At 43.6% G+C, this 72089-nt stretch overlaps 1 protein-coding gene across 1 annotated transcript; it reads left to right on the top strand.

Annotated features, from left to right (window-relative positions):
* The first annotated feature begins 34159 nt into the window (after positions 1-34159).
* On the top strand, positions 34160-69252 carry spag8 (sperm associated antigen 8). Its single transcript, XM_078558175.1, has 6 exons — positions 34160-34500; positions 47158-47329; positions 55244-55289; positions 58401-58521; positions 60485-60547; positions 69138-69252. Exons 1-6 carry the CDS (start codon positions 34174-34176, stop codon positions 69222-69224), a joined length of 816 nt encoding a protein of 271 aa, XP_078414301.1. The 5' UTR covers positions 34160-34173; the 3' UTR covers positions 69225-69252.
* Positions 69253-72089: the final 2837 nt, after the last annotated feature.

The following is a 72089-nucleotide window of genomic DNA, read 5'->3' as shown; positions in this document are numbered from 1 at the left end:
TAAGGTTGGATGGGCAGCTTATTTAATTATATCAATTAGTTTTTAACAGGCCTTAATAGGCCTTTGATAGTTCGGCGGGTGCGCAGCCGAGTTGGCTGCATGCCTGCCGAACTGAAAATCTAAATGACATGTCGCCCGCCCGACGTCACCGCACGCCATTCTCCCCATTAACTCGGTTTTTCTCTCTCCACTGTTGCTGCCAGGCCTGGTGAGTATTTCCAAAATGTTCTGTTTTTATTGCAGGTTTCTAGCATCAGCAATATTCTGGTTTTTTTAATAGACTAGTGTTGTTTTCTTTGAAACAGAGTGGACTGAGGGGAGAATTAATTGAGATATATGAAATAATGAGGCTTTTTTATTCATTCATGGGGTGTGGGTGTCGCTGGCTAGGCCAGCATTTATTGCCCATCCCTTACTGAACATAAGAACATAATAAATAGGAGCAGGAGTAGGCCATTTGGCCCTTCAAGCCTGCCCCATCATTCAATATGATCATGACTGATCAGCCCAAGGCCTCAACTCATTTTGCGTGCCAGCTCCTCATAGCCCTCAGCTTCCCAATATTTCAAAAAATCTATCTACCTCCTCTTTAAATACTTTCAGTGAGCTAGCCTCCACAACTCTCTGGGTTCGAGAATTCCAGATATTCACTATGCTCTGAGAGAAGAAATTCCTTCGCATCTCAGTTTTAAATGAGTGTCCCCTTATTCTGTAACTATGTCCCCTAGTTCAAGATTCCCCCACTAGTGGAAACATCTTCTCAACATCTACCCTGTCAAGCCCCCTTAAAATCTTGTAGGTTTCAGTAAGGTCACCCCTCATTCTTCTAAACTCCAATGAATAAAGGCCTGCCTGCAAGATGGTGGTGGTGAGCTGCCTTCTTGAACCGCTGACGTCCATGTGGCATAGGTACACCCACCGTGCTGTTAGGGAGGGAGTTCCAGGATTTTGACCCAGAGACAAGGAAAGAACGGCGATATATTTCCAAATCAGGATGGTGAGCGGCTTGGAGGGGAACTTCCAGGTGGTAGTGTTCCCATATGTCTGCTGCCCCAATAAATCTAGATGGTAGCGGTTATGGGTTTGGAAGATGCCTTCCTAGTCTAAGTCTAAGGGGCCTTGGTAAATAACTGCAGTGCATCTTGTAGATGGTACACACTGCTGCTACTGTGTGTCTGTAGTGCAGGGAGTGAATGTTTGTGGATGGGGTGCCAATCAAGTGGGCTGCTTTGTCCTGGATGGTGTAAAGCTTCTTGAGTGTTGTGGGAGCTGCACCTGTCCAGGCAAGTGGAGAATATTCCATCACACTCCTGACTTGTGCCTTGTAGATGGTGGACAGGCTTTGGGGAGTCAGGAGATGAATAACTCGCCGCATGATTCCTAGCCTCTGACCTGCTCTTGTAGCCACAGTATTTATATGACAGTTCAGTTTCTGGTCAATGGTAACCCCCAGGATGTTGATGGTGGTTCTAAATAGTGTGGATGGAGGATCTATTTCCATTAGCAGAGAGGTCAATAACCAGGGGGCATAGCTTTAAAGTAATTAGAAGAATGATTAAAGGGGAGCGAAGAAATCTTTTCAACCTGAGGTTGATGGGGGAAGGAACTCACTGCCTGAAAGAATGGTAGAGATAGAAACTCTTATCATATTTAAAAACACTTGGCTATGCATTTGAAGTTCCATAACCTACATCGCTAAGATTTGGAAGGTGGGAAAATGAGAGGTTGTCCACTTTGGCAGGAAGAATAGAAAAGCAGAATATTATTTATATAGAGAGACTGCAGAAAGCTGCGGTACAGGTGGATCTGGCTGGCCTCATACATGAACCACAAAAAGTTAGCTATTAAAGAAGTGCAAAGAGGATTCTTGGCCAAGGAGGACAAAGAGGAAGGAATAAAGAAATCAACTGCTATTTTGCCAAAAGAGTCCAGGCAATCTACAAGCGCCATAACCGCAGAATTAGGAAACCTCTTTTTCAAAAAAACCTGCTGACCTGCTGAGTCCACCTGAAAAAGGCAAACACCAATTGGTTGACTATAGAAGCTATCGCAGTTACTAAATAAAATCTCAAGTTTCAACCCCTTCAATTCAGAGCAATTAAAGCAATGGGCCTGCAACAATATTGCATAGAGACTGATTTTTATAAGTATCTTTTTTTTTCCTTATCTGCATTTTAATCTTTGTAACTGTATTTTAGTTAATAACTTTGTCATTTGTACCCAAGTAACTTTCAGCAGTAGGTTTTTTCTAATAAACTAACCATTTTCTTGTTTAAGACTAAAGCTTGTCTACTGGGTTATTTTTATATTGAGCTACTCATAAATTAAAAGGGGGCTACATACACACACACACACACACACACACACAAACTCTTTACTCATGGATCACTTTAAGGAACCGCCTTTTACATGGTCATGACAATAGCTACAAACAACACTGGCATCTAACCTACAATGTGGAAAATTTTCCAATTATGTCCTCTGTCCCGTCCATAAAAAACAGGACAAATTCAATCCAGACAATTACCATCCATCAGCCTCCTCTTGATCATCAGCAAAGTGATGGAAGGTGTCTCTGACACTGTTTTAAGCGGGTAATTACTCAGCAATAATCTGCTCACTGAAGCTTAGTTTGGGTTCCACCAGAGCCACTCGACTCATGACTTCATTACAGCCGTGGTTGAGACATAGACAAAAGAGCTGAACTCATGAGGTGAGGTGAGAGTGACTGTCCTTGATTTCAAGACAACATTTGACCAAATGCGGCATCAAAGACCCCTGGCAAAATTGAAGTCAATGGGAATCAGGAGGAAAAGTCTCCACTGGTTGGAGTCATACCTAACACAAAGGAAGATGGCTGTGGTTGTTGGAGGTCAATCAACTCAGTTCTAGGACATCACTGCTGGAGTTCCTCAGGGTAGTCTTCTAGGCCCAACCATCTTCAGCTGCTTCATAAATGACCTTCCCTCCACCATAAAGACAGAAGTGGGAATGTTCACTAACAATTGTACAATATTCAGCACCATTCGGAACTCCACAGTTACTGAAGCAGCCAGTGCCAATATGCAACAAGACCTGGATAACATTTGTCATGATAATGAAGGAGAAACACCGAATTGCATCCGGAAATATTGGACTTTAAAAATAAGACCTGAGTTTTTAAAAATGCACACGAGCCACTGGCACAAATGCTGCAGGGTGACTCCCTAAGAGGTAATGGAACCCTCTTTTGCCAGGCAAGGTAATTCTAAAGACATCCAGAAACTAATTGCTCTCTCCAGTACAGACAATGGGACATAATGGGAAATGAGTATCATTTCATCAAAAAATCCTGTGAACAATGCCCAGACAGATTTCTGAATTTGTTTCCCACTTGAAATATACAAAGAAGGGGTTAAAAGTGAGCTGAAAAGTTGCCCTGGTGTCTCTCTGTTGGTGGGTGTTCTGAGAGAGAGAGAGCAAGTGCTGGAAGTTTGACTCAGAAATAGCAGCCACACACACTATCCCTGCAAATCGCCATTTTGCAGGTATCCCGATCTCTCTCCCTCTCTACCGAATTCAACACTACTGGAACATCAAAACCGACTTTTTATCTACCAGATTCAACTCTACTGGAATCTCGAATCCGACTATTCGTCTATCAGAGTCAATTCTACTGGAATCTTGAATTGCAACGGCCGCAATGCTCAATCACCTACTCCCCACGAGTCAAGGACTGTTCCGTATACCTTTTTTATATATATTCACTTACATCAATCTAAATTCTTACTTTTAACCTGTATGACAGTATATGCATGTGTTTTATCCTTTCTTGCCTTTAGCAGTTAATAAACTTACTGTTATCTTTAACTCAAGAATATTTGATCAAATTGGTTCCTTCAAAACCAGAACAGTTGGGTCTGGGAAAAAGGTATCCACGAAAGGGATCCATTGTAGATTAAATCTTGTTGCAGCCAATTGAATAAAGACAGGGAGCCAGTTCATCTCTCCTCACCTGGGGACTAAAATTTGGGTGTGTCCTGGCCAGATGGTGACAAATTGAGGGGTCTCGTCTGGATCAACAACTTTGGGGAACCTCATCTGGGGGTGGGTCGTAACACATTGAAACTGGAGCTCAAAAATGGCAAGTACCAATGGCGCCACACAAGTGCCAGGCAATGACTATCTCCAACAAGGGGGAATCTAACCATCGCCCCTTGATATTCAATGACATTGCCATCACTGAATTCCCCACTATCAGCATTCTAGGTTTACCATTGACCAGGAACTGAACTGAACCAGCCATATAAATACTGTGGTTACAAGAGCAGGTCAGAGGCTGAGAATTTTGAGGTGACTAACTCACCTGACTCCCCAAAGCCACAAGTCAGCTGTGGGGTGGAATGCTCTCCTGGATGAGTGCAGCTCCAACAACACTTAAGAAGCTTGACACCATCCTGGACAAAGCAGCCAGCTTGAGCTGCATCCCATCAATCACCTCATTCACATTCACCCCCTCAAATCCCATTCACTCCCCCCACCACTGATGCACAATGGCAGCAGTGTTTACTATCTATAAGATGCACAACAGCAACTCACCAAGGCTCCTTCAACAGCATCTTCTAAACCCATGACCTCTACTGCCTAGAAGGACAAGGGCAGCAGATGTACAGGAACATCACCACCTGCAAGTTCCCCTCCAGGGCACACACCATCCTGACTTGGAACTATATTTCCATTCCTTCACTGTTGCTGAATCAAAACCCTCCCCAGCAGCACTGCGCGTGTACCTGCAGCAGATGCACTGCAGCGGTTCAAGGAGGCAGCTCCACCACATTCTCAAGGGCAATTCAGGATTGGCAGCAAATGTTGGCCTTGTCAACAATGCCCAATGATCCCATGAAATAATTTTTAAAAATGTCTTGGTTGAATATGTGATGCTAATTATTCTATGTAAACATTATAATTGCATTTACTTTCATCTCAGAGATGCAACAGTCCATGATATCACAAAATTCTTTATCACCTTCCCTGTTAGTATGGTGTTCTAATGCTTTCAGTTGTCCTTTCAACACAGGATCATACACTAAATAAGTTTAGTTTACTGTCAATCCATTACTGATGAGAGGGTAAGCATTCTTACCAAATAAATCAAGAATCACAACATACTTTCAAAAAATGGCAATTGTTAACGTGAAATGTATGCACAGAGTTCTTATCTTATCTAATAGAGGGTCAGAGCCAGAAAAGGAAAGATTAACAAAGATCAACTGAACAACCAGAACATTCTAAAAATTAAAAGTAGGAGATTGGCAATGATTTTAAAATTGTAACAACTGACAGGTTTATGACATAATCTGAACTTCTTGATTAAATAACTGCCTTATAATCATTTCCTCGTATCCATGATTCTCCATTTTCAAATGGATTTTAATAGTCATAAAACTAACTCAACCATGACATAACGAGCACTTAAAAGGGTTTTGTTTTAGTCTTGGTCAATGTTTTTGTCCAGTACATCATCATAATTTCTTCAAATTCTAGCAATTACTGCTTTTATCTTCTGTTGCCCTATGCAGTCTGATTTGCTATCATTACTGCTGCTTCAAAAAGACTTTGCTTATGAATGATAAACTGATAACTGGAATATTTATTTTGGCACAGAAATGTATGGTTAACTTCTCTATCAAAAAATCTAGCATGATTTTCATGTTCAAAATAGAACATGGAAGATAACAGAGTGCAGCCCGAAAGGATAATTTCTTTTTCAAATACAAGCCTAAATGAACACATAGGAGATAATGTCACTCTGGGTAATTAGATCTTATAAATCATTAGCAGCCTGGCTGAATGGAACAAGCATGCAGAACCTCAACTAATGGTATCGCCTTTGGTATTTGGGAAGTATTCTCAAGTTTCTGCTCATGAAAGATTATATGATTGACTACCTGCGGAATATTTGGCAACCTCCAGTTTTAGCATGCTCTAGTAATATTTATTTTTTTACAACAACACTGAATATTTGCCTTTTAGGTGCAAATTTGTAACTCTGCATATTGTTCTGGTTAGACAAATATCTAATTTTGAAATACTTTACAGCCATAAAATAACTTTTTTATTTCTTTATAAGGAAGCTTTGGAAACATAAAAGGGGTTTTGAGCACTGACTAGCACAGTGGGGATTATGCCAGCCAGGAAAATAAACATTAATTTCACAAGTGTTGATTGACGAATGAGCTGCTATCTGATTGGTAAACATCTGTGTTAAAAGAACAGTGCAAGTATATTTTCAGAGAATGAAAACGGAGTTGTAAAAATTAACTAGTTAAATCTCAACTCTTTCCCAAGAAACTGCGAGAAAATGATAAGAAAGAATTGCATTTACATAGTGCCTCTCATGAACCCAGGGCCTCCTAAAGCACTTTACAGCCAACCAAGCACGTTTGAAGAACCATCACTGTTGTAGGAAACACTGCAGCCAATTTGTGCACAGCAAGATCCCAAAGACAGCAATTTGATACTGACCAAATTTTTTTTTTAAGTGAGGTTAGTTGAGGGATAAATATTGACAAGCTATCCAAGAAAACTTCCCTGTTCATCTTTAAAACAGTGCCATGGGACCTGTCTCTCGCCACCTGAGACAGGAGATGGGACCTTGATTCATCCTCTCACCTGAAGGATGGCACTTCTGACAATGTAGCACTCCTTCAGTTTTTCCTCAGTCTTTGGAGTTAGAATTGAACCAAAGCTTTCTGCCTCAAATGCAATAGCTACCAGTGAGCCACAGCTGACACCTAATTAATATGTTATCGCAGAAATGGTCTCTGAAACGACAACAGCATTTCTGCTGTATATCCAAAATTAATGTAGTCAAAACCTATACATTGATGAGGATTGGAAAAGTAATTGTTCACATTGTATATTCACCTTATCTAAGCTTAAGGTCGTCTACTGACTCTACGGAAGTTTTTTCTAGGATTAGGAAAGAAATCTAGCAAGTTGTTTTTGAAAGGAGAAATTCAACAATACCAGATTTAGGACAATGAGTGTGAATCATTCCAATAGCAGTTTATAGCTGATGATACTTGGCTTGCCTGTCACACCGCTTAATATTGCAAACTTGAGATTATCGGCAAACACTTCAATACCGTTGCTAAATCTAAACTGCTGAAGAGTCTCAAAATGGCCATCAACACTTAATTAGAGAATTCTTCCTCTGAAAATATTTTTTTTATATACAAAGAATCAACAGTGCTTTGAAAAATATGGGCAGTCCTGATGTGAGTACATATATTTCAATCAACAATTTATTTTTAATATACTTCATCACATATAAATGTAAATTTTTTCTCAGCTGGTTGACACATGCAGAAATTCAACTCACGTTGAAGATTAGAATGCACAATCTCATTCCATGTAGATGCCCGATTTAACTAATTATAAAGAACTGAGCCGCAGTTAAGTTGTGCGTAAATTCTGGAACTGTTCAGAGGGCAATTTGTAACACAGAGGAAACAAGTGTGGAAAGGTAAAACTTTTTCACCTTTATCTAGCTGAAGTTAGATACCCTGGAGGGGGAAATCTGTTTTACATGATATTTCGTCAGAAGGTCTTTCAGAACAGACGCTTCAGCTTCCAAAATCATCAACGTCTGCTGGACACTCCACAGCTTTGCTATAAAAAAGGACGAAGTATTAAGAGAACTTGGAGGCCAACCCAGAACCAGGGCCGCACTGACAGTGACCGAGAGCACTGCACAAACACCAGTGCAGACACAAAAGCTGATGTAGTAGGCACGAATCCAATAGACGTTCAGCACATAATCTATGCTTAAATGTCAGAGTTGCACTGAGGGACTGCTACCCTGTCAGAGGTGCCATCTTTCAAAAGGGACTTTCAACCAAGGTCCCTTCTGCCTTCCCTGGTGAATGTATAAAAAAATTTAAGAAGAGCAAGGCCTTGTTGTCCTGTCCAGCATGTATCACTCAATCAAGATAACTAAAACATATTGGCCTAGAAATTGATTGATGCTGCACCAATTTTACAGGCATTAAACAGATAATAAAGCACCTCATGTGGTGGGTAGTAAACACATTGGAACTGCACCACTTGCCATACTGGTAAAGGCAGTTAAGAAGCCTCCAAGGCTCACAGCCGAAATAGGCAGCAATGTCTGGCTAAGACGTGCTACCCAAAATTGGCCTGTCCTAAGTGTAGCTAGCACCGAGCTATGTTTTAGAAAGATGTGGTGTACATGTGACATAACCAGTAGTGCATAAGGAAGCCTGCATACTAAATAGGTAAGTCAGTTTTAAAAAAGTGCTTATCTGAATTTGGAGACAGATGGTACAGGACTAGTCCTCCTGGCTTCATTGAAGAAGTGCCAAAGGTTGCAGCCAACCCCGGTTGTCTCCCTTGCATTACCCAAGTGTTTCCCTTCCTGATTGCACCTCCCTCCCAATCTCTTCTGCCCCCCTCCCGATTATGGTCTTTCTTATCAATTGGTTGCTCCCTCTCTCAATCACCTCCTGATTTTCCTGACCACTCCCCAGCCTCCCACTCAATCCGCCTTCAGAAGTCCTGAGGGTTGTTGCCAGTGATACAGCATTCCAAAATCCAATCTGCATGTGACCTGCCTGGTGATACCGGACATGTGCCTGCAGCTCAGGTCTCGTTCAAATATTAGAAAGCCTACACTTTCTGGTGCACGGGTTGTATGTGCACCTGGTTCACACTGGCAGCCTGGAACAAAATAACATTCTAGACCATTATCTGCAGATTTACTGCATTGCTTATTGTGGGACCATGCTGGATGAAAATTGCCGACCACTTTTTGTTATATTATAATAGTCACTACACTTTACTTGGCCAAGGACACCGTATACCATCCTACGCTTCTTCAAACAGTGCCATGGTATGTTTAGGATAAACTCAAGTGAGTGCATTCTCAGTGGAGAAGAAAAGAACTGTGGGTTGGTTGGTGAATTCAAAAGCAATTCATTGGTGGTGAAGTGCAGTGGAGCCTCCTGAGGTCATGAAAAGTGATTTATAAATAGAAGGTTTTTTCTTTCTTTACTATCAATGGCCAGCTTTTACAGTGCTTCTCTTCTGCGGTGTCCCATACAAGCAAAAACTAATTTTTTGGAAAAATATCCAATGCAGTACAATCAGTTTATTCACCCAATTGTGCCCAGAAAATTTTTTCTTTGGCCAATGCGCTCTCCTTTAATGCTGTTGTGATCTTTCCTAAGTGATTTGCCTGTGGAAAGTTCTGGCTTGCTGCTGGATTTCATTGGAAACCAGTTGGAATTCAATTGACTTTGTACCGCCTTGGGCTGTTTCCTTTGTGGCCTCTGGCCTGCTGAGTCAACCATTGCTAGAGCTGAATAGCCCTGCCTGTTTTCTGGCATATTTACTTTTTTTCATTTCAATATGAAAGCAAGGCCAGCATTTATTGTCCAGCTTTAGTTGCTCTTGAGGCAGTAGTGGTGGGCATTCTACTTGAATTACTGCAGTGGTGAAGGTGCTCCCTCAATGCAATTTGATGTTCAGTTCTCAGGTTCTGATACAGTGATGATGAAGGAACAGTGGTATACATTCAAATCAGGATGGCATGTGAGGTGGTGGAGAGGTTGGAGGTAATAATGTTCCCAAGCACTTGTTATCATTGTCCTGGATGGTGTAAGTCATGGATTTGGGAGATGCTGCCAAATAAGTCTTGGTGACTTATTGCTAAGCATCCTGTAGAAAGTACTCACTACAACCATGTCTAAGGATCTTTAAACAGACGGATGAGATGCTGATTAAGAGGGCTGCTTTGTCCTGGATGGAGCTGCTTTGTCCTGGATGGTGCTATGCTTTGTGAATATTTTTACAACTACACTCATCCAGGCAGGTGGAGAGTATTTCATCACGTTCACAACGTATGCCTTGCTGATCATGGAAAGGCTTTGGGTAGTCAGGAAGTGAGCCACTTTCCATAGAATATGCATCTTCTGATTTGATCTAGCAGTCATACCATTTATGTAACTTGTCCAAATGAGTTTGAGTTTCTAGTCAATGGTGACACCAGGATGTTGATGGTGGGGATCACAATGATGATAATACCACTGAATGTCCAGGGGATGATATGGTACTCTCTCTTATTGGAGATGATCATTGCTTGGCACTCATAAGATACAAATGCTCCCTGCCACTTATCAACCCAGCCTGACTATTGTCCAGATCTAGCTGGACATGGGCATGGACTGCTTCATTATCTGAGGTATTGTAAGTGGAATCAATAACTGTGCAATTGGTAAGTGAACAATGCCACTTCTGATATTATGATGATTGGAAGGTCATTAATGAAGCAGCTGAAGAAAGTTGGGCTCAGGAAACTGCCCTGAAAATCTCCCACAGTGATGCCCTGGGGCTGAGACAACTGGTCACCAACAATCACAACCACCTTCTTTTGTGCCTGCTATAATTCTAACTAAAGGAGTGTTTTCCCATGATCTCAGTTGATTTCAATTTTACCAGGGGTATTTGGTGCTAATCTTGGTCAAATGTTGCCTTGACATCTAGAGCAATCACTCTCACCTGGGTGGAGGACTTACTGCAAAATACAGTAGATACTGGAAATACTCAGCAGGTCTGTGGAGAGTAACAGAGTTAACGTTTCAGGTTGTGATAACCCTTCATCAGAAGAGAATTGGGAGACTTCAATGCCTTCAAACAAGAGTGGCTTGGTAGCACCACTCCTTGAACATAATGGCCAAATCCTGAAGGACATGTCTGCCAGATTTGGCATGCGGCAGGTGCTAATAAAACCAACAAGAAGGTAAAACCTATTTGTCCTCACCAATCTACCTGTTGAAGATTCATCTGTCCATGAGAGTATTGGTGTTGTAGTTCAGTACCATTCACAGCCTCTCAAATACTGAAACAGTCCATGCACAGCAAGACTTGGACAATAGTCAAGATTGGGCTGATAAGTGGCAAGTAACAAATACACTACCTCAGGTAGTGTCCTACTCCCAGCCATCTTCAGCAGCTTTATCAATAAATTTCCTTCCATCATAAGGTCAGAAGTGGGGATGTTCACTGATGATTGCAGAATGTTCAGCACTATTCGTGACTCCTCAGATACTGAAGCAATCCATGTCCAAATGCAGCAAGACCTGGACAATATCCAGGTTTGGACTAACAAATGGCAAGTAACATTTGCACCACACAAGTGCCAGGCAATGACCATCTCCAACAAGAGAGAGTCTAACCATCCCCCCTTGACATTCAATGGCATTACCATCACAGAATCCCCCACTATCAACATTCTGGGGATTACCATTGACCAGAAACTGAACTAGAGAAACCATATAAATACAAACATTTTTGTGAAGAGATTTGCGATATTCTGAGGACATGAAATACAATATGTAAATATATGTTCCTTCTTATGATGTCATGTTACTTGTGACTAAATATTGTACCTCAATGAAAGCATGATGCTATTTTCCATGGCCTGAATTTTACCCTTGGCGGGCGGGTGAGATCGGCAGGCCTGCGACCAGACAGGAAACGGGCTGCCACCCGCGATCGGCCCCCGACTGTGATTTCACACTGACTGGCCAATAAAGGCCCGCCCAGCATGAAACACATCCTCCCAATGGTTGGGAAGGAACGGGCGGGGGCGAGGTCCTGTCGGCCGCAGGGTAAATGGCGACCCAGCGGCCAGTTTAAAAATGGCACAGGCAGCTCCTGGAAGGCTGCCAGGGAATAACGTATCTTCTGCGTTGTGAACATTGAAGTCATGGCAGCAAGCGCAGTTGGAGATGTCAGGCGGGAGGGCAGGTCGGATGGGCACTCGGACCCCTAGTTTTTGGATGAGTGCCTGGAGGAGGTGGCTGCCAGGAGGGACACCCTTGTCCCCAGAGATGGAAGGAGGAGGCCACCACACCTAACAGAAACCCCTCACACAGGCAATGATCTCAGGTGGTCAGTGCCAGTGTGGGAGATGGATGAGGCACCCAGTATCTCAGTGAGGTGCCTGTCTATCAATAGCAAGCAGGGAGGTCCAGAGCAACCTCACGTTGCCGCATGAGCTGCTTGTCTTCTCTGTGGGCTCTTCTCAGGGCACTCTGGATGATGGCAGCAGCTCCTCTGCCCCTCTGCCAGTGACTCTGGCATCGGATGAGGCTGCGATGACTGGGGAGGTACCAACCATGATGGCACTGGCCGCTCCCGCCCAGGTGGAGCCAACACAGGCTCCGCTGGCCAAAGGACAACCGCCAAGGTGATCAGGACCAACAACACATCAGAGTCAGCAGGCTACATCCAATGCTGCTGCCAGCGAGGCGAGGGCACCAAGACTTGGCAGTCGCAAACATAAGTTTAAGGCGTCATGGGCACAAGAGGGACTGTTCATGGGTGATCTTCTGTTGTGTAATTTTTTGTTTATGTTTTCTGGTCTGGGAATTAAGACAAGAGAAGGTGATGTTAATTTTTTTGGATTGTCAAAATGAGATAAATTTTGTTTCTGTCCTAATGGCCTGAGAATGCTTCACCTTTGTACATTTTTGGTGCAGGGTCCATCAGTGTGTAATGCTGGATGAGAGTGGCTATAAACTTTATTGCACAGGAACTGAGTAGACTTTGGGTTCAAATGAAAGGGTCATTTCAGACATTCTGGATAGAGGCAGCAGCCCTGGCATAAGGTGGAAGCAAATCTTTGGCAGCCTAGCTGAAGGATCGTTGGATTAAGGCATCCCTGGTGTCCCTGCCTCCCTGAAGGATACAGAGGTCTGCCTCCAAGCCCTCAGTGCTCTCTTCACTGTGCTCCTCTTCTGACTCACTACTAGATTTATCCTCTGTAGCCTGTGGAGCTGCCTCAAGACCCTCTTCCTCCAGTGGGTCCCCCTTTTCCAGTGCCAGATTGTGGAGAGTGCACCATGCAACCACGATCAGTGACACCTGCTCTAGGGAGGCATTGTACTGCTCCCCCTGAATGTTCTAAGCATCGGAAGTGCATCTTCAGAAGACCTATGGTCCTCTCTATAACTGCCCTTGTGGAGGCATGACTGCTCTGCCTCTGTTCTTGGGTGGCGGAGAGGAGCCACAAGCCACCTTTTCTAGGGATAGCCCTTGCCACCCAGCAGCCATTCAACCAGTCAGGCTGGAGTACTGAATAGCCTTGGCACCTGGGAGTGTCTGAGGATATAAGTGTCATGGGAGCTGCACAGACTTGCAGAATCTGCATCCTGTGGTCACACACTATCTGGACATCCATTGAGTGGAATCCCTTCCTGTTGATGAAGGCACCCGGCTGACCCACTGGCACCTTGATGGCCACATGTGTGCAGTCTATTGCACCCTGGATGCGGGGGAACCCAGCAATCACTGCAAACCCTCTGGCTCAGCCCGGCTGGCCTCGCCCATACGGAAACGAATAAATGTCATTACCCGCCTGAACAAAGCTTCTGTCACCAGCTTGACGCATATGTGGACAACTGATTGGGCACTCCACAAAGGTCCCTCACTGACCCCTGGAAAGAGCCGGAGGCATAGAAGTTGAGGGCCACCGTGACCTTCAGAGCCACTGGCATGGAGTGACCACCCACACAGTTGGAGGTGATCTCAGGCCCAAACATCTGACAAATGGAGGTCACAGTCTCCCTAGAGAGGCGGAGCCTTTCGGCATTGCACCTCGGACATATTGAGATAGCTGCATCGCTGTCTGTAAACCCTGGCAGCAGGATAGTGGCGTCTTCTGTGGCCCCTTCCGCCTTGAACTACCTGCTGGCCCTGCGCACCATGTGCTTGCACTTCACCTCCCTCAGGTCCCTCCCCTGGAAGCTGCATTGGGACACCTGGCCTCCCCTCCATTCTGCCCCTCTTTTCCTTCTCAGAGGAGGTGCCACCAGCAGAGACCACAAGTCCCATTCCCAGGGTAATGGAAGGCTGTCTGATACCTGGATGGGTCCAGATGGTCAAAATCCTCCAGGGGCCTTGGAGACACCAATGAGTCCTGAAATGGAGCCTAGAAATGCTAAGAATGAAGCTCAGGATGGAGATGAAGTTCAAATAAGCAACCAGCAGCAAACTATATCCTAAATTCCTCACTACTCGCAATGGCAATGCTGCTGCCTTTGGATGAGGTTTTGCAAAATATGGGCTGCCTACCTGCCCATTTTGGACGAGCATGAACTCGCATAGGCAACATAAAATCGGGTTCAATTGGGTTTTTAATGGCCTTAACTGGCCTCTTAATTGATGGCGGGCGAAGCTCCGACTCCCGCGCGCAGTCGCCGACGTGAAGATTGCGCGCATACGGGATGATGTCGGGACGTTCTCCAGACTTCTTCTTGCGCTATTTTACACCCAATCGGATCGGGTGCACACCTCCCGCGAGGTGGAAAATTCTGTCCCGTGTTTCTAATGCCGCATGCAACATTTCCATCATGCTGTGATACATTCTTGCAATAAAAAGCACATGTAGAGATCTTTTGATTCCCAAAATGACTGGACAATATAACTCAGCATCCTTTATGCATGGTGAAAAACGGGGGAATTCAAACACCATATTAACATGAAACAGATAAACGGCAACCCAAATATACCTGTAAATTCTCAAGGATATTAAACTGAAAATAAGGCTTTGGTATGGAGTCAGATATGTTCACAAGACCATGACAAGCATCTTATTTTCTTCATGTAATTGTTGATATTAAATTACTTATTTTGAATAATTATATATGATTAATTTTAAAAGCTCCACCATTAGTGACCATGCGTTCAGTTGCCAAGGTCCTAAGCTCTGGAATTTCCTCCCTGTGTCTCTCTACATTGGTTTCTTTCTTTAAGACACCCCTTAAAACCTACCTCTTTGATCAGGCATTTGGTCACCTGACCTGCTACTCGGTGTCATAGTTTCTTTGGTTATGCCCCTGTGAAGCTTTATAAATACAAGTTACTGTTGTTGATCAGAAACAAAGGCCGGGATTTTCCTGTCCTGTCCATGGCAGGAATCATTGCAGGCAGGACGGGAAATTTGACAGACTAGCCAAAGGTCCGTTGACTTCGGGTGGGAATTTCGGAAAATCCCAGCCAAAGCTAATTCACCATTATAATTGGTTCTTATTTTTTTCCTTCAGTTTGGAAGAAGATTCCCCAAAATATTATCCGATATTATCCCTTCATAGGTTCTGACTGACCTGCTGTGTTTTCAACATTTTCTGTTTTGATTTCAGGTTCTCATGGCTGGATTTATCCCGCCCCTGGATGCATGGCTGTAGGCGCGATACTGGGAAAATAGTGGGGAGCCGCATGGGATATTTCCCCATGTATTCCCGCCTCTGGAGGGATATCCCGGGGAGGGCTGGCATTAGGGTGGGGGGTGGGGGGTGGGGGTTGGGGGGGCGCGTGTATCCTGCCTGCTTTCAAATGCATCCCAGCGAAACCTGGGTGTCCGTGGGATCATGTTGGGTCAGGGATTTAACCCCATGCCGGCACTGGAACCCCCAATTCCTAGCCTGGTCGTTAAAGTTCTGCCTGTATACTGGAATTTAACAGCTAAGGTCAAGAAAGGCAAAGCTTTTACTTCAAAATGTTATTATGTTGTGATGTTTGATGTCAATAAAGATCAGTTATTAAATTCATAAAACTGCTGGATCTCTTATGTGGTCTGGAAAACCATGGGGGCCTGCTTAAAAGAAAAAGGAAAACAGAAATTCCATTGTGGCTCAGCGTAAGAGCCCAAAGCACTAATATGTAAAATCATAATTTACCTTGATAAAATAACAAATTATGCTCGACCGTAAAACTGCCTTTCCTGTTAGAGGAACCTTTGGGCCATGAGCCCTCACCTTTGATGGCCGTCTGGGTCAACTTAATCCAAGGGTCCTCACCTTAGACCCTTGCAAAATCTGAAGTGTGTTTTACGTTTAAGTTTATTTATCTAGCCATGCAGATTCCGCACTTCTAAAGCAATTCTGATCTTCTTGGTTACTGATCTGCCTTGTTGTTCTCATTGGCCTTGGGGGAGTTTGGACTGCATAAAGCAGTAGCATTCTTGAAGCTGGAAACCAACTAAAACCAAAGTTCAGACTGATCAAAAACATTGCTTTTCAGAGTTGCACATAAGCTTCAGCCAAAACAAATCTACAGCAGCATCTGTAACTTAAAATGTAATTCAAAGTTTTTTCCCACTTCTGAGTGAGCAACCATAAATTGGAATGAACACACTTATTTAACCAAATTCATACCTTCATGCAAATTAGAACTATTGAACCCCGTAATGGGCTATGATTGCAAAAGCGCCAAATCTTTGTGTGATATTTCTAGGTGCAAGCCCCACACAGTTTAAATCAGTTCAAAAAACAAAAAAAAAGAATTACTCAAGTATTTTACAAGTAACACATGGATACATACAAAAAAAAAACAAATAACACACCTATAGCAGCACAGACTTTGCAGAAAATATATTTATTAAAATGCATAAAATACTTCAAACATTAAAGACAACACTACAGAGGGTTAAATGACTTTTAACCCTGTGCATAGAACGGAGAGTGAGTACACTGGCAGTGACAACAATCCACACAGGTACTTTTTAAAGGCAGGCTTTTAAACAAAAGGAATGCTGTAAGTGATTAAACATTCATAGTTAGTGAGCTTCCACAAATTTATGCACACTTTCACACAAGCTTCAATTCCAGCACCCTTTATGGTTTCCTTTCACTCAATAATTTTTATGTTCATTTTTCCCAGCACAGAAGCAAACAAAGAATCAATATAACATTAGCTTCTGTGCCGGCTGCATCTTTAAGTCCTTTCTTTTACTGTTTGAACTGTTGTCAGTTGTCTCAGCGACTCATTTTGGTTCTCTAAATCTTCGTTCTTTCCTTTTATTTGCAGAGTTCCCAGAGCTTGTGCTGCTGCTACTGTAGTCCCTGCCTGGATTTGGGTTCATATAGAGCTAAGATCACCATTCCTGGTTTCTAGCTTCTGGTATTCCTTTCCCTCTCTGTTTCATCTCTTTGGTAGTTGTTATCCCTTATATCAACATGTTGTGCGCAAACGTGCAAACACTGCCTGCATTTAGAATACCTCACATTAAGACCAGACAAACAGGGTTATAACCATGACACAATTGGCTTGTCCGGCTTTATTATTCTTTCCTTTTGAGTTTCTTTCATCACATTTCAATGAGATCACCCCATAGGAATAATTTGTTTTCTCCTTCTTGAAAGGGCCTTCAACTCCCATGTTTCTTAACATAGTTCTTCACCCACAACCTCCAAGTTCCCAGAGTTAGTTCTGCTCTAACCCATGTTCTTGATTGTGGCTCACATCCATCTTTCTCATTTACCCACAGCCTAGTTCCAAATGCTGTTAACCCTTTATTGACCCATCTGTTTGCTCTTAAAGAATCTCTAAAGTAGCTTGGCTTATTCACCTCACATCGTCCACGCTCCAAAGGAGTTCATTGGCATAAAAGGGATGGCTGGGAAGGGATTTCGACTTCCCCCTCAAAGGAATATGACAAGAGCCAGGAGAATTGTGAGGCCATGTGCTCCTATTGGCTGAATAGTAGAATTGGGACCTGCTTGAGGGTCCAGAGCAAGATTGTGTCCTGACTTACTGAAATACTTCTATATTTAGAAAATATTTTAAAGCACCCTCCTTTGCAAACCCCATCATGGTGCCACCTGCCTTTGAAGATTGTTCAGCAGTCGGCTCCCAGAGCTCGGTGCCACTAATTGGTCACCGAACTCACTGCCAGCTCAATTAGGGCATCTGCATATGAACACAGAATTGCATGAGCGATGGAGGAATGGGACCCAGAAATAATCCGAAAGTTGGGATTCCCAACCCCGGGTTAAAAATCCTGGCCCAGGTTCAAATTACCCCCGTGCTATGTGAGTTTAAAAGCACAAAACCTGAAATTGCAGGGCCACTGAACTTTATTATCATGGGCTGAGGTTTTCAGTCAGCAGTGAACCAAAGGCACTCACCACTGACCACAAAGTAATTCCACCCCTACTGCCATGCAGTGGTACTGCAACGGGTTGCAGCATTCTTTGCTGGCCATTCACAGCCTTTTTTTATTCTTTAATGGGATGTGGGTGTCACTGGCAGGTCCATCCCTAATTGCCCTTGAACTGAGTAGGTTGTTAGGCCTTTTCAGAGGGCATTTACAAGTCAACCACAGTGCAATGGGTCTGGAGTAACATGTAGGCCAGACAAGGTAAGTGTGGTAAAGTAGAGTGCTATGTACCTTTAAGAGAACGTAGTTAGCTGGCCATGTGACTGTATTGACCAATCGCTACACAGCACAGGCTTCTTGGGTGACAGGAAGTCCAGAACTGGAAGTGATTGAAGAAGTACACATAGGCTGAGACAGCATTTTAAAAACAAAGGTAGAAATCACAAAATCTGTCTCGTTGAAGAACCAGAGGAAGCATAATCTGAATTTTATTCATTATACAACCTGAAAGTGAGTAGAACTGAGTCAATCCATTAGTCATTAGTGTCAATGAACAACCCATCAAGACAGAGATCAATACTGGGGCATCAATGTCTGTCATAGAAGAATGTACAAGAATGCTCCACTCCAGTTAATTAACGTGTACACCCTGGTACAAAAGGCCGAGTGGCTGGTGACCTCCAGGCCGGTCATTCTGGGTGGTGACTTCAACTGCATCATCGATGCGGCTGGATGATCGGGCAGGGCGAACAGCAGATTGGACGGTACGTCCAGATCCCTGATGGAAACAGTTAAGGATGCCAAGCTGTGCGACGTCTTCAGCAACCCTGCAGACGGAGCGCAGCATAGATACACCTGGTCGTGGCCAGACGGGTCTATCCATTCCAGGATAGATTTCCTGTTTGTGTCCCGCGCGTTCGCAGTCAGATCCACCGACGTCAAGCCGATGTTCTCTGACCACTGCCTCCTACTGGCTGACTGTCACTTATTGGAAGACCAGAGGTGGGCAGGGGGGGCATGGAAGCTAAAAGTGCAACTGCTGACCCCAGAGAACATTGAGGAGCTCAAGAGGGATTACAAAGGTTGGAGAACCGTGAAACCCCTCTTTGAGTCCCTGACACGCTGGTGGGAAGCGGTCAAGGGAAACATCAAGAGGTTTTTTCATCCTCAAAGATGTCCAGAAAGCTAGAAAGGAACAGAGTAAAATGTCCCAACTCCAGAAAAACATGCAGAATCTGCTCCGGCTGCAGTCAATGGGGGTCGATGTCAAGGAGGAACTCCAAGAGGTGAAGAGCCAGCAAGCTTCGCTTTTTGCCTTGGAGGCCTCCAAGATCATCTTCCGGTCCAGAGTCCGCTCCGTGGAGCAGGATGAGACATGCTCACGTTTCTTCTTCCAAAAGGTACACAGAGAGAGCTCTGCGATCAGCAGCCTGAAGGAAGAAGACAGCTCAGTAAAGTCATCACAGTCTGACATTTTGAGGATCAGCAAATCCTTTTATGCCGGATTGTATGACGTAAAGCCCACAGACAGCACAGCCTCCCAGTCCTTCCTGTCTTCTATCACGGAGGTCTTAGACGACAGTACACGGGAGAGCCTGGACAAACCGCTAACTCCTGATGAACTGACTAAGGCCCTTGACTCCTTCGAGAAGAGTAAAACTCCCGGAAGCGATGGCTTGCCGGCAGAGTTCTGTTTGGCTCTGTGGGACTGGATAGGCCCAGACCTGCTAGAAGTGTACGAGAGTATGCTCCTGGCTGGCAGCATGTCAGAATCCATGAGGAAAGGCATCATCACCCTCATCTACAAGCACAAGGGGGAAAGGGAGAAAATTAGAAATTGGCGACCCATTTCACTGTTGAATGTGGACTATAAGATTCTGTCCAAGGTCATTGCCAATCAGGTCAAGTCCACTCTGGAATTGGTGATCCACCCTGACCAGACCTGCACTGTGCTGGGCAGGAAGATCTCTGACAGCCTTGCGCTGCTCAGGGATACGATTGCCTATGTGCAGGACAGGGGTGTGGACACCTGCCACATAAGCCTGAATCAGGAGAAGGCCTTTGACAGAATATCGCACACCTACATGGTGGATGTGCTCTCCAAAATGGGGTCTGGGGAGGGAATTCGCAATTGGATCCAACCGCTCTACACTAACATCAGTAGCACAGTCTCAATCAGTGGGTGGGAATCAGATAGCTTTCCGATTAAATCTGGAGTCAGGCAGGGCCGCCCTCTCCCCCCTGTCCTGTTTGTGTGTTGCATACAACCCTTTGCTGAGTCCATCAGGAAGGATCCGGGCATAAGAGGAGTGACAATCCCAGGCAGTGGAGGCACTCAGGTCAAAGCCTCCCTGTACATGGACATGTCGCTATCTTCTGCTCGGATCCGCTATCGGTGCGCAGACTGATCCACATCTGCGACCAGTTCGAATCGTGGGAAGAGTGAGGCCATGTTATTTGGGAACTGGGCTGACCGATCCTTCGTCCCCTTCACCGCCAGGGCTGACGGCCTGAAGGTGCTGGGGATATGGTTCGGAGGGACCGGGGCATGCGTTAGAAACTGGAAGGAGCGAGTGTCTATGGTGAAAAGGAAACTGGGCATGTGGGGGTGACGCTCCCTCTCCATTGTGGGTAAGAACCTGGTCATCAGGTGTGAGGCACTCTCGCTGTTGCTGTACGTGGCGCAGGTCTGGCCCATTCCAGACTCCTGCGCGATGGCGATCATCCAAGCCATCTTTTGCTTTATCTGGAGGTCGAAAATGGATCGTGTCCGCAGGGACGCGATGTACAAGCCTCTAGATAAAAGGGGAAAAAACGTGTCCAACATCGCCCTCATACTGATGGCCACCTTTGTGTGCGGCTGCATCAAGCTGTGCGTAGACCCTCAGTACACAAACACCAAGTGTCACTATGTGCTGAGGTTCTACCTGTCCCCGGTGTTGCGAAGGATGGGTCTGGCCACGCTGCCGCGGAACGCTCCAAGTAGTTGGACCGTGCCGCACCACCTGTCCCTGGTGGAAAAATTTATGCAGAGAAACACCTTTGACCCCAAGTCCATCAGGCAGTGGTCAGCACATAACATCTTAGGGGCCCTGCGGGAAAAGGAGAGGGTGGATCCTGTGGGATGGTTCCCCGAGCAGACTGTCAAAGTCATTTGGCAGAATGCCTCATTGCCAGAACTTTCCAACAAGCACCAAGACATAGCTTGGCTGGTGGTGAGAAAGGCCCTCCCCGTCAGATCCTTCCAACATGCCAGGAGTCTCACCCCCTCTGCACGTTGCCCTCGAGGTGGCTGTGGTGGGGACAAGGCCATTGTTCACCTCCTTATGGATTGTGCCTTTGCAAAGAAGGTCTGGAGAGAGATGCAGTGGTTTCTGTCGAGGTTCATCCCGAGCAGTTCTGTGACACAGGACTCTGTGCTCTACGGGCTGTTGCCAGGGACACACACTGAGACAAACATCAACTACAGCTGGAGGATCATCAACTTGCTCTTTGATCTGCCCGAAACTTGTTGGTCTTCCAGCGCAAAGAGTTGTCCCCGACCGAGTGTTGCAGACTGGCACATTCCAAAGTCCAGGACTACGTGTTGAGGGACGCACTAAAGCTTGGGGCAGCAACCGCAAAGGCGCAATGGGGAAAAGTCGCTGTCTAAGACCTTTCTGCCACAGTGCACCGAGAGGCTGGGAACTGTTGAGAGCCCCTCGGGCTGTACAGCTCAAAATGAATGTTTGCAGTGAATACTAAGTGTATTATAAATGTATTGAAGCACCTCAGGGTGCAAAATGATGTATGTTGATAACTCCAATACCTTTGTCTGATTGTCTGCATTGACCATATTGAAATGATTGTAATATTCAAAACAAAAACAGAATTACCTGGAAAAACTCAGCAGGTCTGGCAGCATCGGCGGAGAAGAAATCAGTTAACGTTTCGAGCCTTCATGGCCCTTCGGCAGAACTGAAGCGATTGTAATATTCATTGATTGTCTTGATGCACCTTGTGATACATGTGTATAAGTTGAATCTGATTGTACTTATGTGATGGTGATTTTGAAATGGTTTGGAATGTTCTTCCAGATATTTTATGAATAAATTATATTTTTCAAAAAAAAAGTCTCTCATAGAAGAACATACTTTCAGATACTTCAATAAAGGAGTCTATCCTTTAAGTTTGGCACTAAATTAAAAACATATACAGGCAAAGAAATAAAGATGAAAGGGATATGTCAAGTCCTGGTGCAGTATGGGAGTCAGTCTGCAAATTTACCCCTTATGATAGTAACTGGAGCGGACCCCAGTTTAATTGGCCACAACTGGCTCAAAAAAGATTAAATTGCAATGGGCCAAGATTTTTCAAATCAGAATGAGAAACGTACAGGAATTGTTACAAAAGTACGCTTCCATTTTCAGTGATGAGCTAGGAATGATTCATGGGCTAAAAGCCAAAATGCATATAGACCCTAACATGACCCCCAGACTTATCAGAGCCAGACCAGTCCCTTATGCTTTGTGGGACAGGGTCAAGACCAAGGTAAACAGGCTGGAAAAGTTGGGTATCTTACAACCAGTGCAATTTTCCAAGTGGGCGGCACCCATAGTACCCGTACTGAAGCCAGACCAAAGTGTTCGCTTATGCGGTGACTATAAATTAGCTGTAAACAGAGTGGCCAAACTTGATGGATACCCGATACCGAAGGTTGACGAATTATATTTGAAATTGGCAGGAGGCATCACATATTCAAAACTCGACATGAGCCACGGCTACCAGCAGGTAGATTTGGAAGAAGGCTGTAGGAAATTCGCGACTATCAGTACACATCGAGGATTGTATCAATATACATGACTACCCTTTGTGGTCTCACCAGTGTGTGCTATTTTCCAGCGTACCATGGAAAATCTGCTTCAGGGACTGCCCCATGTCGTTGTTTATCTGGATGATGTCTTAGTCACTGGACGAATTGACGAAGAACACTTAGCTAATTTGGAGGAGGTGCTGAAACACTTCTCACAAGCGGGAGTGCGCTTGAAGCGAGAAAAATGTCTTTTCCAAGCCAAAGAGGTAGTTTTCTTGGGTCATAAGGTTGACGTGTAGGGTCTACATCCCATAGAAGAAAACATCAAGGCTATTCGCGAGGCACCTGCACTGAGAAACACTACAGAACTAAAGGCCTTCTTAGGCATGATTGTCATGAAGCTATTAATGTATATAATATTTTGGAAACTATTTTTCTTTTAAAATAGAGGTTTAGTCAGTTGGTATGTCTTAATGGATTAAAGCCAGCTAGTCTGGGTGCTTTGATGTGTACTAGTTCTGATATGTAAGAGAGATAGCGTGCATTTGCATTTTTTGAACAGAGTGTTCAAGAAGTGGGGCGAAAATTTGATGCCTATCTAGCAGCTACCAAGCAATATGTTTATATTACTAATAAAATTGGTACTATGAAAGGGGTTTCATTGTTAAAAGTTGAAGTTCAAAGAGGCTGGTGAGACAATGTGAATTTGAATTCAATCAGTGGTGGTAGGTATAATTTCAGCAGTTTTCGGGTGTGCAGAGCAGAGGCAATGTGAGATCAAAAGGCAGCTGCAAGCCTCCAACTGGTTCCACAGGAACCAAGTGAAATAACCTCATTTTGAATTTGTAAGGTGAAAATGCTTTGCCTGGTGTTTGGTTAAGTCTATGGGTTGCTGTTGCCTTAATAGAGATTAGTTGGAAATTTGTTAAAAGTTATGATGTAATGATTTGTAGCCATGTGTATATCTATTCTGACCTGTGTAAATTAATAAAACATTTCCTTTGGTTTAATGTAAACCTCAAGAATCGGTGGTCTGATTCCTGAATTTAGAGTCACATCTCAAACATTACACTTAAAATTATAGATTATGATAGTTGTTTAAAGTTTCCCTCTGGGATTTTTAAATAACTCACATGTACCAACTGCATCAGTCACAACAATTGATAAACTACTATGGGCGATTTCTCCCAAATCTATCAACCGTACTGGCTCCTTAAGAAAAACCATAAATGGTTTTGGCAAGCTCCACACCAGAATGCGTTTCTGAAGGTAAAGTAATTGTTAAGATCATCAGTCCCACCGGTCCACTTTGATCCAAAGAAAGATTTGATTTTAACTTACGATGCATCTCCTTATGGAGCAGGGGCTGTACTTTCATGGCGGATGGCTCCGAACGACCCATTGGTTATACATCTCGCACACTCAGTGCTGCAGAGTGACAATATTCTCAAATTGAGAAGGAGGGTTTGTCTGTTGTGTTTGGTGTTTGGAAATTCCATCAACACCTCCACACTCGCCATTTTCACATTATATCTGACCACAAGTCTCTGCTGAGGATTATTTGGAGAGGAAATGGCGATACCCCCATCGCTCACATTCAGAGATGGGCACTGATATTGGCTGCTTACGAATACACTTTTATTCACCGATCAGGAAGCCAGATTGCATATGATGAAGCGCTGAGCCGCCTCACCCTACCAGGAACTTGTCTTAGTATTAAACTTTTTGAATTCCTGTCCTGTCCAGGCCAAACAAATCAGTGAGTGGACAAGCCGAGATCCACTTTTATCTCACGTCCGGGAGCAGGTCTTGAATGGATGGTCAGGCGAGCCAAAGTCTGATGACATGAATCCTTATTTCAATTGCAGATATGAACTCACCTGCCAGGACAGCATATTGCTCTGAGGAGCAAGGATTATCATGCCCCCGAGAAGGTGAAGGCCATTACTGGCCGAATTACATAGCGTTCACTCTGCATTAGTAGGATGAAGATGCTCACACACAGCTACTTGTGGTGGCCAAGGATGAACATGGACATGAAACCCTAGCCAAAAGTTGTCTTCAATGCCAGCAGGTACAAAAGCTACCCCCCCTTAGCTCCATTGTGGCCGGGGCGGCCATGGGTGCGCCTCCGCGTCGACTACATGGGGCCCTCCTTGAGCACGATGTTTCTTTTGCTAATAGATGCCCACTCCAAGTGGATGGATGTCTGCGAAGTCTGGTCACCCACGTCTGTTGCCACCATAGACCATTTGCGACAGAGTTTAGCAGTGCACGGGTTACCAGAAGTGCTTGTGTCAGACAGCGGGACTGCATTTACCAGTGTGGAGTTTCATAGGTTTAAATCCTCTACAGAATAACTCATATCAAAACCTCGCCTTACCACCCCACCTCTGAAGATTTGGCTGAGTGGGCAGTCCAAACTTTTAAGTTCGAGATACAAAAGCTGGACGCGGATTCCATCAGCACCAGATTGTCATGGTTCCTGTTCGCATACTGGATGACGCCATATACGACCACCGGTATTGCAACCACTGAATTACTAAGGAAGAGAACTCTCTGCTTCCGTCTAACTCTTATCAAGCCAAATTTAGGGGGGAGGGTGAAGAGAAGCCAATAGGCCCTGAAGGCTAGACATGATGGCCAAAATCATGGAAGAAATTTCACAGTGGGAGACACAGTTCTCACGAAGAACTTTGGAGATGGGCCCAATTGGCTATTAGGCGAAGTGAGTGCCATGACAGAACCTCTCTCCTATCATGTATTAGTAAATGGCTAAATAATTAGATGACACGTGGATCATCTTCGGAGAAGAGAGATAGTCCCACAAAAGGAATGCCGTCATCATTTGTGTTGGAGTCTGCAACGCACATCGAAGAAATGTCACATGATTTGGAAGTATTGTTGGGGCCTGCTCGGAACCCGAGAGGGTTGAAGACACAAACTTGCCCACTTCCACCAAAGAGCATGGTGGACAGTTGACCTCTGAGAAGAGAGTCTCGGAAAAACCACCTGAGGCCGTTGAGCTACGACGCTTGACATGTCCGAGGAAGCCTCTTGAGAGACTTGACTTGTAAATAGTTATTCATGTAAATAATTTGGATTTTGTGATGTAACATTGTACTTTCAAGTAAAGGGGGAGGGATGTGGTAAAGTGGAGTGCTGTGTACCTTTAAGAGAATGTAGTTAGTTGACCATGTGACTGTATTGACCAATCATTACACAGTGCGGGCTTCTTGGGTAACAGGAAGTCTAGAACTGGAGGTGATTGAAGAAGCATACGTTGTGCCAGTGCTCTGCTCTTAGTTCCAATAAACCACCAGTGTTTGTTCAGTTAATCGGCCTCTCTGCTTATTATTGTTTCAAGCACCAAATAATGTGTTAATATCAAGGGCATGGCTAGTGTTCGCCAGACAAAGTGAACCTGATAACCAAAAACATAAAAGTAAGGATGGCAGATTTCCTTCCCTAAATGATTAGTGAACCAATTGGGTTTTTACAACAAGTAATGATAGCTTCATGGTCACCATTACTGAGACTAGCATTATAGTCCAAATTTATTGATTTAATTTAAATTCGACCAGCCACCATTGTCGAATTTGAACCCATGTCCCCAAATCATTAGCCTGGGCCTTGGATAGTCTGTTGCAATTTCCACAATGCCACCATCTCCCCACAAGCCTAGAGCTGCAAAGATGTCATCAGCCTGTCCAAGCAGCCAATCACATGACAAGATTTTCACAAGACATCCCCCCCTGCCCTGCCCATGCCCGTCCCTCCACCCCCACACAAACTGGTAACTAAAAGCACTAAGGTAAAGCCACTTTTTTATGTAGGGCATATTAAAGATTGGGGCACTCACATTGGGTGAAAGCGGAAGCGAAAATATTCTGAAGAAAAACTTTTTTCAAAAAAATTATTGTATAAAAATTTAACTTAAAAAAAAAAATCGCCTCATTAATCAATCATTCAACAGAACTCTATGGTGACCCCGTCCTGTTGACCCACGCTGACCATCCTGTTGTTCATCAAATTTTTATTATTGACATCGCCAATCAAACTCAGTTACACCTGACTGAACACGGTTGAACAAGGTTGAAATTTGCACTCATGTCAGTAACTGCCAGTTCTGGGGTGGGTATAGTTACAGCGCAGGTTGTGTCGGAACCCCGAGTGGCAAACAGCAAATTCAGGATTTCTGCATTAAACTGTATGTACTTGATATCCTGAAGTTACAGTCAATCTTGCACGCTCTACACCCCCACAGCTTCAGGTCCAATATAGCTAAATAAGATCAGGCGTTTATGAGAAAGGCCAAACAGGAAACAATTCAGGAAAATGATTTTTGGTGGGGAATACAGCTTCTTGCCTCCATTATGTCTGTGGCGGTGTCTAAAATCAAGGGCTCACAATGGCAGCCTTCCACCTTGTAAGACAATGGTTTGAGTTGTGGTGGTCAACTCTGTGTTAAGCATCACCTGGTGTGGCTCAGGAGCCCCACTCTGGCATGGCAGTCTGCTCCAGATTTGATGCAGAGGAAGACAGTGGGTGCACGGTTCACTGGCCTCTGTTTTCTCTGGGCCCTCTTCTTGGCCTGCTGAGTTTTTCATTTCTGCTCACCTCTTCCAATACCCTTCCAGTCAGCCTACGGAGGTCACGGCCATCAGTGACTGTCATATGAATATATAGGAACAAGAAGCAGGAGTAGGCCATTCAACCACCCCCGAGCCTGCTCCGCCAGTTAATAAGATCATGGCTGATCTGAGAGTAACCTGAAATCTGCATCCCAACTACTGCTGATAACCTTTCACCCTCTTGCTTACCAAGAATGTATCCACCTCTGCCTTAAAAATATTCAAAGGCCCTGCTTCCACCACCTTTTCAGGAAAAGAGTTCCAAAGACTCACAATCCTCTGAGTGAAAAAATTTCACTTCATCTCTGTTTTAAATGGGCGACCCCTTATTTTTAAACAGTGGCCCCTAGTTCTCAGTTCTCCCACAAGAGGAAACATCCTCTCCACATCCACCCTGTCGAGACCCCTCAGGATCTTATATGTTTCAATCAAGTCACCCTTACTCTTCTAAACTCCAGTGGATACAAACCTAGTCTGTCCAGCCTTTCCTCATAAGACAACCCACCCATTCCAGGTATTAGTCTGGCGAACCTACTCAGAACTGCTTCCAATGCATTTACATCCTTCCTTAAATAAGGTGACCAGTACCGTACACAGTACTCCAAGTGTGGTCTCACCAATGCCCTGTACAACTGAAGCATAAACACCCTACTTTTCTATTTAATTCCCCTCGCAATAAATGATAACATTCTACTAGCTTTCCTAATTACTTGCAGTACTTCCACACTAGCCTTTTGTGATTCATGTACTAGGACATCCGGATCCCTCTGAACCTCAGATCTCTGCAATCTCTCACCATTTATATAATATGCTTCTCTTTTATTCTTCCTGCCAAAATGGACAATTTCACATTTCCTGCATTAAACTCCATCTGCTATATCTTTGCCCACTCACTTAACCTATCTATATATGTTCCTTATGTCCTCTTGACAACTTACTTTCCTACCCATCTTTGTGTCATCAGCAAATTTGGTAACCATCCCTTCAATCCCTTCATCCAAGTCATTTATATAAATTGTAAACAGTTGAGTTACCAGCACTGATCCCTGTGGCATGCCACTCATTACATCTTGCCAACCTGAAAAATATCCATTTATGCCTACTCTCTGTTTCCAGTTAGCCAGCCAATCTTCTATCCATGCCAATATGTTACCCCTATATCATGAGCTTGTATTTTCCACAATAACCTTTGATGTGGCACTTTATCAAACGCCTTCTGGAAATCTAAGTACAGTACATTCACCGGTTCCCCTTTATCCACAGCACATGTTGCTTCCTCAAAGAACTCCAATAAGTTGATTCAACACAATTTCCCTTACACAAAACCATGTTGACTCTGCCTGATGACCATGAGTTTATCCAAGTGCCCTGCTATAACTTATTTAATAATAGCTTGTTATGACACAGCAGTTGATAAAGGCTGAGTTATTTAAAATCCGAGAGGGAAATTTTAAACAACTGTCATAACCTATATTTTCAGCTCGTATGTTTTGATTTGCAGCTCTAAATTCAGGAAACGACCACCAGTTCTAAAGAGGTTTTTATATCAAATTAAATGAAACATTAATTTACAACAAATTAAACACATACACATGGCTACAAATTACTACTATCATAACTTTTAACAAATTCACAAACTAATCTCCATTAAGGCAACAATAACCAATAGGCTTAGACAGACACCAAACAAAGCATTTTTCACCTTACAAATTCAAATTGAGGTTCCTTTCAATTTGTTCCTTTGCAGACAGAGTGGTAGGCTTACAGGCTTAGATCTTACATGCCTCTGACCTGCACACACAAATTCCTTTCTGTTATACCCAGCCTTTCTCTTTGAATGTAAATTCTCATTGCATCACCAGGCACTTTGAACCCCTTTCAATTTTATTAGTAATATACGCATAGCTTAGTGTCTCCTAGCTAGGTGCAAGATTTCACTCCCACTCTTGAATGCTCTATTCAACAAAATGCAAATGTACCCTCTACCTGTTTACTGTTTATATCTCAAAACTACTATACCTCAAAGCACTCAGACTAGCTGGCTTTAATCCAATTGACACACACACAGACAAAACTTCTATTTTTAAAAAAATTCCAATAACATATACATTAATATCTCTTCATAGCAAGCTTCTAACATTTTTTCTGACAACAAATGCTAAGCTAACTGGCCTGTAGTTTCCTGCTTTCTGCCTCGCTCCCTTTTTGAATAATGGAGTTACATTTGCTATCTTCCAATCTAATGGGGCCTTCCCCGAATCCAAGGAGTTTTGGAAAATTGAAGCTAATGCATCAACTATCTCGCTAAGTACTTCTTTTAAAACCCTAGGGTGAAGTCCATCAGGACCCGGGCCCTTATCAGCCCACAGTTACAACAGTTTACTCGGTACCATTTCGCTGGTGACTGTAATTTTCCTGACTTCCACTTCTTGGTTTATAGCTTCTAGGATGTTACTTGTATCCTCTATAGTGAAAGCTGATGAAACATACCTGTTCAATTCATCTGCCATCTCCTTGTTTTCGATTATAAATTCCCCACTCTCATTTTCTATAGGACCAATGCTTACTTTGTTAATTCTTTTCTTTTTTAAATATTTATAAAAATTCGTACTGTTTTTATATTTCTGGTTAGCTTTCTCTCACACTCTATTTTTTCTCTGCTTATTAGTCTTTTAGTCATTCCTTGCTGTTCTTTATATTCTGTCCAATCTTCTGGCCTTCCACCTATCTTTGCACAATTGTATGCTTTTTCTTTAAGCTTGATACTATCTTTAACCTTTCTAGTTAACCACGGAGGTTTTCCCCATCCCTTGGACCTTTTCTCACTCGTTTGAATGTATCTGTTCTGTGCATTCTGAAATATCCCCTTAAATATTAGCTACTGCATCCCTATTGATCCATCCATGTCTCCTAGTTGCCAGTGCAAATGCCCACCATTTTTCATCTTTATATGTCGCTTGCAGGTGCCCTTGCAGCGAAGGTATGGACGCCCCAGGAGGTCATCACCAGTGACCAGTTCATTGTACAGAATATCTTTGGGTATATATCTGTCATCTATCCGATGAACATGGCTGAGCCAGTGCAGACATTGTTAGTTTAGCAATGAGAGTATACTGATGGAATTAGTTGCAGGACCTCTGAGGTGGTGACCTTGTCCTGCCAAGAGATGCCGAGGATACATCTGAGACTGTGAAGGTGGAAACCATTTAGCCTTTTCTCCCATCTAACATATTTTATTCCACACTCTCTTATTCAGCTAGGACATGATAGCTGCAGCTTTTGCAATGTGTGTATTGATTTCAGCATCAAGTGACAGATTGCTAGTGATTGTGAAGCCTAGATGTGTGAAGCTATCAACAATCTCCAGTGTTGCATTGATGGATGGCAGTATGGAAACATCCTGGCAACATGACATTTGGTGTTCTGATGCAGATGGTCAAACCAAACTCTTTACAGGCATGAGAAAGTCTGTCCATTTGCTGCTGCAGGTGTTCCTCAATATGGAATGTTAGTGTGGCATCATCGGCATAAAACAAATCTGATGAGGACTTTTCACACTTTTGTCTTGGACCTCAGGCGAGCAAGGCTGAACAGCTTTCTGTCTGTTCTGGTATGTGAGTCCTAAGGCCTCAATTATTTATAATCTATATTAATAACTTGGAGGAGGGGGCAGAGTGTAATGTATCCAGATTTGCTGATGTTACAAAAATAGGTGGGAAGGCATGTTGTGATGAGGACATAAGGAATCTGCAAGGGGATATAGATAAGCTGAGTGAGTGGGCAAAAACTTGGCAGATGGAGTTTAATGTAGGAAAGTGTGAGGTCATGCACTTTGGTAGGAAGAATCAAAAGGCAGACTATTATTTAAATGGAGAGAGACTCCAAAAAAGTGCAGCACAGAGGGACCTTGGTGTACTTGTGCATGAAACACAAAAAGTTAGCATGCAGGTGCAGAAAGTAATTAAGAAGGCAAATGGAATTTTGACCTGTATTGCTGGGAGTTTGGAGTTTAAAAATAGGGAAGTCTTGTTACAACTATACAGGGTGTTGGTGAGGCTGCACCTGGGGTACTGTGTACAGTTTTGGTCCCCAATGTTTCCTCTACATTGGAGAGAACAAACGCAGACTGGGTGACCGCTTTGCAGAACACCTTCGGTCTGTCCGCAAGAATGACCCAGACCTCCCTGTTGCTTGCCATTTTAACACTCCATCCTGCTCTCTTGCCCACATGTCTGTCCTTGGCTTGCTGCATTGTTCCAGTGAAGCTCAACGCAAACTGGAGGAACAGCACCTCATCTTCCGACTAGGCACTTTACAGCCTTCCTGTCTGAATATTGAGTTCAACAATTTTAGATCTTAAACTCCCTCCTCCATCCCCACCCCATTTCCGTTTCTTCCCCCTCCTTTTTGTTTTTTCCAATAATTTATATAGATTTTTCTTTTCCCACCTATTTCCATTATTTTTAATGTATTCCACCAATCATTTATCTATACCTTTTATGCCCTTTTAGTCTTATTTCACCCCACCCCCACTAGAGCTATCTATACCTTGCTTGTCCTGCTATCCATTCTGAATTAGCACATTCTTTTAGATAATATCACCACCTTCAACACCTCTTTGTTCTTTTGTCTCGAAACGTCAACTGTACTCTTCTCCGCCGATGCTGCCAGACCTGCTGAGTTTTTCCAGGTATTTTTTATTTTTTGTTTTGGATTTCCAGCATCCGCAGTTTTTTGTTTTTACATTTTTATATACAGGAAGATCGGTGATTTTAATCTACATATAGATTAACAAAGGTAGCCTGGAAGAGGAGTTCATTGAGTGTTTTTGGGGCAGTTTCTGCAGCCAACCAGAGAGCAGGCTATTCTAGTTCTGGTAATTCTTGTAATTACTGAGAGAAGACTACTTGGTTTCAGTGACAGGTTCCATCACAATGACGCTAGCCTCAAACCAGTCAGCAGTTTCTGCTTTTGCTTCCCATGTCCCAGAGTGCAATATTCTGGATGGTGTCTCGAAATATGTTCGATTTCACCTCTGTACTTTTGAGGAATGCTGCATAGTGCCTGCTCAACTGAGTTGAGGAACTGTTGGTTTTTATTTGGGTAGGCAGGATGGCTGATGTTGATACGAGAACTGCATTTCTACTTTGAATGAAAGAAACTTCAAGGGTTGCATCCTAAACCAGGGATTGATCTGTATCACAGTCAGCGTTGTGGTCGGTGTGTGTGTTGAGAATGCTGTTCAGAGAGTTATGTCTAGTGATGATCAGACTCAGTTGGTGACAATGCCCTTATCTTGGATGTCTCCAGGACATCTTGTGGCATGACCTATTCTGTAATGTGTTAGTTATACAAAGCTCAATGTAGCTGCAAAGATCAAGTAGTCTCTGTCCATTCTGATTTATTTTTCTCAGGTCATGATGTCCGAGTCAGGAGGGCCAGGCCTCATGGTCTGCACCCGCTCTTACATTGAAATCTCAGATGTTCTGACTTAGGGATTTTAGCTAATAGCAGTGTCAATCTCCTCATAGAGCTGGTCTTTCACCTCTGTAGTGGAGCACAACATTGGAGGATATTTATTCATGAGATTAACTGGCCCTGTTTGAGTTGAGAATCATGTTATGATAGGCTGAGTGGCTTCCTTCTATGCTCCAATCATTCTGTGAGTCTGTGATTCTTTGAAATACTCAGCAGATCTGGCAGCATCTGTGGAGAAACAGAGGCCGGGATTTTCCGGCCCAGTCACTGTGGGAAACCCGGAGGCCTAGCCAAAAGTCTACTGACTTTCGGCGAGACCGGATAATCGCAGTGGTGGGCAGGGACAGAAAATCCCATGCAGAGTTAATGTTTCAAGTCCCTACCTGTCATCGGAACAGAGACCACACAAGAGAACAAGCATTAGGAGTAGGATTAGGCTATTTGACCTCTCAAGTCTGCTCTTACATTCTATAAGATTATGGGCTGATCTCATTGTGGCCTGAACTCCACTTCCCTGTCTGTCCCCACTGCCCCCCCACCTCCCACATAAACTCTATCATCAAACAAAAAGCTAATTCAGCTTTGAATATATTCAATGACCCAACCTCCCCACTGCCCTCTGACAAAGAGAATCCATCAGACCAACGACATTCTGAGAGGGAAAAAAAATCCTCATCTCTGTCTTAAATGGGAGATGGCTAATTTTTAAACTATGTTCCCTAGTTCCAGACTCCCTTATTAAGGGAAACATCCTCTCAACATCCATCCCAGTCTTCATGATCTTATGTGGTTCAATAAGATCACCTCTCATTCTTCTGAACTCTAGAGGCCCAACCTGCTCAAGCTGAACTCACTGCAAGGTGGAGTAGTTGAGGCAAATGGTGAAGCTGCATTTAAGAGAAAACTTCTTAAGGACATGAGGCAGAGGTTTAGATTAAGTAAAGTAGGAGGAGACTAGTATGGGGTACAGCAAGGCCATCGGCGTATCGGGTCCAATGGACTGTTTGCTGTAAATTCTATGTAGGACCCAATCTGAGTGGTTCCAGCACAGATGTATTTGAATGTATTTTAACCACAGCATCTTCTGCAGTGTTCACTGCAATCCTGCTTGGATGAGCAGATGCGAGTTGAGTCCCACCAGCCTGAGTTGGCCACCATCTCCGCGAGGCTGCAGGCTCCCTGTTTGTTTCCAGTTGCTATGGTTAAGGCGGCGATTGCTCTTCTGCGCGCAGAGGGGGGGTTTCCAAGCAACGGTTTGTTGATGCAAGGGAGGGACATTTGTAAAAAAGTGGCGGCGGCGGCTGGCGAGCTCCTGCTTTTTGCAGATGGAGCAGGTGGTGTGCGAAGAGTCTGCTGCAGCCAGGCTACCTCTTGCTGCAGATGAAGAAGCCGGTAGCCGTGTGGAGGGAGAGGAGGCAGGGAGAGGGACTGCAGGCACCGCTGCCGCCTGTGATACAGCGAGGCCACCAGAGAGGGACTGGTACGGATGTGCAAAGTTAAGTGAAGCGCAGGCTGCAGAACGGATGCCCACCCGGGAGTGTAAGGAGGATGGCAATGTGCAGCCTTCGGCGGAGGCAGGGGATGGTGCAGCGCAGGAAAACAATGACGCTCACACTAAAAATAAGTGTCTAATCGGGAATTGGCTGGAACAGGTACTGATCCTTAAAGCAAGGAATTTGGTGTGCGACTCCCCAAATCACTGTGCTTTGCAGTCACCAAACAAAATACAATGGCCACAGAATTCAGCACCACTGGTGCCAGCACTACCTCCTCCTCCTTCAAGTACCATGCCCCAAAAGGGCACTGGCAACCATGGACTTCCATTGGGTCAGTCCATGATTATGCTTGGCAAAGTACTGCAGTGGTTTGCCATTGCCTTCTGCGACTGACGAGGGAACTGTCCTGCTCCTACTGCCTGCCATCAGGTGTAGTGAAAGGATTTACAGCCTGATCATCAACCTATTTGGCCATGTTTTGAATGCACCTTCCATGGCCCTCAAATCTTGGAATGGGTCTTGAACCTAGAGCTTTTGGCCTAAAAGTATGGATGCAACAACTGCGCCACAAGACTGCCAGCCCCACAGAATCTCCAAAGTCATGTGGCATGAATGGTTCTAGCCCTCATGCTACAAAGGGTCATCGTGGCTTTGTGTGCACCAGGGGCATGCAGAGTGGGCAGGTCATGACTTCTAACAGTTTCTGTTTTGACATATGGTCTGCCATTTTAGACAGTGCAGGAGCAGTTAATGTCCTTAAAACATTCCCAGCTGAATACGCGGTCAGCTGCACAAGGGAACCCGTCCCCACCAAAGCTATTTAACGGCTGACCATGACCATCCTACTTCCGGGTGGGGTGCTTTTTACTTACCTTAGCTAGTGCTTAGTTAGTGGAAGTACTGTGCTGATTGTTGTTATTGTTGTTGGAGGAGTCTAACAAACTATTTATATTTTCAAAGGAGTGGTGGTGGATCCTGACAAGAAGGTGGAGAGTAGTTGTTTGGCCTGTTAGGTGAAAGTCTACTTCAATAATTGGGGCTATAGTTGCAATCCCTCTTGGGCTCCATGACTTGGAGACTGGAAAAAGGCAGCAGGGAAGGGAAGCAGTGAGCACAGGGAGGAGGAAGAGAGTGGAATCCAGGATCTGTTCACCTCAGACATACGAGCTCTCCAGGCATCACCATTGCTCCACAGTTCCCCACCTTTCAATCCACCTGCTATGGCCCAACATAGTATCCTCTAGGCCAAAAGCTTGAAATAAATGCCACCAACATAACACCATTTCATAACAACTTTATCAAAGAACACTTCACAGAATTACAGAATTGTTACAATGGAGAAGGAGACCATTCAGCCCATCATGTCTGCATCAACTCTCAAAATGAGCAATTCACCTAGCACCACTCCCCCACCCACCCACCCCGCCTTCTCCCCATAACCCTGCACATTGTTCCTTTTTGGATAACAGTCTAATTGTCTTTTCAATGTTTTGGTTGAATCTGCCTCCAGTACACTCTCAGGCAGTGCATTCCAGACCCTAACCACTCACTGTGTGTAAAAAAATTCTCATGTCGCCTTTGCTTCTTTTACCAGTTACTTTAAATCTGTGCTCTCTTGTTCTCAATCCTTTCACAAGTGGGAACAAGTTTTCCCCATCTACTCTGTGCAGATGCATCATGATTTTGAATACCTCTGTCAAATCTCCTCTCAGCCTTCACTTCTCTGAGGAAAACAGCTCCAACATTCCCAATCTATCTTCATAAATGAAGTTCCTCATCCCTGAAACCATTCTCGTGAATCTTTTCTTGCACTCTCTTCAATGCTTTCACATCATTCCTAAAGTGCAGAAACTGGATGCAATACTCCAGCTGAGGCTGAACTACTGAACAAGTTCAACGTACCCTCCTTGCTTTTATACTCTATGGGCAGAATTTTGCCCTTGGTGTGCGGGCTTGGTGGGGCCGGGCAGGGGGCCGCCGCCCGCGATTGGCACCGCACCGCACCACGATTTCACACTGGCGCGCCAATTAAGGACCGCCCAGCGTGTTATGCAAGCGGCAGCATTGAGCGCTGCCTGTGCAGGCGGGGGGAGGAGGGCGAGCAGGTCGAGCATGAACTTTGCGCTTGCGTGCGAGAGAGCGCTGCAAAATCTCCCTGAGGCAACGAGCTGCTTCAAGGAGATGAAGCGCTGTTTAAAAAAATTAAGAAAATAAAAATGTCATAAAGCATGTTCCCCAGGGACAGGTTTTTAATTCAAGTGTAAAATTTTTATTTGATTGTTATTTGCTTTAGGAAACCTAATCCTGCCCGTAGATGAGGTTTCCTAAAAAGTGCAAAGGCCACTTGGCCTTTTCGCCTGCCCGCCAACTGTAAGATTGGACGGGCAGCGTGAATTTGAATTTAATTATCTTTTTAATGCCCCTAATAGGCCTTTTCATTGTCGGTGGGCATGCTGCCGACTCCGATGGTGCCCGCCAAACAAAATATCGCGGGACTACAAAATATCTCGATGGCTCATCTGATATCATCACGCGTCATTTTAGGCTCAGCCGGGACGGGCAATTGCCTGCCTGCCAAGCTTAACATTATGCCCTATGTCTCTATTAATAAAGCCTAGGATACTGTATGCTTTACTAACCACACTCTCAACTTGTCCTGTCACCTTCAATGACTTATGCACAAATACATCCAGGCCCCTCTGCTCCTGCACCCCTTTCAGAGCTGTACCCTTTATTTTATAGTCATTTGGTAGTACAGAACTTGACTACTGCTGAAAAAGAGTAATGTCGAAGCTTTTCACCTTGCACTCTTCAGGACGCTTCACTAGAATACCAATATAGGGGGAAAGCAACAATTTATACTATATGTGAAGACAGTGCTGATTGGTTGGCAAGTGGACTCTAATTGGTAGAGGCATTGCCATGGAGAAGTGATGGTGACTGAAAGATTGGTCAAGGCAGTGCCCTGAGGAGGGCAATGCCTTCACCAATCAGGGTCAAGTTGCCTGGTTTAAATTTCAAACAATGCTTGGCACCATCTGTCTGTCACCATCACTGGTGCATTCTCCATGGCAATGCCTCTACCAATCAGATGCCACTTGCCAACCAATAGGCACTCTCTTCACATACAGTATACATTGTTGTTTTCCCCTTATACCGCTATTCTTGCAAAGCGAATGATGAGTACAAGACAAAAAGCTTTGACATGTTTCTTTTCTCACCTTTTTTTTAATATTGTCTTTCCACGTTCTTCCTACCAAGATGAATCATTTCACATTTCTCCGCACTGAGCTTCATCTGCTATTTGTCTGCAAATTCCACCAATTTGCCTATGTCCTTTTGAAGTTCTGCACTATCCTCCTTACAGTTCACAATGCTTCCCAGTTTTGTCTCATCTACAAATTTTGAAAATGTGCCCTGTACACCAAAGTCTAGGTCATTAATATATCTCAGGAAGAGCAAGGGTCCCAATAGTGACCCCCTTCCTCCAGCCTGAAAAACATCCATTGTCCACTACTCATTGTTTCCTGTTACTCAGCCAATTTTGTATCCATGTTGCTACTGTCCCTTTTATCCCATGAGGTATAAATTTGCTCACAGCTCTGTTGTTGGGCACTGTGTCAAATGCCTTTAGAAGTCTATATACACCACATCAACAGCATTGCACTCATCAACCCTCTCTGCTACCTCTTCAAAAACTCCAGCAAATTAGTTCCGCATAATTTTCACTTAGCAAATCCGTGCTGGCTTTCCTTAATTAAGCTACATTTGTTCATGTGACTTTTGTCCTGAATTATTGTTTCTAGAAGTTTCTCCATCAATGAAGTTAAACTGACTGGCCTGTAGTTTCTGGGCTTATCTTTACACCCTATTTTGAACAAGGCTGTAACGTTTGCAATTCTCCAGTCCTCTTCCCATAATACATGCAAAACTGAACTATTCATCTCTGTGCATTCCTTTTGTCTTGCAGGCGTTTTTGTCTGCCCTGATGCTCTTATGTAGTCATAACCCAGTGGCTGCAGTATAGCTGGTGGAAGCCTGCTAACTTTCACAGGGGAGACTGCAGATCGCCTTGCAGGACCTCAAGCAGAGCTACAGGACCTGGTGGACCTGGCTTTGGTCTGCACCATCTTGATATGGGTGGCTGCAGTCTGGGCTGGCTGGCTGACAGGCAAAGTAATGGCACTGTTAGAGTGGCAGTGATAGGAGCACAAAGGCTGTCATCCTGAGAGAGGCCAGTACGTTCATGCTCAATAGTGCCACTGCCATTCCCACAGTGTGACACCCCAGCAATCCTAGTAATCTGTTGGAGGGGAGATTACTGGACTTCTGCAAACATCCAGTAAGTCCCTTTGAACACAGGTATCCACAGCCATGGTGACAGCAGTCTGAGACTGCATAATCAAAAGCATGGATCTCATGACCTCTGTCTGAGCTTTCACTCGGCTAGCTTCTGCCTATATTGCAATCGAAGCTGAGACATTGACCACTAAATGTTGCAGCATGGGTGGGTCTGCAAGTGCTGGCCACCACCTCCATGCTGGAAAGCATGGGCTGCAAGCTCTGCATGAAACCTTGTGCCAATTTGAAGCCAGACTCCTCCATTCTTCATATTGACAGCAGACTGTTTTTGGTATGAATAACCCATCCTGTCCACTTCCCATTGGAGTCCATATCCGAGTCTTCTGCAGCAGAGCTCATGAATAGCCTCACCCTTGGGGATCTGGCACATGAACCACCCTTAACCCTTGGCCTTCCTGCAGCACATTTGTGCTCAGTTGGTTGCCACATGCAGATACTGGCTTCAATGCACAGTGTTAGATTTGGAGCTGGTGGCTGCGAGTGTCAGATCAGGTGACAGTGCTTCTTCATCAGACATCAGGTGTAGGCTTCAGTGGCTGGGCCTGCAACAGTTCCTGGGCGTCTGAAAGCAGAAAGGGAGAGTTGGGGTGAGGGAAGGTGGGGGTGGAAAGCAAGCGGCCATACCCTCAGCAGCTTACACTTCAGCCAGTTCACAGGAGGACAATGAAGTGTACTTGGGAAGGGCCAAAAAGCAGGAACATATTGTCATCCTTAATGTTCTCAGCAATGCCAGATGCAATGGTCTCTGTGACAACCAGCCCCATGATGTACTGCATTATATCCTCCAGAGAGAATTGGTGATACAGGCATGCTAGTCCTCTACTGTTTCTGCTCTGCCCCCTCCTGTTTTGGGCCACCTTGTCCTGCAAGAGACAGGGAAGAATGTCATTCACTGTGTAGCAAAGTGTTTGTGTGATGTGCCTGCCATTGCTGAATAGCGGGTGGTATATGGAAGCAGAGAGGGGGGGCTGTGAGGCTGACTGCATTGGTAGGTCTGTGAGGATGAGATGCAAAATCTGATTGTCAGGCGTGAGTCCTGATTGGTAGAGATTGCTGAGCATGAGAAATTGATGTTACAGTGGATAGGAAATGTTTTTTAAGATGCATTCACTGACCTTGGCCCCCATGTGAGGTCATTGTATTTCTTCTGGCACTGGTATCAGGTCCTCACAGTCACACTCTGGGAATTGTTCTCCCTGGCCACCTGCTCTCATTCATGTTTTAGGTTGTTCATTGAGGGGCTCCTGGCTCCCTTTGGAAACCTGGTCTCTCTGTCTTTCCACCTCCTGTAGCAATACCTCCAGCATCAAAACCTGGGAGCCTCGTTCCTATTGCTCTATTTTCTGTCCTTTTGTTGCTATTTCAGAGATAGTCTGCAACAACTTCTGTACAACAAGTGAAGCTCCCCTCCAAGAGGAGTTGGCTGTCTCTAAAACATGCATTTCAGCTGAAACACATGCTAGCCATGCAAGATACTGGGCCCTACGTTAAGAACAATGCCAGTCAGCAGCATGAGTCATGCTTAGCTGCATGCTGAAGTAATTTCGATGAGGAGGCAGCACAAAGGTTTTGCGCTGGCTGGCTGCCTCAACAGGACCAGGTAGATGATTATTGTACAATGTGACTCCCAGGTACGTAAACGGGCCTTGACAAATTTTCTGCCTATTTATTTCATTTCTTTTACCCAACCGCTGCCTCTTGCCAATTTTTTCTTCCAGTTTATACTCCTCATCAATTGAAGGTATTGATCGCTGCTAGAATGCCAAAGGCACCAGTTTCTCTCCAGAATCTTTTTTTTCATTCATTCATGGGACATGGCAAGGCCAGCATTTATTGCCCATCCCTAGTTGCCCTTGAGGTGGTGGTGGTGAGCTGCCTTCTTGAACTGCTGCAGTCCATGTGGTGTAGGTACACCCACAGTGCTGTTAGGGAGGGAGTTCCTGGATTTTCACCCAGTGACAGTGAAGGAACAGCGACATATTTCCAAGTGAGGATGGTGTGTGACTTGGAGGGGAACTTCCAGCCGGTGGTGTTCCCATGTGTCTGCTGCTTTTGTCCTTCTAAATGATAGTGGTCGTGGGTTTAGAAGGTGCTGTCTAAGGAGGCTTGGTGAGTTCCTGCAGTGCATCTTATAGATGGTACACACCGCTGCTCCTGTGATGGTGGAGGGAATGAATGTTTGTCGATGTGGTGCCAATTAAGCAGGCTGCTTTGTCCTTGACGGTGTCAAACTTCTTCAGTGTTGTTGGAGCTGCACTCATCCAGGCAAGTGGAGAGTATTCCATCACACTCCTGACATGTGCCTTGCAGATGGTGGACAGGCTTTGGGGAGTCAGGAGGTGAGTACCCGCCGCAGGATTCCTTTTATTCACTCACACAATGTGGGTTTCATAGGCTGGGCCAGCATTTATTGCCCTGGAGAAGGTGGTGGTGAAAGCTAAGTGGCTTGCTGGGCCATTTCAGAGTCAACCACATTGCTGTGGATCTGGAGTCATATGTAGGTCAGACCAGGTAAGGACAGCAGATTTCCTTCCCTAAAGGACATTAGTGAACCAGATGGGTTTTTACAACAATCGACAATGGTTTCATGGTCGTAATTAGGCTTTTAATTCCAGATTTTTGTTGGATTCAAATTTCACCATTGAACCTGGGCCCCCAGAACATTACGCTGAATCTCTGGATTACTAGTCCAGAGACAATACCACTATAACATAGGCTCCCCCTAGCCTCTGAATTGCTCTTGTAGCCAGAGTATTTATATGGCTAGTCCAGTTCAGTTTCTGGCCAATGGTAACCCCCAGGATGTTGATAGTGGGGGACTCAGTGATGGTAATGCCATTGAACATCAAGGGGCGATGGTTGGATTTTATCTTGTTGGAAACGACATTGCCTGGCACTTGTGTGGTGCAAATGTTACTTGCTGCTTGTCAGCCCAAGCCTGGATATTGTCCAGGTCTTGCTGCATTTGGACTCAGTGTCTAAGGAGTAGTGAATGGTGCTGAACATTGTGCAATCATCAGGGAAAATCCCCACTCTTGATGAAGCAGCTGAAGTTGGTTGGGCCTAGGACACTACCCTGAAGAATTCCTGCAGTGATGTCCTGGAGCTGAGATGATTGACCTCCAACAACCACAACCATCTTCCTTTGTGCTAGGTATGACTCCAACCAGCAGAGAACATTCCCCTTGATTGCCCAGTGGCTAATATTTGTATGTGAGTTTTGACAATGAGCATCGCCAGACTCTTTTATTCTGAAATGCCAGGAGAAGGAAACTTGACCAAAGCTCACTTACAAACAACAGTGATTACACCTAAAAAAATAACCAATTCGTTGTGACACATTTTGGGATGCCCGGAGGCTTTGAAATGCTCCAGAAGTGCAATCTCTTTCTTTGATTCTTCTGAAATCGAGTTGTATAATGGAGGATATTCTGAATATAGCCATAGAACCATAGAAAAGTTACAGCACAGAAGGAGGCCATTCGACCCATCTTATCCATGCCAGCCCGAGGACACCCAGGTGCCCTTTCTAATCCCACCTTCCTGCACCCAGCCCATAGCCCTGCAGCTTACAGCACTTTAGGTGCAGATCCAGGTACTTTTTAAACAAGTTTAAAGTTTCTGCCTCTACCACCAACTTGGGCAGCGAATTCCAGACAGCCACTACCCTCTGCGTAAAAAAGTTCTTCCTCATGTCCCCCCTATACCTTCTGCCACTTATCTTGAATCTATGTCCCCTGGTTCTAGAATTCTCCATCAAGGGAAACAATTTTATCCTGTCCACTCTATCTATTCCCCTCATAATTTTGTACACCTCAATCAAGTCACCTCTCAGCCGTCTTTGTTCCAGGGAAAATAACCCCAATCTATCCAATCTCTCCTCATAGCTACACTCTTCTAACCCTGGCAACATTCTTGTAAACCTCCTCTGCACTCTCTCCAGAGCTATTATGTCCTTCCTGTAATGTGGTGACCATGTTTCAATTTTAGCGGCAACTTTGGACAACATAGAATTGAGGGTGCATTCGGCTACTTTTTACTTTTGGTGCTAAGGTTCTGGCTTAAGATGACGGGACACACAAGGGGTTCTGACGGGTTGTGTTATGGCTTTCCTCTCTTCTTATAAGTCGTTACTCATGTGAATCAGGATACTCTTGTAATACTTTTCTTAAAATTAGTTGATGGCACCAATATATATCTAGCTGACAAGCATGAAAGAGATCAAAATGGCAGAATAGACTGCCTGCTGAGGTGAATGTAAAAATTCCTATGGTGCTATTCAAAGAACAACATGGAATTTCTCCCAGTGTCCTGCTCAACATTTGTCCATCAATCTTGACCAACAAAAACATATCACACCGTTCATTCATTTGTGGCTTTTGGGGATCTTGTTGTGTGAATATGGTGTGCTAAGCTGCCTGCAAACTTTGTTTGGGACATTATGCTACATTAAAGGCATGACCTAAATGCAAGTCATTAATGTTGATAACACTCCTTGAAATATTTTACCACGTTAAAGGTGCTATGCACATGCAAATTGTTGTAACTATCTTATCACAACAGTGACTGCAGTTGTAGAGTAATCCATTGACTGTAAAAAGCTTTGAGACATCACGAGGATGTGACAAGGCTCTATATAAATGTGAGTTCTTTAACTGGCATTCCTAATCAAAGATGCATCAAAAATATCACATGTGAGATTAAAAACATTTCTGTGGCAATCAAGCAAAATTCTCTATAAATGACCACTATTATCTTCATTTAATACTTTGTTTACCTGCTGAATGGCAGCACTTTCTTGAAATTATGTGCAGTTATTTCACTTTGTACTGAAGATTTAAGTAACCTCTATTTCTGCACATTGACAGGATCCTAGGTCTACTCATTTCTCAGTCACAAATCTCAAGCACTCAACAGTGAAACAAATGCTTTAAGGGCAGCACTGCACTGACCCATCACTGACGTCCTGTTCATAATGGCAGAAGACTTTTTTTTTTCAGGAGTTAGAGCTAAGCTGGCTTAGCAGAGAAGGTGCAACTTGACTCTGCTGCTGGCTATGCTGTATCTTATCTGGGTTTAATTGATGCTGTTGATAACTTTATCACTTTGCACCACTGTCAGTAAGCTTCATGGTTACTGATAACTCAGGTGACTGCAGCAATCAATTTTCCAATCATTAGTTTCCAATGATCCAGATCTTCTGATCAGCGGCAACGCTGGGCATGTTGCTACTGCCCACTCAGTTTTCTGTGCCCCGACGGAATTGCCTATTTTCAGCCGGGACTTTTGATCCTGCCTGAAGCAGAAATGGGCTGGCACAACTTCTCTAGGAAAGGTCAGCAAGTGCAGCAGATTCAGGGGGAAGGAAAGGACACACTCCCTTTTTATGAAAGTAGCTGCTGTACTCAAGTAAGTTTTTAAAGGTCTCCAGTTTTTTAATGAATGAGCGAATGTGTGAGTGGACGGGAGAGTGAATGAGTGAGTAGATGAGTGAATGAGTGTGTGACTGAATGAATGAATAGATGAGTGAGCGAGTGAGTTGACAGGTGAGTGAGTGGGCAGTCGGGTTGGGTGGGCAGTCAGGTCAGGAGGGTAGTCAGGTCGGGTGGGGGCTAATGATGGGAGACAGTGTCGGGTTGGGTTGGGTTGGGTCAGGGAAGGTGATTGGGGTTGTCAGTTATGGTGCTTAGTTCAGTTACACTGGCTAATCTCTGAGTCAGGCCAGGTATTAACCAATGTAACACTTCCTGGGTAAGTATCTAGATAAGTCCTGCGAATCCGGCCTAAGTCTCTGACCTTGAGGTCAGTGTTGGAGACATCCATAAAGGCTCCCAAGCAGCGCAAATCAGTCTATTGGAAGTTTAAACTTCTCAGGCAATTTCAGCGAACGTACACACGGCAGGACTATTGCAGGGACCCAACGAGCAACACAGGCTTAAGAACAGATTTCACTGCTCTGGTTATCAGAAGATTTGAGCCAATGTGTGTGCACAAGGTCCCTGAGCAACACAAAGCCAGAAAATTACTCCTATGGTGCTTGAAGTAGGAAAATGTACCATTCTTAACACTAATATGATAAGTTTATAAAGAGAAAAAAATGACTGAAATAAAGACAAAAATGCAGGAAATACTTAGCAGCTGTGAAGAGAGAAACAGAGTTTATGCTGCCAGACCTGATGAGTGTTTCCAGCATTTCCTGCTTTTATTTCAGTTTTCCAATACCTGCAGTATTTTGCTTTTGTAGAAAAATATAACTAATAGGCTTAAGATAATGGGACTGTAAGAGAAATACATTTTCCTCAATTAACTTCACATTTTTAATAGGATTTTGCCTGTCTTTGAATATCATGAAACAACAGCGCAGATTCCCTTCTTTGCACTTCACTGGCCATCTGTGGCTGTTAATGAATGTTTATTCGCAAAGAAAATAGCAGGTTATTGTAAAGAAATAGCTTCTTTTGTACCCAAATCTCCTTAGTAGTTCAGGTAATTACAATTGCACATAATTGCAGTGTCATTTTTAGGATATAATCAGAATCAGGTTTAAGCTTCCTTGAATCAACACCTATTATTTTAATTTGCCATATGAATCACCAGAAGAGAGTTTTGTGGTAATCAAGAGATATCGTAAAAAAGAACTGTAGTCTTTCAATAATGACTATAATAACTTCAAATTTAGCATAATTAGCCACTATTATTATCATCACTTAAAGCTTTATTAACTTACCTCATTGGTAGATGGCATCATTTTATTTTCTTGGAACTGTACAATGTTTTGCCCTATACTGAATGATTTAAAGAGCATCTATTTCTGCATGTTGAGAAATTTTGGGTATCACTGATTGTCATGGATGGAATGATGTATAATTTACCTTGATGCCAGAAACTTTAATCAACAGTGTCCAAGAAACTAACATCTCAATCAATGCTCTATTAAGGCTGCATTCTTGCATTTCAGCTGCCCGGTTTGAATCATTTCATAAAGCCAAGAGCAGAACATTTATTTCCAGTTATTAATGAAAGTGCATGGTATTGATTTGAAGCTAAAGACAATGGCCTAGAAATTAGGCCACATTGCTGAGGCCCTAGAATGTGCATGCAAACTCATGAGTGGAAGTGCACCAACTGCCATATTGGGTAAGGCCAAACAAGAAGTGTCCTTTTCACATACCTGAAGCAGGCATTGATATTTTTTGAATATGCCAATAAGCAATCTAACATCCACTTGTGGTCCCTGCTTCAAGATTGGCTTGCCATGAAGCAGTTGCATCGTTGCAGAATGTACTTAGGGAAATGGTCTTACTGAATGCCTAACAACCAAGAAGATAATTGATTTATATCAATATGGAGTCATGAGAAGCTGAAATGCTCACCTCTACTCGACTTTAAAGGACCCATCCATCCTTCCCAACATCCCCCCAACCATCCCATTGCACGCATTCTCAACCCTGATCCACCAGCCCTGATCCTTAATCACCCCTCCCTCACCCTGACCCCACTAGCAGTGGTCTGATCTAAGGAAGACTTCCTCACCAACAGACCACAAAGTCCATGTGTCTGCCAGGTCAGATCAAATGGGTTTGAGGCTGCGAGGTTGAGAGATTTAGGGAAGGAAATCTGCTGGCCTTACCCAGTCTAACCTACATGTTGAACACAGCAACATGTCTATCCTCCTGCCTTGGCTTTCATTATAATATGTGCAGCTGTATATATGCATCTGGGATTGGGTTCTTCATCCCTCAGCACACCCATAACAACTGAGGCACGTCCATTGATTCAGCACAAAACTCCACCATAATACTTCCCTTCAGTCAAGATTGATGTGAAGTATTTATTACCTCTGCCATTTATTGATTATCATCTGCAAATTGACAGTCTCCTCTCAGACATTGCCATGCTTTTAACAATTGTCTTTTTACTGATACATTATGAAATACTTCAGCAGAGGAGGATGGAATGGAAGAACTTCCTGGTCTATGGTGAATTAATGATTACAGTCTGTCTTGAGTTAGCTGAAAGCTGATTAGGCCATTTAGAATACCGAAACTGGTCATGGTGCCATGCACTTGAAAAGGAATAAAAAGATCAACTAAGCATCCACACCTGACCATGGGACATCCAAGAACTCTTACTAGAAAGTGAGTGCATATGGATGTCAGATCAGGACAGAATTCGGACATGGTGCTCTATTCATTCAATTAGCTTACTGTTTGAATCTATGAAAAATGTTCACTTGACATTTGGGGAGGAGAGGGAATTTTTAAAATCCTGATTTTGCCACAAGATGTGTAAGTATCAGGGCTTTGTATTGTAGGTTTGATTTTGTAATCTCAAATTTAGCTTGTTCTAAGTGGCAAATACTGATCATTAACAAATTGGATGGAGATTGTGGTGAATACTCTCATGGTGCATTGTAATAGCTGTTGAGTTTTTCTTCAACCCTTATTCCAGAAAATGTCAGCTCCCTTCGATCAAGATGAAGAGAAGACCATGTCAAATGCTTTAGCATTCAAGAATGGGCACAAAGGTCTACTCAGCACTCATTACTTGTCAAAAATATCTGACTTAACCACGTATAAAGAATCATATCCACCTCACATGGGACCTCTACAACGGGAAATAGGTAACCCTTAGTTGAAAAGAGAAATTAATTTTCATAACACTTATTTTCATGGCAGTTCTTTACTAACTTACATCGATAGTTGTTATGTACAAAATTTGGTTCGATTACTCTGTTATGTGCGTGACATTCATGTAAATATAAATTAAGTCTACAGCTTTTTTTTACATCTTAGGCTATCAAACCCAAAGACTCTTTTTTTCAGTGATCTCCAGTTGATTTCTGTCCTCTACATGTTAATAAAGATTGTTGAGAATGGCTCAGGATCATTTCCTGACCTGTGCTAAGCTACCCCAATTACAAAGTTGTGAGGCTGTTACACTTTGTCTCAGTAGTCTCAGCCATAGGAAGAGAGAAAAAAATTGTCAGGAATCCCACTCCTGATTGTTGCTGGTGATCTCTGATGGAACGTGTTAGTGACATTCCAGGGCCAACATAGGACACTGAATTAAATATCTAAGTTAACTATGCGCTGTTTCCACTTCTGGAGTTCAACTCTTTTGTCGATGTTTGAACCAAGGCTATAATGAGGTCAGGGGCTGAGTAGTCCTGGTGGAATGCAAACTGGGCATCAGTGAGCAGGTTATTTTTATTGCTGAGCAAGTGTCACTGTTGATGACCCCTTCCATTACTTTACTGATGATGGAGAGTAGACTGATGAGGTGGAAATTGGCCGGGTTGGATTTGTCCTGATTTTTGTGTGCAGGAAATACCTGGGCAATTTTCCACATTGCTTGGTAGATGCCAGCATTGTATATGTACTGGAACAAATTGACTAGAGGTTCTGCTAGTTCTGGAGTACAAGTCTTCAGTACTATAGCCGGAATATTGTCAGGGCCCATAGCCTTTGTAGTATCCAGTGCCTTCAGCTGTTTCTTGATATCACGTGGAGTGAATCAAATAGACTGAAGACTGGCATCTGTGATGCTGGGGACTTCTAGAGTAGGTCAAGATGAATCATCCACTTAGTACTTCTGGCTGAAGATTGTTGCAAATGCTTCAGTCTTATCTTTTGCACTGATGTGCTGGGCTCCCCCATCATTGAGAATGGGGATATTTGTGGAGCCTCCTCCTCCAGTGAGTTGTTTAATTGTTCACCACCATTCACAACTGGAAGTGGCAGGAATGCAGAGCTTAGATCTGATCCATTGGTTGTCCTGGATGGTGTCAAACTTGATTGGCACCCCATCCACAAACATTCACTCCTTCCACCACCATCGCACAGTGGCAGCAGTGTGTACCATCTACAAGATGCACTGTAGGAACTCACCAAGCCTCCCTAGGCAACACCTTCCAAACCCATGACTGCTACCATCTAGAAGGACAAGGGCAGCAGACACATGGGAACACCACCACCTGCAAGTTCCCCTCCAAGCCATTCACCATCCTGACTTGGAAATATATCGGCATTACTTTACTGTCACTGGGTCAAAACCCTGGAACTCATTCCCTAACAGCACTGTGGGTGTATCTACACCACATGGACTGCAGCGGTTCAAAAAGGCAGCTCACCACCACCTTCTTAAGGGCAATTAGGGATGGGCAATATTCACTGTCCTAGCCAGTAACGCCACATCCCATGAATGAATCAAAAGAGAGGCAGCTTAACACCAGCTCCCCAAGGGCAACTTGGGATGTGCAATAAATGCTGCCCTTGTCAATGATACCCATATTTCATGAAAGAATTTTTAAAAAGTGACATTCTCAAATATGCTCAGAAACTGGCATTTTTGCCACCTTTGGAGATGTTTAATGCAAAGTTGTGGTATTTGGAAGGAAAATCACACAACATACTATTAGTGCACGCTGCATAGGATTTGTTTTCAGACACTGCAGAACATTACAGTTTGTATGTGCGAATACATGTATATTTGGTGCATTTTTGTAGGTCCATGAATATAATGAGGAAGTAATGTGTGTGGTGGGGAAAGCGGCTTAATTTGGAGTTTGTTTGCGCTGAGTAGATCTATTTGCATCTGTATGACATTAGCTTTTGTAGCCACCATCTGCTCATGGCACTATCCATCAACATATAAATAGTGAAATATAAGAATTTAAGGGAGATGAAAAATCATTATGCCTAACAGACCTGCCCTTATTTATAGAGCTCACTCTCCGTCCCTGCCTTCTTACAACATTCTTCAAACTGTCTCCAAAGCTAATTGCCTCTTGAAGTCATTTTTTCTGGCCACCTCAACTAACTTATTTTGACAAGATAAGTATGGCAGAAGTTCCAACTAAATTTGTTTCTTATCCCTGACTTCCCGGTTTTTAACTTGCATGATATTTGGGCCCAGATTTCACTCCCGAGTCAGGTGAGCAGAGACAGGAGAATTCCCAGCTTTGCAAACCTGGCCTTAAAAAATGGCCGCCCACAGTTCTGATTTTTATTCTGGGTGGTGGGGAGGGGCGGTGGGGCTGGTGAAGCCGACTGGATTAGAAGTCAGGCCTGCTGCCCCCGGAACTAGTGTGGAGGTTGCCGGGTTCAGAGGCAGGCTGGGTGGAAAGTGTAGCTCTGTGTTCTGGCACTTTCTTGAATTAAATGAAAAATATGTATAAACAGAAAGCAGCCCTCCAGCCCTGAGACCCTCTCACTCCCATACACTCCCCATGCCCCATCCATGCTAACCTATGCCACCTCATGCCCCCAACCAACCCCCTCATGGCCCCTCCTACCCCATGCCAACCCACGCAATGATGTAGTGGTGTTGTCGCTGGACTAGTAATCTAGAGACTCAGGGTAATGCTCTGGGGACCTGGGTTTGAATCCTGCCACGGCAGATGGTGGAATTTTAATTCAATAAAAATCTGGAATTAAAAGCCTAATGATGGCCACGAAAACATTGTCGATTGTCATTTTTAAAAATCCATCTGGTTCACTAATGTCCTTTAGGAAAGGAAATCTGCCATCCTTACCTGGTCTGGCCTACATGTAACTCTAGACCCACAGCAATGTGGTTGACCCTTAAATGTCCACTGAAATGGCCTAGTAAGCCACTCAGTTGTTTCAAAGTCTCAAAAAAGAATGATTTGGACCACCCGGCATCGACCTAGGCACCGGAAATGACAACAGCAAACTCAGCCCTATCGACCCTGCAAAGCCCTCTTTACTAACATCTGGGGGCTAGTGCCAAAATTTGGAGAGCTGTCTCACAGACTAGTCAAGCAATAGCCTCACATAGTCATCCTCACGGGATCATATAGTCCAGATAATGTCCCAGACACCACCATCACCATCCCTGGGTATGTCCTGTCCCACCGGCAGGACAGACCCAGCAGAGGTGGCGGCACAGTGATATACAGTCAGGAGGAAGTTGCCCTGGGAGTCCTCAACATTGACTCTGAACCCCATGAAGTCTCATGGCATCAGATTAAACATGGGCAAGGAAACCTGCTGCTGATTACCACATACCACCCTCCTTGAGCTGATGAATCAGTGCTCCTCCATGTTGAACACCACTTGGAGGAAGCATTGAGGCTGACAAGGGCACAGAATGTACTCTGGGTGGGGGACTTCAATGTCCATCACCATCATCAGTCCAGCGATGCTGACTGAGCCGGCTAAGTCCGAAAGGACATAGCTGCTAGACTGGGTCTGCGGCAGGCGGGAGGGAAGCAACAAGAGGGAAAAAAATACATGACCTCATCCTCACAAACCAGCTTGCTGCAGATGCACCTGTCCATGACAGTATCGTTATGAGTGACCACCGCATGGTTGTTGTGGAGACGACATTGAGGATACCCTCCATCGTGTTGTGTGGCACCACCACAGTGTTAGATGGGATAGATTTCGAACAGGTCTAGCAACTCAAGACTGGGCATCCATGAGGTGCTGTGGGCCATCAGCAGCAGCAGAATTGTACTTGAACACAATCTGTCGCCTCATGGCCCAGTATGTCCCCCACTCTACCATTACCATCAAGCCAGGGGATCGACCCTGGTTCAATGAAGAGTGCAGGAGGGCATGCCAGGAGCAGCACCAGGCATAACTAAAAATGAGGTGTCAACCTGGTGAAGCTATAACACAGGACTACTTGTGTGCCAAACAGCATAAGCATCAATGATAGACAGAGCTAAGACACTGGCGGGAGTAGTCTGTAGGCACCGGACAGTACCTATAATTTAGGACAGAGAAAAAATCAGGAGATAATGAAGGCATGTAAAAAAGTACATTAATCATGGGTGAATTTAATCTTCATGTAGATTGGGAAAATCAAATTGGCAGAGGTAGCCATGAGCAAGAATTCATAGAGTGTATTTGGGGCAGTTTCTTTGAACAATATTGTGGATCCAACCAGGGATCAGGCTATTTTTGATTTTGTAATGTGCAATGAGGCAGGTTTAATAAATGATCTCAGGGTAAAAGATACCCTAGGAAACAGTGACCATAATATGATAGAATTTAGCATTCAGTTTGAGAGTGAGAAACTTGGGTCAGAAACAACTGTGCTAAACTTAAATAAGGGTAATTACAAAGGAATGAGGGCAGAGTTAGTTGGAATGGACTGGGATAGGATTTTAGCAGAAAAAACGGCCGATTTAAGAAAATAATTCATGACTCCCAACAAAGATATATCCCAGTGAGGAAGAAGGATTCAAGGAAGTGGATAAACCAACAATGGTCAACCAAGGAAGTTAAGGATAGTATCAAATTAAAAGAAAAGACATACAATGTGGCAAAGATTAGTGGCAAACCAGAGGATTGGGAAAGTTTTAAAAACCAACAAAAGATGACCAAAAGAATAATAAAGAGGGAGAAAATAAACTTGAGGGTAAACTAGCATGTAATATGAAGACGGACAGTAAGAGCTCCTTTAAATATATAAAAAGGAAGAGAGAGCCCTGGGTGAACATTGGCCCTTTACAGAACGGGGAAATAATAATGGGGAACAAGGAAATGACAAAGGAATTGAATACTGAATACTATTGAATAAATACTTTGTTTCAGTCTTCACGGTAAAAGATGCTAATAGCATTCCAATACTAAATAATCAAGGGACAAAAGAAGGAGAGGAAATAAATATATTAACTATCACTAGAGAAAAGTAGAAAAGAAACTAATGGGGCTAAAGGTCAATAAGCCCCCTGAACCTGATGGGTGCATCCTAAGATACTAAAGGAAGCAGCTACAGAGATAATGGATGCATTGGTAGTAATCTTCCAAGAATCTTTAGATTCTGGGAAAGTCCCAGAGGATTGGAAAACTGCCAATGTAACACCCTTATTCAAAAGGGGGAGGGAGACAAAAAACTGGTAACTATAGGCCAGTTAGCTTAACATCTGTTATTGGGAAAATGTTAGAGTCTATTATAAAGGATGTAATAGCAGAGCATTTAGAATTACATCATCTAATCAAGCAGAGGCAGCATGGCTTCATGAAAGGGAAATCATGGCTGACAAATTCATGAGAATTCTTTGAGGAAGTAACTAGCAGGATAGATGAAGGGGAACCAGTAGATGTAATATATTTGGATTTCCAAAAGGCATTCGATAAGGTACATCACGTAAGGCTACTTAATAAGATAAGAGCCCATGGTGTTAGGGGTAGTATATTAGCATGAATAGAGGATTGGCTAACTAATAGAAGACAGAGAGTTGGGATAAGGGGGCATTCTCAGGATGGCAACCTGTAACTAGTGGAGTGCCACAGGGGTCAGTGCTGAGGCCATAATTATTTACAATATATATTAGTGACTTAGATGAGGGAAGTGAGTGTACCATTGCCAGATTTGCGGATGATACAAAAATAGGTGGGAAGGCACGTGGTGAGGATGACACAAGGAGTCCACAGATGGATATATACAGGATAAGTGAGTGGGCAAAAAAGTGGCAGATGGAATATAATGTGAGAAATTGTGAGGTTATGCACTTTGGCAGGAAGAATGGAGGAGCTGAATATTATTTAAATGGAGAAGGCTGCAGCACAGAGGGATTTGGGGGTCCTTGTGCATGAACCCTAAAAAGCCAACATATAAGTTTAACAGGTAATAGGGAAGGCAAATGGAATGTTGGCCTTTATTTCAAAGGGAATGAAGTATAAAAATACGGAACTCTTGCTAAAACTATACAAGGCACTAGTTAGACCACACCTAGGATACTGTGAACAGTTTTGGTCCCCTTAACTAAGGAAAGACATACTAGCATTGGAGGCAGTCCAGAGAAGATTCACTCAGTTGATTCTGGGTTTGGAGAGATCTTCTTATGAGGAAAGGTTGAGCAGGTTGGGCCTGTACTCATTAGAGTTTAGAAGAATGAGAGGTGACCTTATTGAAACATATAAGATCCTTAGGGGGCTTGACATGGTAGATGCTGATGGGTTGTTTCCCCTTGTGGGAGAGTCTAGGACCAGAGGGCATAATCTCAGAGTAAGGGAACACCCATTTAAACAGAAATGAGGAGGAATTTCTTCTCTCAGAGCATAGTGGGTCCCTGTGGAATTCTTTATGACTGAGGGCTATAGAAGCTGGGTCATTAAGTCTATTCAAGGTGGAGATAAACAGATCTTTAATCAGTAAGAGAATCAAAAATTATGAGGAACAGACAGGAAAGTGGAATTGGGGGTTATCAGATCAGCCATGATCTCATTGAATGGCAGAGCAGACTCGATGGGCCAAATGACCTACTTCTGCTCCTATGTCTTATGGTCTTATGGACAAAGCAGCCCACTTGATTGGTACCACATCCACAAACATTCTCTCTCTCCACCACCGACGCATAGTAGCAGCAGTGTGTACCATCTACAAATGCACTGCAGGAATTCACCTTAGACAACACCTTTCAAACCTCCGGCCACTACCATCTAGAAGGACAAGGGCAGCAGATAGATGGAAACACCACCACCTGGAAGTTCCGCTCCAAGTCACTCACCATCCTGACTTGAAAATATATCACCGTTCCTTCACTGTTGCTGAGTCAAAATCCTAGAACTCCCTTCCTAACAGCACTGTGAGTGTACCTACACCACATGGACCATGCAGTGGTTCAAGAAGGCAGCTTACCATCACCTTCTCATGGGCAACTAGGAATGAGTAATAAATGCTGGCCCTGCCAGCGAAGCTCACGTCTCGTGAATGAATAAAAAAAACTCAACTCCCACGGTCCCTCATACACCCTATCCCCATATATTGCCCCAAAGCCAACTTAGTTTCAACTCATGCCAAACCATGTTCCCCACCCACCTCCCTTTGCCCCTTACTCCCTCCATGCCAACTCACCTAAAATCCTTTGACATTTTTTTGACAGCTTTGACCGTTGCTTGACAGCTCTTTGACAGCTTGACAGCTCCATTGAGTTTATGAACATTTTAGGCACAATAATGTTTACTTTTAACAATCCCACAGGATGCCTTACCTCTCCCAAAGATGTCCTGGCATCTTATCCAAAGGGGTATCTTACCTCTGCAAAGGGGTACCCTGGCAATCCAAACAAATCCGCCAACATCAAATCAGCTCTAACCTAGTCTAATCTACACATTCTGGGTTTCAGACTCCTAGCCTACCAAAATTCCATTCGGAGAAGGCAGCTGGTGATTTAAATGGCCAGCTCCCTCCGTAAACGGCACGTGCGAACCTTAACCCGACTCCAGTTTCGCCTCTGTGAAAATAGCGATTGCCGCATTAGGAGGTAGGACTTAGAATTCCCAGACTTGTCCACCATTTTTGCCATGTCAAAGAAGCCCTCCATTGTGTTGGAAATCTGGAACTTGGTTTTTATATTTAAATTCTTGATTACAGGGAATAATTTGCCTGGAGCAATTTTGTCAATTTTGTTTATATTCTAACACAATAAATTAGACTGCAATACATATTCCAGCATATATAGTTAATTACAAGATACATTGTATATGTAGTGCTAAAGTTAACTAAGCAGTTATATATGGTTCTGCTGGACATGCAATCTCTCTTTGTTTTTGTACAGGAATAAAGAAGCGACTTATTGAAAAGTACATGTATCACAAGATAAGGTAAGTGAGTGTGGGTGTGGGAGGGGAGAATTCAATTTATTTGACATTTTAAAATCTATTTTGTTGCAAATGCTGAGCAAAAAAGCTTCTCTTTTTTAGCTACATTGCACCCTAAAACCAAATTTCACTTTTTTTAGCCTTGAATTGTTAATATTTTGACCGTTTCACACTTGTCTTCCAAGGGACTTCATAGTGCTCTTTGTGCAAAAAATGTTTAAAACTGGTAACTCTCTTTATCATTGATATCATTTATCAAAGGTTATAATTAATAACCTTCTGTAATTGTAAGACAACTTTTTTTGATGAATGTCTGTTGGAGGGGTTGTTACCATAGAAGAATGATACTACATTCATTGTGAACTGACCCACCCCAAAACTGCCTTCTGAGGATCTCACACTATCCCAGGCTTACTTGTGTTTTGTTGGCCTTCTCAACTTCAGATCCCAGCATCTTGTAAGCTAACAAGGTTCCCAATATTTGCAACAAGGGGATTAATTTTGGTATTGTAGGGTACTCAAACCACACAATGAACATGTGAGCACAATGTCAATGGGATATTTGTTCTGACCAAATGTTCTGCTAGGTTTTCCTAGACAAAGAAAAGCACCAAGCTGTTTGACCCACACAGACTGATGTACCCAATCCTCCCCAACCAGAAAAAGATAAAAATCAAATTTTATAACTTCAATGTATAACACACATATACACACACACACGCACACACACACACACGCGCGTGTATGCTGCTTTGATAATCATTTGGTTACTAAACTCTTTGGGCTGAATTTTCACTGAGTCGGGATGACTCAGGGTCCCTTTAAAAATGGTGGTGGTCCTAATTCCAAGATTCCCAACCACATTCCCAGGCTGTCTGATTTTTGGGAGGGGGTGGTTCCTGATAAAAGGCTGCACCCAGCACTCCTGACTGAACCGACTCCATTGTGGAGATAGCCATGTCTTGCTCCCCCACAATTTTCATAGAGTCAGGTCAGGTTTTTAAAGAGTTGCGGTTCCTGGCCCCTCAGAGGAGTTGTGAACCCAAGTCTTCATAAGGGGGCCTATTAAACAATGAGTTCTGAAGGTCCTCCTCATGCCCCCTATGCCAAGGTAAGACCACCCCCCCAACACACATATCTCCCCACAGCCACTCATGCCCCCTATGACAAGGTAAGACCTCCCACCCACACCCCCCACAGCCTCTCATGCCCCCTATGACAAGGTAATGCCTCCCACCCACCACCCACACCCTCCCACAGCCTCTCATGCCCCCTATGCCAAGGTTTGGTCCTCCACATACCCCCCATAGACCCACATGCCCACTGTGCTAAGCTATGGCATGTCAATGCTCATTGAGCCAAGCCTCATTATGTATACTTGGCTGAGAGTCCAGATATCCATTACTCTTGTTGAAACAACTGTGTCCCAGAGAAAACATTGCTTGATTGACCACTCTGGGTCTCTGATCTCTGCAGGCAATTTCATAATTTTTATTTACGGAAGTTTAAGTGGTTTAATGGATTTGTGGATTCTGTTATTGATACTTTAAAGCGTCTGGATGATTGACACTTTTAGTGCCTTGTAGTGAAATGGCTTTTTTTAACACAGCGGAAAATAATGAATGAATGAATGATTTTTTGATGCTTTTTTTCAATACATTCTATTGTCACTATAGGGTTCATTGGTTCTATACAGTGTATAGTGGGTCAGTGGGCATGGAAGTGCCATAGCTTAGCATGGGGGTATGAGGTGGCATGGATGGGGGAATGGCGAATGTGAGAGTGAGGGGTGAAGGCTGGAGGGCCTTTGTCATTTTATTTTAACTGGGACGAAATCCCTCAAAGCACTGAGGCGGCCCTTTTAAATAGCCCGCCTCCACACCCAGTAGCCTTGTGGCTGCCTCCAAACATTTTCCTGGGTCAGTTGGCCTGACCCCAGCCTGCACCACCCCCCATCCAATGCAGATCCCGCCTTTGTGGGAACTTACTCCTGAGTTGGGCAGGCCAAGCGGGGAATTTACCTGACTCCCGCTAGCCACCTTGAGGGTGGAAATCCGTGCCTTTGATTTTTTTTCCCTTTAAAGTGTTCAAGTTCAATCACAGTATACCAGTCACTGACAAGGACATTTTTAAATCAGCTGTTACCTGATTCATTTGTTTTTGAAACCTTAATATAGTAACCAAAATCACATCAGTTGCAACACTTTTTGCTACCTGCTCTTTTCTCTTTAACATGGCACTTGGAACATTTTGGAAAATAGGAACTTAGCAGATTGTGAATAATGCAATCAAGTGGGGATCTGTAGCTCAGTCCAAGTCAACTGAGTGGCTCTGGCACACTGCTGCTCTCACAGATGAAATAGGAAATAAGACTGTTTTGTTCTTGCTTCTTTTTTTGTTGAAGTACCAGCATTCCGTTACTTGAAATAATTTTCTGGGTCATTATCGAAAACTATTAAAAATGGAAAACAATATTCTCCTTTGAATTCCAGCAATTTGCTTTATCTGTTTTAATGTTGTTTACGTTTTACTGTAGTAACTTGCTCACCATTGGGCTTCATATCTAAATCGAACCAAGCATCCAGCATATGATTGAAGACTCAATACAAATTTCTGAAATTAGGCACAGGAGTGAAACTTGTAAGAGTTCTTTCTGTTGGTTGAAATAACAGTGGAAGTTTAGTTTATTTTTTTTACTACCCTAACACCATATTGTTTGGTGAGTAAAGTTGTTTTCAATAAGCTAGCTTGGAAACATTAGCCATAATGCACATTTACTTTTGTTAAATTCCTTTTGATGTATTGCTTCCTCTGACACAAATACCTGATGTGCCACACTTCAGATGGCTTAATTGAATGACATTTCCTCAGCTTATTATGGAACTTGAGTTTTACGGACAGACCTCAATCCAGCTGTTTTTTTTCATCTGGCTTACACCATGTGTAAACCATATGTGGCATGTGAGAATCTTGGAGGCCTCTTGCTGCCTTGCTTCAATTCTTTGTGCTTTTCCATCCAATGATAGTGGTAGACATGCTCTTAATGGTTGATACAATGCTAAACAAACCCTTTGCTAACATCCTTTTCTTGTACCTTTTCTCTTCATATTCCAGCAAGGAAATATTTGATGCACATGAATCTGCCATGGCTTTACAACCGATGGAATCACTGACCGTAACAGGACGTGATTTCAAAATAGAAGGTTTTAAATCTGTTCCACCTCCTCCTACTATGGTAGGCATCTGAGTATAAGACACAGATTATTTAGCTTCATGCCTCAATACCTGGTACAAATAAACTGAAGAAAGTCCAGTCATCCAAACATGGAAAAGGCAGAACTGTCTAGCCATTTGGCACAACATTTTTAAAAAAAAATGAAGTGTGTAATGAAGAGGGAGGGTTGTTAAAGGCAACTAACATTTCTCAGAGAGTAGTCAGGGAAAAAAAAAGAAATAAAACTATAACAGATTATAAACAATAATAAATATCTTGCAGCAAATGTTGTACAACTTGTTTAGAATGGAAAATATATGGAGCAAGAATATTTATAGAAGTTTGATAACTTTTTGAAGCCTATTTACACCTCATGATTCTTCACTTCATGAGCTACTGTTTATCTGCATTATACTCTGATACCTAAATGGACACAGTAGAAAAATCATGCATTTCAATAGCATTACCTTCATTGAATACCCCACTATCAACATCCTGGGGGTTACCATTGACCAGAAACTGAACTGGACTAGCCATATAAATACTGTGGCTACAAGAGCAGGTCAGAGACTAGGAATCCTGCGATGAGTAACTCACCTCCTGACTCTCCAAAGCCTGTCCAACGTCTACAAGGCACAAATCAGGAGTGTGATGGAATATTCCCCACTTGCCTGAATGAGTGCAACTCCAACAACACTCTAGAAGCTTGACACCATCCAGGAAAAATCAGTCCACTTGACTGGCACCCCATCCACAAACACTCACTCCCTTCACCACCGACACACAGTAGCAGCAATGTGTACCATCTACAAGATGCACTACAGGAACTCACCAAGACTCCTTAGACAGCACCTTCCAAACCCACGACTGCTACCATTTAGAAGGACAAGGGCAGCAGACACATGGGAACACCAGCACCTGGAAGTTCCCCTCAAGCCACTCACCATCCTGACTTGGAAATGTATAATTTCCTTCACTGTCATTGGGTCAAAATCCTGGAACAGCCTCCCTAACAGCACTGTGGGTGTACCTGCACCACATGGACTGCAGCAGTTCAAGAAGGCACCTCACCACCACCTTCTCAAGGGCAACTAGGGATGGACAATAAATGCTGGCCCAGCCAGCGACACCCATATCCCATGAATGAAAAAAAATAAAACATTTCCTGACCATCCCCAGACATTTGCCTAAATGAGGATAATTTAAGTTTTAATGTTACACATGAAACTTGAAAACTTACTATTGATTATGACTGTAGCATTGTTTTCAACTATTTTATATAACTTCAGTTAAGTATTTTCTTGTTCTTTGTTGCAGACGCTGATTTAGCCTTTCTATAAATTACTGCTGAATTCATTTACATTAAAACTGGATAGAAACAAATGGCTACTAAGTTCTCCTGACTCCTGCCCCTATTCACAAAGATTTTGCTGATCTGCTAAAATGTAGCTTCCTGCAAGCAGCTGGAATGAAACAAAGGTGTTTGCAAAGAAGCATAGGAACAAAATGCAGAAAACTGCATCTTAGCATCTCAGGGTCTGCTTTGTGGATGAGGACCTTAGCTGCCACAAAACTGATCTATTCAATTTCTGTTATATGCAAGCTAGCTATATATCAAGACAAAACAAAATGAAAATACCAATGTTGGAAATTTGATCCTAAAATAATGGAAATCACAGCATTTTGACCAGTTCTGAAAGAGAAAGATAAGTTATCATTTTTGGTACAGCTCTAGACCACAATGAGGACTGATGCATTTCTCAGCATTGTCTGCTTTCTTATTCATCATTTGTATTTGTTGGCAATGATAGCCTACTGTTTAATGTGCTTCTCTGTTTCTTAACACTTTTTATGGATCACTTAAAGGCAAATGAATGAAGGTTTATTCAATTATTTTAAACTAAACATTTATAAGTGCCTTTCAGTTTATGTTACCATCATCAAGACCTGCTTTGTGATGTAATGTATGAATTGTTACTTATAGAGCCATAATTACAAAACTGAACAGCCTATTACTATCTGGTCTGACCATGCCACGCAAATACACGTAAGTCTATTTTTTGTTGAAGGGTGGGAAGGGTGATAACATGTTAATAGCTGTGTTATCATTGTGCTGAAAGGAATCTATACAATTGCAATTAGAGGTGTGCATTATATTACACAGAGGAAATTAACACAGAAATTTACAATATACCAAAACCGAAAATGTTTTCACACAATCACAGAATCACACAGTGCAGAAGAGGCCCTTCATCCCATCGAGTCTGCACCGACAAGTGAGAAACACCTGACCTACCTACCTAATCCCATTTACCGGCATTTGGCCATAGTCTTTAATGTTATGACATGCCAAGTGCTCATCCAGGTACTTTTTAAAGTATGTGAGGCAACCCGCAGGCAGCGCATTCCAGACCATCACCACCCTCTGGGTAATAAGTTTTTCCTCACATCCCCCTAAACCTCCTGCCCCTCACCTTGAACTTGTGTCCCCTTGTGACTGACCCTTCAACTAAGGGGAACAGCTGCTCCCTATCCATCCTGTCCATGCCCTTCATAATCTTGTACACCTCATTCAGGTCGCCCCTCAGTCTTCTCTGCTCCAACGAAAACAACCCAAGTCTATCCAACCTCTCTTCATAACTTAAATGTTTCATCCCAGGCAACATCCAGATGAATCTCCTCTGCACCCCCTCCAGTGCAATCACATCCTTCCTATAATGTGGTGACCAGAACTGCACACAGTACTCCAGCTGTAGCCTCACCAAGGTTCTATACAACTCCAACATGACCTCCCTACTTTTGTAATCTATGCCTCGATTGATAAAAGCAAGTGTCCCATATGCCTTTTTCACCACCCCACTAACATGCCCCTCCGCCTTCAGAGATCTATGGACACACACGCCAAGGTCCCTTTGTTCCTCAGAACGTCCTAGTGTCATGCTGTTCATTGAATACTTCCTTGTCAAATTACTCCGTCCAAAGTGTATCACCTCACACTTTTCAGGGTTAAATTCCATCTGCCACTTATCTGCCCAGTTGACCATCCCGTCTATATCTTTCTGTAGCCCAAGACACTCAACCTCACTGTTAACCACCCGGCCAATCTTTGTGTCATCCGCAAACTTACTAATCCTACCCCCCACATAGTCATCTATGTTGTTTATATAAATGCCGAATAATAGGGGACCCAGCACAGATCCCTGTGGTACGCCACTGGACACTGGCTTCCAGTTACTAAAGCAGCCTTCTGTCATCACCCTCTGTCTCCTACAACTAAGTCAATTTTGAATCCACCTTATCAAATTACCCTGTATCCCATGTGCATTTGCCTTCTTTATAAGTGTCCCATGTGGGACCTTGTCAAAGGCTTTGCTGAAATCTATATAAACTACATCAACTGCACTACCCTCATCTACACACCTGGTCACCTCCTCAAAAAATTCAATCAAATTTGTTAGGCATGATCTCCCTCTGACAAAGCCATGCTGACTATCCCTGATCAAACCTTGCCTCTCCAAGTGGAGATAGATTCTCTCCTTCAGAATTTTCTCCAATATTTTTTCCCTACTACTGACGTGAGACTCACTGGTCTGTAGATCCCTGGCTTACCTCTACAACCCTTCTTAAATAGTGGAACCACATTAGTTTTGGACCTGAATTTCACTGAAAACATAAGGGGCCCAGTCTTCCGAGGAGTGGCAGCTATTGTCGGATTGCCGCTCTGCTCCTATTTTTTTACCCTAAGATGAAGCTTGACATTTCTGGTCTGGAATTCCGAACCAGGCCTCTTCAGAAATGAGGTATGTAACTGTTCCAGGATTCCTTCTTCGTTGTGCAGGCTCTGTGCTGTATATCCTATGTAATCGTCAGGGGAAGCTAAGCCATGCTCCCTTTTTACAGCACTAACTGCTGTATTCCAGTAAGTAGAGAGTTTAAAGGTCCCAAAGCCACTTAGAGAAGCCATGTAGAGAAGGTTAAATGTGTAAGATATGTGGGTAAGGTGGTAGGTAAGTGGATGGTGGGGTAGGGTTGCAGGTAAGTGAGTGAGGAGGTAGGGTGGCAGGTAAGTGCTGAGGTGTTGGGGTGGCAGGGGAGGTGATGGTATTGTTGCTGAATTAGTAATCCAGAGACCGAGGGTAATGCTCTGGGGAACCGGGTTCAAATCCTGCCACGGCAGATGGTGGAATTTGAATTTAGTAAAAATCTGGAATTAAAAGCCGAATGATGACCATTGAACCATTGTCAATTGTTGTAAAAACCCACCTGGTTCACTAATGTCCTTTAGGGAAGGAAATCTGCCGTCCTTACCTGGTCTGGTATAAATGAATAAAGATAGGTAGGTGTGTGAGGGGGTAGGGTGGCAGGTAGGTGGGGGTAGAGTGGGTCTGGGAGGTCGGGGATTCAGGTGTTCGGAGGAGTTCGCCGGGTTGTCAGGAGCTAGTTGGGGGCTGAATGGGATAGTCAGGTAGGGGAGGTTGTCAGGTGGTTGGGAGGGTAGTCATGGGTTCAGTGGTGAGTTGGGGGAGTGCTCCAGTGGGAAGTCAGAGGAAGGGGTGGGGGGTGGGGTGGGGTAGTCAGTAGTATAGTTACCCAGGAGTTAGAATTGGTTTAATTCTTCTAGCTTTTCCTGGGTAACTATTCTACTAAGTCAGTTGGAACCATCCATTGTCTCCAAAGTCTCTAACTCAGAGTTTCAGAGGGTTCCAGATGGGGGGAAGTTGTCCATCAGAAGTCCAAAATTCCTGGACAATTCCCGCATAGTGCATCAGGATTTCCGAAGGGTCCTCCAGCACATCTTGGGGGGTACTCTCGGGGTACAATCATCTGAAGATCAGAGCTCTGGGCTAGGAATGTTTAATTGAAAATTTTCATTTGATAATGAAGGATAGGGCAGAATTGTGAGATTTGATGTTGAAAATATCCTTTAAATGGCCTAAAAGATGAAAAGAAACTGAAATTGGATCCCTGAGGTAACTAGCATTTTATCATCTCTGAACACATTTGCAGACGTTTTTACATAAACTTAAAAAATAATTTCCCTCTATAAGCAATCTTGTGAAAACTAGTCCTTTTAATTGGATTATGCAAAGCCAGAGTAAATTCCTCATGTATCGAGACCAGTTAATTCGGAATTTCTGCTCACACTGGGCTCTCTGTTTTAACCTGAATCCCTGTGTGGTTGAGTATATGTGTTCCATCTGAAAAGGAGCTGTGTATAATTAGAAACTTCACTGACAGCTGTAGATTTACGAGGCAGGGGGTATGGAGGAGGAGGCCAACACTGACAGCTGCTTGACGCTTGTTAGAACAGTAATGGAACAAAATGGCTAAGCTCAGAAGGTTATTTCAACAATCATATCTTGGGTTTAACTGGTTCAATCCAGCTATATTGAAGATTTATGGATGAGTGACATATTGCAATACTACAGTTCTCCTGTTGTTTTAGAGTCACATAATGAACATCATAAAGCATATGACTATTGAAGACTAAGAAGCAATTTTGGTTAATTAAGGAAAGAAATGTGAATGATAGGCTTTAACTATGGATACATTGAAAATTAGTTGACATGCTTTATACTTTTGCAAGAAGCATAAGAACAAGCTATAAGATTCTGAGGGTGCATTTCGCTAAAAACATTGAAAAAATTTGCAAGTTTCAATCATGAAAATGTGGCTGTGAGACATAAGATAGGACTAAGAAAGTGCAGAACATTTTACAAATGTGAACTTATTAAGCTCGGCAGAGAAGTAGTATTATTTCTAAGGCATAATATGACAATTGCAAGATCATAACTTAATAAGAGGAGAAAGCAGGAACAAAATGAGAAGTTGTATTAAAGGCAACAAAGTTGCCGTTGATGAATGCGGTAGATCATCAACTCAAATAAAAATGCTGTTTATGCAATAAAGAGGCTGCAGTAATATGACAATCATGGCAGATTTCTAACATACCAAAGGTAAAGTAGAAAGATCTGCGACAACTAAAATAATAGGGCAAAAATTAAAGTAATTCCATACAGAAAATTCACAACATGGGATGGATGATGTGCTACTTTAGCATTTATCTACCCACCATAGCTGACTAGCCACATGATAATGCTGGTTCCTAGAACTATTTGCATAGCTGTGTTGCATATAATATTGGGAAAATATTTTCCAACATCCAGTGTGTGTAAAAAAGGATATAAATCGTTTTAAGCAGAATATGCTTACAATTTTGTTGCACATAGCACACAAAGAGAATCGTTCCCCATGAAGACTATAGTCTAAGATATGAATATGTAACTGTACAACTTTAAAATAACAATATTTTAGTCTATAGAGTGTTAAAGCATGCTAGATTACAAAATGAATCGGTAAACCAAACAGGAGACAATTAAGAAAATATTAAGATCCCTGTAAACCTGCAGTAGGTCAAGGAGGTGACTCAACTACTGCCTTCTCAAGCGTAATTAGAGATGGGCAATAAATGCTGGCTTTGCCAGCGATGCACACATCCAGTGAAGGAATGAAAAAAAAGAACGTGGGAAAGAAATATATCCCATGGGGGAAAAAAAGAAAATTAGCAAGCTCAGTACTACAGTGGCTGAATGAGGAAATCAAAGCCAAATTAAAGGTGAAGCTAATTTTTTTTTGAAAAGATGTGGTTATAAAAAAGAGTCACATCATTTGTCCAGGATAACTATAAGAGATAAGGCCGCATGAGAAAAAGTTTTATTTGTAATGGAGAAAATATTTCAGTATTTAAAAGGTGGCTGTCTGTGGTCATCTGAAGATCAAAGAGGCCAGAAGGAATAACCAGCATACTTTTTGATGCATTGAGTTGTATAATTTTTGAGGAGATAACTAAATTCTGGATAGTCACCTACTGACTATCCAGAAGATATTAATATAAATTTACCGATCCTTCACTACTAGAAGGGAGCCACACAGTAAAGCTGCTTGGGTCAGAGAACCGCTGCAGTAGTGTTGTATTTCCATCTGCTCCCTTCATGTGTAGGTGGTGCGTGACCAAGCTCAGTACATCTTGCAGTTGAATGCTTGGAATGCTGGCAACAGTCATAATGCCTTCATTCCGTGCCAGTCCGCTGCTCCGTCATTTTATGAACTACAACGTTAAACCTGCTGGTCAACAAGGTCTATCCACTGACCACCATGTGCGCGACTGTGGCCGAGATTTCCTGGTCTCGCAGTGGCGGGACACACCAAGGGGGATGTGGTGGGATTAGGACGATTTGGGATGTACAAAAGAGGATTTGCCCTGCAGGAGAGAGGGAAGTATGTCACTGAGTGTGGTGCAACCTGTATGAGTGATGTGCCTGTCATGGTTGAATAGCTTGCAGTGTGGATTAGCTATGTGGTGTGGGCATAAGGCTTGTAGGAGTGCTAATTATGTGAAGGTCAGAAGAAACTGTGGGCAGAATTTTATATCCTGTGAATGGACACGCGCCCAATCCGATCGGGCGTAAAATAATGTATGAAGACGTTGGGCGGGCATCCCAATGTGATCGTGCACTTGCGCGATATTTAGGTCGGCGTGTGTGCGCGAGAGTTGGCAGCCCGCCAGCCAATGATTAAGAGGCCTATTGAAGCTATTGAAGCATGAATTAACAGTGATTTTTCGCAGCCCATCCAACCTTATGGTTGGCGGGCAGGCGAATTGGCCAGGCGGCCTTTGCATTTTTGAGGAAACCTCGTCCACTGGCGGGATGGGGTTTCCAACATTACTTAAAAAGAAAATGTTTTGGCATAATTTTTATGATGTTTCTGTTCATGTGAGTGATTCCTATGAGGGGACATTTTTTTCGGATTTTCAAAATCGTTATTTTTGATTTTAAAATTCTCCAGCTCCCTGAGGCAGCTCCCTGCCTTCAGGGAGCTTTCAGTGCGCGCTCCCCAGCGTATATGCAGACTTTCGTGCTCACCCTCCTCCCACCCCCAACCTGGCAGCGTTGAGCTTCCCAACATGCTATTAATTTGCCAGCCAGTGTGAAACCGTGGTCGCTGGCCGATCGCGGGCAGTGGGCTGTTTCACAGCCGTTCCCAGACCCACCCACCATGCCTGCCCGATGACCTAAAAATCCTACCCTATGAATGTGAGGCATGAATTGTGCTTGCTAGAGACTTGGTAGGTGAGTGAACGGGTTGGTGAATTGGACAGCTTGTTACGCTATTGGTTCACTTTTAAGGATCTATCAGATTATATTCACTGATCTTGACCACTCATGTGAGGTCATTGAACGTTTTGCAGCACTGCATCCAGGTCTTTGGGGCTACACTGCTGGCATTGGCCCCAACAGCTATATGTTCCTGCCGTCTTCGTGTTGTCAGACTGGAGGACATTCTGGTCTCCTGTGGATGGGAGACCTCTCCCCTCCTGTCCACTTACTGCACTAAGGCCTCTAGTGCTGTGTCAGAGAATCTTGAAGCATGCCTTCTGCCATGTTGTGCCATTAGTCAGTGCTTTTCCTGCTTAGAATGACTTTCCCAGCTACTTCCAGCTCCTGCTGCAGCCAGAACGAATCTCCCCTGGCTTTTAAGTAGTGCAGGCAAGTTTTAAGTGTTACGATAGTTATACAAATTTGAGCCATCTGCTGAGCCATGCAGCCGCTCAATAGCATGTTTAATGCTGGGCTATACTAGTTCTCAACTGAGCTTGCAAGCTGCACAAAGTTTACATACTACCTGCATTGGAAGGAACAGGTGTGGGTTAGTCTTGCATTGTGATCCCGTGCCTGTTTACAGGTCTTATCCAATTTTCCCCCCTTCATGTTCAGTGCAGTTCTCAATCCAAAATAGCATTGTACCTGTGAACTGTCTGTTGGCTAATTAGGGCTGGGATTTTCCAGCTCCATCATGGCAGGACCCACCACAAAAGATTTGGCAGCCTGGCTATAAGTCCATTGACTTTCGGATGACTCTCGTGGCAGGAGGGGCCAGAAAATCCTGCCCTAGATAGTATAACCTTTTGATATAAATCTAAGGTACTCACTGTAACAACTTTTAATCCATCTAATATAAGGCACCTGGAGTAAAAGGAAGGTCTGCTGTTTTCTTCTATTCATTCATGTGATGTGGGCATCGCTGACGAGGCCAGCATTTATTGCCCGTCCCTAATTGCCCTTGAGAAGGTGGTGGTGAGTCAGCTTCTTGAACCACTGCAGTCCATGCATTGCAGGTACACCCACAGTGCTATTAGGGAAGGATTTTGACCCAGTCACAGTAAAGGAGCAGTGATACATTTCAAAGATAGGATGGTGTGTGGCTTGGAGGGGAACTTGCAGATGGTGGTATTCCCATGTATCTGCACCCCTAGGTAGTAAAGGTCGGGTGTTTGGAAGGTGCTGTCTAAGGAGCCTTGCTGAGTTCCTGCAGTGCATCTTGTAGATAGTACACACTGCTGTGTTCGTCGGTGTTGGAGGGTGTGAATGTTGAAGTTGGTCATTAGGGTTCCAATCAAGCGGGCTGCTTTGCCCTGGACAGTGTCAAGCTTCTTGAGGGTTGTTTGAGTTTCCCTCATCCAGGCAAGTGGAGAGTATTCCATTACATTCCTGACCTGTGCCTTGTAGATGGTAGACAGGCTTTGGGGAGTCAGGAGGTTCTGGTCAATGGTACCCCTCAGGATGTGATAGTAGGGGATTCAGTGCTGGTAATGCCATTCAACATCAAGAGGCAATAGTTGTTGGAGATGGTCATTGCCTGTTACTTGTGCAGTGCGAATGTTACTTGCTACTTGTCAGCCCAAGCCTGGATATTGTCCAGGTCTTGCTGCATTTGGACATGGACTACTTCAGTATCTGAGGAGTCATGAGTGGTGCTGAATATTGTGTAATCATCAGCGAACATTCCCACTTTTGACCTTATGATGGAATGAAGGCCATTAGTGAAGCAGCTGAAGATGGTTGGGCCTAGGGCACTGCCCTGAGGAACCCCTGCAGTGATATCCTGGAGCTGAGATGATTGACCTCCAACAACCACAACCGTCTTCCTTTGTGCTAGGTATAACTCCAACCAGTGGACAGTTTATCCCGTGATTCCCATTGACTTCTGTTTCACTAGGGCGCTTTGATGCCACACTCGTGACATAGTATGTTGGGAGCCTGCGCACACTTTGTGCACAAGGCTATCTAGCTTATCTGCATTTACAAGTAATGCCTCAAATGACCTTTTTTCCTCCAGCAGTATATTCCTCCGTGCCCCTATATAACGACCTTTCTTCAGCTAGGGGTGGAGATCTCCCTTCCCATGCATGGCACTCTCTGAGCACCTCACGAGCACTGTACTAGAGCAAATGAGCTGACCTCGCAGTAAGGGACATATCATACCCACACTACATGACATCTCATTCAGATATAATGATACTTTAATGCCTGTGTTTAACCAAATGTCAAAAGTTATCAGATGGATTTGAAAATGGGAATCTCCAACCAAATAATCCTCTATTACTTAATGTGAGACAATTAGCAAGTTTAATTTATAGAAGATCCTTAGGCTTCTTTAAGTATTGATGATCAATCAGCCTTTGCTGATGATGGTGTCCACAACTGGTATCAAATCTTAAAGTGAACTTTTGTTGTTGAAAATAGTTGTTCCAAAATTAACCACACTAATTGTTTTCTCTCTCTCTTTCAAAACAGGGTGTCACACCAATAAAGGCTGGTGATACTCCATTTAGAAAGAACACATCATTTACTAAACCAATAATGGAAACATTGGATAGCTAACAACCTACAGCCTGGAAAATAACCCAGCTCCCATTCACAGAAATGAATAATTTACATAAATTAGATTAAATATATATACATTATAACTGTTGCTGCTTATTTTCTTCTTATTGTTTTTATACAGAATCTAGATCATTCTAAATAAAATAGAAATCTGCTAAAAGATTATAAATAATATTTTTCAAAGTGTCTAGCGGCACTGCTGATGAAATGAACAGTATGTACCAGAACCATAATCCAACTTGGTTAGATGGCAGACATTATGGGGTAAAAGTCCCACTATACCTGCTGTATTCTTATAGTATAAATTGTATCACCAGTCTGCAATTTTCTATCCATTAAAATTAATGGGCAGAAAATACAGCACGATTTGTCCATGATTTTTTTGCCCATTAATGTTAATAGATACTTGTTTGTTTCATATCTCCACACACACTTTTCTCCTCCTTTGGGGAATAGTGGAGAAGTGTTGGAAGGATTAGCAAGCTGATTATCACCCTGTCTGAACCATGTCAAGAACACTCATTCCACGGCCAACAAATTTTGGAGTGGGACTTTCACAGAACTTTAACAGCGCAGAAGGAGGCCATTCAGCCCATTGTGTCTGCACCGGCTCTCACAATGAGCATTATGCCATTGCCCTATCTTTTCTCCATACCCCTGCACATTGTTTCTAATGAAATAATCATCTAATGCCCTCTTGAATGCCTCGATTGAACCTGCCTCCACCACACTTCCAGGCAGTGCATTCCAGACCTGAACCATTCATTGTGTGAAAAAGTTTTTTCTCACGTCACATTTGCTTCTTTTGTAAATCACTTTAAATCTGTGCCCTTTTGTTCTTGATTCTTTTATGAGTGGGAACAGCTTCTCCCTATATGCTCTGTCCAGCCCCCTCATGATTTTGAACATCTCTATCAAATCTCCTCTTAGCCTTCATCTCTCCAAGGAGAACAGTCCCAACCTCTCTAGTCTATCTTTGTAACTGAAGTTTCTCATCCCTGAAACCATTCTTGTAAACCTCTTCTGCACTCTCTCTAATGTGTTTACATCCTTCCTATAATGTGGCGCTCAGAACTGTAATACACCAGCTGAGGCCTAATGAGTGTCTTATATAAATTCAGCATAACCCCCCTGCTCTTGTATTCTATGCCCCTATTAATAAAGCCCAGGATACTATATTCTCTATTAACTGCTCTCTCCACCTATCCTGCCACATTCATTGATATATGCACATATACACCCAGGTCTTTCTGCTCCTGCACCCCCTTAAAAATTTCACCCCTTATTTTAGATTGTCTGTCCATGTTCTTCCTACCAAAATGCATCACCTTGAACCAGGAACTTCTGACTCAGAGACATGGTGCTACCTACAGAGTCACAAGACCTCCTTATGAATACCAAATTGCAGGCTATCAATACCAGTATATATTTGTGACATGATGAACTGTTAACCTCTACTTTTACAATTCTTGACATTATGTTTGCATCCTTCATTAAAATAAAGGTCTGTTCTCCATGCGTGGCTCTACACCGTAACAGTGAACATCCTATGCACTCCAGAAAGAAATGCCAATTTTCAGGGACGGTCAATTTCAGTAATATTGGTGTGCATCCACACCAATATCAGAAGAGCTGGACCAGCCACTAAATGGAGTGGTATGGAAAATGCAGCGCTGGTCAACCGCTTAGTGAGCAAAGCAGGCAGATCCACCTGAAGAACAAAATGAATAAAACAAGTTGGACCCTTTTTAGGAAGGCCTTTATTCAGGTGCCAAAATGTTTTCTCTTGAATACTTCAGGCTATAACGCCTGTCTGGAAAACTCCCGTGCATCCCACTTCTGCTGGTGAAATCTACTTGCAGGCATATGATACCTTGGGCCAGAATTTTGGGGCCCGCTTGCCAAGGCGTAAAATTACGTGGGGTGACATCGGGTGTGCATCCCGACGTCACTGCGCGTCATTTAGATTTTCAGTTGGGCGGGCGCGCAGCCGATTTGGCTGCGCACCCGCCGAACTGTCAAAGGCCTATTAAGGCCAATTAAAAACTAATTAAACCAATAAACTGAGCAGTCCATTCAACCTTAAGGTTGGCAGGCAGGCAAGGAGCCCAGGTGGCCTTTGCATTTTTCATGAGGTTTCATGAAGCGTTTATACATTGAGTAAAACACTGTCACATGAGGGGACTTGCCTTAAATTTTTTTTCTTTTCTTTATTTAGCGTTTTAAAACTTAAACTCTGTGCCTCGGGGAGATTTCTGCATTCTTTCGCATGCGTGAAAGAGCGCAGGCCCTGACTCAGGAACCCCTCCACCCGCACAGGGAACGCTCAGCGCTTCCTGGCGCACGTCATGCTGGGTGGGCCTTAATTGGTCCTCCCACATAAAATGGTGGCGCGGACCCGATCGGGGGCACCCGATTGGGCTCCCGCCCGCTCCATACAACCCTGCCAACAGGGGGAAAGTTCTTCCCCTGGGGTACAGGAGGCCAGACTAGTGGGAACTCTGCCCAGTGAATCTACCCAGCTTGGCACAACTGCATTTCCAACAAGAACTGTTGCAAGTTGATTTTGAATTTCAAATCAACAAAAATGCACTATAGTTAAACAAGTTTAATTATATATATATAGGCCTAATGATAGTACAAAGCACAATAGATCAATTTTCGACTGATTTACCTTTCTGGGAGACAGTGAGTTTTCACTCTCTTCATTTTCTGTTAGATGATACTGGCAAGGTTGCATTTGTTGCCCATCCTTAATTTACCTGAGGATATTAGTACAGGACTGGAGTCACATGTATGTCAGGATTTGTAAAGGTGCCAGGTTCCCCTCCCTGAATGACATTGTATAGAATTTGTAGCACA

This window comes from Cetorhinus maximus, chromosome 1, assembly GCF_964194155.1.
Source record: "Cetorhinus maximus chromosome 1, sCetMax3.hap1.1, whole genome shotgun sequence".
NCBI classification, from domain to species: Eukaryota; Metazoa; Chordata; class Chondrichthyes; order Lamniformes; family Cetorhinidae; genus Cetorhinus; species Cetorhinus maximus.
The sequence above is the reverse complement of the archived record's forward strand: the minus strand, read 5'-3'. Positions and strand labels throughout refer to the sequence as shown.

Excerpts from the sequence above, each read along its gene's own strand:
- spag8 (XM_078558175.1), top strand. The coding sequence starts at position 34,174 with ATGGAGCAGGTGGTGTGCGAAGAGTCTGCTGCAGCCAGGCTACCTCTT. Across the intron at positions 47,330-55,243 it reads ACCTCTACAACGGGAAATAG|GAATAAAGAAGCGACTTATT; the intron begins GTAACCCTTAGT and ends GTTTTTGTACAG. Across the intron at positions 58,522-60,484 it reads TTCCACCTCCTCCTACTATG|AGCCATAATTACAAAACTGA; the intron begins GTAGGCATCTGA and ends TGTTACTTATAG.